Here is a 72089-nt window from a genome sequence, read left to right on the forward strand (position 1 = left end):
TGTTACGAGTTACTGCTCCTGGGCAAACGTAGGGCCTTTTATTATATATGGGGGTTTGGAGGCAATTTGCTCCAAGATATTATTGATAAGAATGCTGAAAGGGGCTGTGTCAACCATAACTGTTTTCTGTCTTAGGAGCAAGTCACTGACTTGAAGTCAGAAAGGGCCTGTAATAAAAGGCATCGCCCTTGTCTACTTAACGCATAGCAACTAATTAGATGTTTGTTGTTAAACAACTAACCAGTAAATGCAACCCTCTGATTGCTTAAATTACTGAAAACATTTCCAGGTAAATGTACCATAAGGGTGGAGGCACACAGGAAGATATGTTGCCTGCGATACTGCAGGCAACTAATCTCCCCAAAATGCCTTTCCGCTGGCAAGAATGTGAATCACCGGTGGGATGGCATTGCTTCGATTTCCCAGAGTTGCCCGAAGTTGCCTCACAAGGAAACTTTGGTTGACTTCACTTTTGGGGAGATTAGTTGCCCAGAGTGGCAAACTTGTTGCAAGCGACTAAATCTCTGCATGTGTCACAACCCTAATTCACTTTGTACTGTAACATAGATGTGGCACCCTGAAGCTTGCCATGCACTGGATGAGTAGTGTGGCACAGGTGCTGAAAAGGCTCTAAAGGGAAGGTGTATTCATTTTTATGTATTTACTATGTTGCATATATGTCACACTGACATATTTACATATTTACAGAGATTATTATTTCGTTCCCAGAATGCTCTATGAGACAAAACACACGTGGAGAATAAAATGGAGCTGTGTTCACTGAGGCTGGAAAAGCCAATACAGGTTTCAGGATTAATGGGTCCTCATCTGTGGGGAGGAGGAGGGCATGTGAGTGAGCTATCTGTCCAGAAGATATCCAATAATATGCTTGGGAAATGGAGATAAACACAGAAAAAATTAAGACTGTGAAAAAGTGAAACTTAAATATTTTATTTTTCTTTAATAATAGAGGTTGAAAGAGTAAGTTTTCTACATGTTAGATGTCTTTGTTTCAGACAATTTTTTTTGCTTAAGGATTGTATTGACTGTCCAGTTCTTTTCACAATGACCAATAAGTTAACAAAACAATTATAATGGTTAGAGTTTATCAACACATTGGTCCCATGTGGGCAGCTTTAATCTTTCTCAGCATCAATAGACATCTGAAAGCACCAGTCGCACAACAGTGTACTTTGTCATGGCAGTTGTCTAAGTAATCGTATGAACCAGTCTGTATCTGGGCAATACATAAAACGTAAAAAAGGAGTGCTTTTCTTCAACATAAGATGCATTTTAAGTCCACTAGATGTCACTACAATGTTAATGTATATAGATGAGTGTACTTTTAACAAAGCTCGATTGAATACAAGTTTTTAAAATGATGTGCTGCAATTAGTGTGGAACTGGCCTTCTTGGGGAGCCTGGAGCAGTACCTCTTAGGATGGGATTTTGGGACAATGCCTGTTTGTTTTCTAGACCAGTTATTCCCAACCAGTGGCTCACAAGCAACATAATGCTCATAACCCCTAGGATGTTGCTCCCAGTGGTCTCAAATCAAATGCTTAATTTTAATTACTGACTTGGAGAAAAGTCAGTCCTCTGTGCAACTGCGCATGTGCGAGATTGCTTTCGCGATCATCACCTCTGACGCGTTTCGCCAAGATAGGCTTCCTCATAGAGCGATGACGATCTATTTCCTCTATCCACTCTTAAATGTCCACATATTCAAAAAAGTCCAACTTTATCAAAAACATTGCACAAAATCCCAAAATGTTCCTTAGGATTATGACCTAGCAGTATGTCCACATATTCAAAGAAGTCCAACTTTATAAAAAACATTGATTAAAGTCCCAAAATATTTCTTAGGAAGAAATATAACCTAGCAGTATGATTAAGACATGTTAAATCGAAACATTTTTTGCTCACCTCTATTTTATTACAAATAAAAAGTATCCATTTTGAAAAACACAAATTATTTTTTATTGTTATTTTATATATTTAGGATCGCATAAATAAGTCCCAAATCAATTTATAGTTATAATAAAAAGGCTCGTAGATTAAAATCTACATTTAGGCCATTTGGCAATAGGGACTTTAATTTATGTATTCACCAATTCTCCCGTTGTAAGGTACTGATAGTTAGGTCCTCCCCTCTCCAGTGTGGCTTAACTTTTTCTATGCCAAATCAATTTAGTCCCGCTGTCAATTTATTGTGTTTTTCGGCTAAATGTTTAAATACCAAATGGTTGTTGAGGCCCTTTTTTATATTATTAATGTGTTGTTGTATCAACCACAGCACTTATTTCGATCAAGGAACATGTTTTATGCTTGTGTTGCTCCCCCAACTCTTTTTACAACTGAATATGGCTCATGGGTAAAAAAGTTTGGGAACCCCCATCCTAGACACTATTTAATCACTGTAGACACACAGAATATTTTTTACATTTAAATAAAATAAAATTTAGATACAATTAAAAAAAACACATTGGTGTTCAATGGAACTTACCTTATGCTCCTTTCATGGCTTCTGGTATTTTCCCAGCTTCAGGACTTCAACTTCTGGGCCCAAGAGGCAAACAGGAGGTTTTATTTATAGTTATAGTTTTGTCTGATATGAAATTTTATGACATTTTGTGTTTCATTTTAAATCAAACGAAAAGCATGTTAAGATTTTTTATTTTTAAAAAGATTTTCTTTTTGAGACCTTTCGCTATTTAACTGCAATGACAACCTGCCCTAAATATATGTCTATAATGTATATGTCTATATCGTTAATTTCAAAGTAAACTACCTCTTTGCATTATTTTTAAGAAAGTTGCAGATCAACTGAAAAATTGATTTTGCTTTTTATATCAGTGTATAGCTGGAGCACCCATTTCATAAAGAAGTGGAATCACTGAGACGCCACTGGTGGCAATGTGATGGTCCCTGTGGGCAGCTTAAAAAGAGAGCAACAAACAGGACCCCAGATACTAAGGTGCACAAGCGTAAATGTGGTGGAAATTTTGTGAAGATTGCAGAACCAGAGGAGCCACAAAAAAAAGTTTCCTTCAGCAGAGAAAACGTTGAGTCTGCCCTCTTGTGCCCTTTTTCTAATGGCAGTATGGCAATAATGCCTTCTGGTGCAGGGGGTAGCATTTAGGTTTTTTGTCCAGGAGTTGATGATTTGCACAAGATCAAACAGACATGTTGAGGTCATTTATCAAGTTTTGATTGGTTGCCATCGGAAACTGCCCAAGTTCAGATTTGCCCAATGTTAATAAATGTTGGTATGTTAGATGTCCAAGGAAGAGCAAGCAGTGCTTACTAACAGGGCTTTTCCACCACAGTGATCGGACCTCAACCACATTCATCATATTTGAGTACTTCTGAATAGAGATAAGTGAACCCCTTCTCTAGGGGCTACTTTTAAAGAATGTTTCAATAATATTGATTTTAGGACAAATTTGGTAGAATTGGTGCTACACATATCATAATAAGATAAGGTAAATGGTGGAGCTGATATTTACTGAGCCATTTAGACAGTGGCATAACTATAAAGGAAGCAAATGAAGTAATCTGGGCAGCTACGTGGCAAATGAGATTCAATGTTGATAAAAGTCATGCACCTGGGATGTAAAAATATCCAAGCCACTTATACCCTTAATGGGACTGCACTAGGCAAATCCATTATGGAAAAGGACCTTGGGGGGGGGGACTATGGAGGGTAGGGGTTTTCATTAGTTTGTCAAGTTTATCATTATACCCTGTAGTCTTAAGATTTAATTTTCTGGAATCTAGACCTAGCCCAAACCATGGAAATCAATGCCAGTTTATGTAATGTTCTTCACCAAACCTTCCACCTGGCAATAGATATTAAGACAGGCTCTATTCTCCTGTCATGCATCACCTGACTCACCAGTCAGACTGCAAGATAGAAAATGGGATTTATCTTTCCAGAGTACATGCTTCCCCAGCTGCAGAATCTACATTCACACCACTGTGGCTGACAACTGCCCATAGTTCTGTTTGTCATGTGTAAGTACATTCAAACTTTGTTGTAGCCATATTATGTGTTAATTTTTCATGTTGTTTTGATATAAATCTTAAGGACAATTTAAAAAAACAAAAAAACATTGTCTTATTCAGAAAACAAATCTAAAAATCAAAGGCAGATTTCAAATCCAAAAGACACATGTACTTATTATCAGAGCCGCGATCAGAAATCACAGGGCCCGTACAACAAGATTTTCTGGTGCAGTACAGCTGCCCCCCCCCCCTTTAGGCCCAAATGTACCCTCTGTGCCCCCCTGATGGCAGCCCTGGTTAAGAGTTTACTCAGACAGGTTCCCCTATATAGTTGGACACTAAAATGTTCATTTGATCTACCCAGGCAGTTATATCTCCCTTCCTGGGTCCACTACAATTTGATCTAGGTTCTTGTTGTCCAGTAGATGGGTATAGCCCCATGTGCTCCTGGGACCTCTCTGGGAGGTTGTTACAGGCCCAGGGCTACAGTTTGGTAAAAAGTTTAGATAGGGTTGGCTAGTGATAGTTTTGTTATAGTTGCTTTAGAAGCAAGAGGAAGGCTCAGGTAAGATAGTGAACAGCTTCTGCTCCAACTAGGAGGAATAGTGTGGTTAGGACCCTGTGGTATGGGAGCCACTAGTGCAGGGATTTTAATGGGCGAGCTGAGGACCAGGTAGGGTGCCAAGATACAAGACCCCAGGCTGAGGATTCCAAAGAACAGTGCTCTACTCTCAGGGAGGAGTTGCCTCGGGAGTGTGGTAACTTATATTTTGTCTACTTTACCTCTGGGACGGATGTGTCACTATTGCATTTGAATTTACCCCAAAGAAGTGACTACTAACTGCACTTATGTTGTTGTTCACTGTTAATAAACAAGTTATTGCTACAAAGAAATCCCAGAGGAGCAAACAAGGTACTGGGAGTTGCTCTGGTAGAAGTGGGTCTAAGACACACTAAAAGCAGCATAGCCTGTTTGCCCACTACAACTTCACACTGCTAAAACACACTCATGGGTGGGCAACATTAATATATTTATCAGCACTGTACAATAAATAGGGTTAGACATTATCTCCCATATGTAATAAAAGGCACTACGTTTGCCCGGGAGCAGTAATCCATTGCAACCAATAAGATGTTTGCTTTGAAACAGGTGGCCAGTAGATGCTACCTGGTGGCTATGGGTTACTGCTCCTGGGCAAACTTAGTGCCTTTTATTACATAACTCCCTAAGTGCACAAAATACATACAAAAAAAAACAACCAATAACTGATAAACAAAGCAAGGGTTCAGAATGAAGCCTAAGAACAAGATGTAAAGGGAAGTGAGGAGTAACTGCAGATCTTTGATTTCCACAACTGCTTATATCCCAAACCAATTGCTAAGAAAGGGCTTCATGAGATTAAATTTTGGGCAGACTGGGTGAATTTGTATCACAGGACAGCCTGTCAAAACTGTCCCCTTCAGTTGCCATTAAATTAGGCAGTCAGGAAGTATGGTTGCATATGAACAAACTGCCCCACCAAATCTAAATAAAAGTAAGGGATCTGTTATCCGGAAACCCGTTATGCAGGAAAACCATCTCCCATAGACTCAATTTTATCCAAATAATCCAAATTTTTAAAAAATTATTTCCTTTTTCTCTTTAAAAATAAAACTGTACCTTGTACTTGATCCCAACTAAGCTATAATTAATCCTTACTGGAAGTAACCCAGCCTATTGGGTTTATTTAATGTTTAACTGATATTCTTGTAGATTTAAGGTATAAAGATCCAAATTACAGAAAGATCTGTTATCTGAAAAAACCTAGGTCTCGAGCATTCTGGATTACAGGTCCCATACCTGTATATATGACCCACTTAAATAATGATATAACAGTTATACGTACTGTTATTTTACATAAAGGCTATGAACTTGGGTCAGTTAGAAGATGTGATTAGAAAGTTGAGTAATAAATGTTTGTTTTATCCTTTGATTCGTTTATTATTTAGTATATTATTTTGAGAGCTTTGTTGACTATAACAGAAAAATTAGAATAAAGGAGAGGTCTATTTTTTCATACTTTATTCAAATTTAATGCCAGGTTGTACAATAAAATGTGCTCTACAATTGCTATTTCAAATTGAGCTGGTGGCTATGCTTAAGAAAAACACAGACATATGTACACACGCTTACACACAAATCAGGTGGATAAAAACTTTATTCATACATTGTGCCAGTGCTTCAAGCAAATAACCTGTCCTCCATGCTTTCCGCTCCAAATAAGGCGGACATTTCTGGCCAAGGATGTTCCAATAATTTGAAGTTGGCAGAAGCCTGGAGAAAACATGCCAAACATCCTCTGCCTCTACTAGAAACAACAGCTTTTATTCTTTTCTGTAGGCTGTCTCAGTTTTACCACATTATTTTTCATGTCATCCTCATGCTTCTTTAAGGATCTGTTAAAAGTACACATATTAAATGTAAAATAAAACTACATGATCATCATGGGCACTATAATCAATAGAGAAAAGGGGAATTAGCTCAGGGTAGGAGGCACTTTTATCTGGAATAATATTTGAAGGAATCAGGTATTTTGCTGTACAACAGATCTACTAGAGTGAGCCTTGGTGAGAAAGCTCTATATCTAGTATTCCCTTGAACCACAGAGGATGATTTTGGGTAACAAGATAAAATCACCAGTGGGTATACATTCCAGCAAGTGTTTTCTTAAACTATTTTATAATATTATTTATTAATATAAGCTTTAAATTTAGCAACGAGTCTGTAGTGGGCATTACATTCTTCATTAAAGACACAGTTGTAAAAATTGTATAATTTCATTTTAAAAACAGAATGTTCTTGATGTCGGTAATCAAAATACACTATATGAATTCACAGCTTGAAAATGATAGTAAAGCTAAAATATTTTAGCTTTTTTATCGCTTTTACCTGGCCATATCAATCAGTGCTTCAGTAATGTAGATGCCCGATGCTGCACTGCACTCAGCAAACAATAATTTGTACTCCTAGAAAACAGAAAATGCTGGTGTGATATACATAATTAATGATTCGTTTGAAGGATACCTTTTCAAAGCAGCGCTGAAATCATGCAGGGTAAGAATCAGGCAGGAAGAAATCATATTTATTGTGAGAAACCCTTAGGCCTGTTCAAGACATAAATGGGTCATATATTAGGCATTAATTGCAGGGTTGACATTGTGCTTGCTTGCCTGTAAGTCAACCTGTAAGTCATCAATATTAGCTCCTCAACATCCATTCCATAACAACGGATCAGCACTTGATGTTGAACAGTCTGCTGCAAACAAATGTAAACAAAGGCTGCAATAGGCAACTGCACTGGAACAGTTTTAGCACATATGTTTGTAAATCAGCCCCTATGTGCATGGCCAACGTGCAGGTATGTCTAGCTGCCACACGTGATGATAGTTGAGATAGGCTTTAACCATTATTATGGGGATTTTATATAAATCCGTGTTTTATCATCATGTGTTATACAACTGTTACCTTTTTCAAAAATGCAAATTATGCTGTCTTCTTAAGGCTGGTGGGTAGAGAAGCACAGAACCCTGCTTGGTTCAGTCAAATCGCCAAATTCATTGGTTCAGATTTGGACAAAGTCCAAACTGAACCCAAACCCTTCTTCTGTGCCGGAAAAGCCAGCGCACAGACGGAAATACCAGATGAGTGTGTGTTGGGTTTTTTTTTCAATCATATAGGGTTCACATTTGGTTTGGCCAGGCTCTTGGATTTGACAGAATGGAAATCATGATAAAAAAAAGCTTGGATTCAGCTGAATCCCGAACCAAACATGGGATTCACTGCATCCCTACTAGTGGCACACAGGGCTAGCGTAGCGTGTTCTGAATGAAATCCACTCTGTCACAAATATTAGAGTGATGTGTACTATTACTCTAATATTGGTGACTCTTGTGTAATTATCAGTAAAAATTTGTACTAAATATGTTTTTAATAATTATTTTTTTGCACATTGTCAGCATCAAATTATATACCAATACTAACTGATACAGGAAGTAAAGGGGGGCCTGCTTGCTATAGCTTGCAGTTTTAAAAGGGAAAGGGGTCTGGAATACAAGGTGAGGGGATAATCTGTGCAGAGATACTTCTGTTCCTCCCAGACCACAAGGCAGCAGACTTGATGCGGCCCCTCATACCCCATGTGCTTACAGTCATATGAAAAAATGTCTGGGAACCCCCTCTCAGCCTGCATATTAATTTATTCCACTTTCAACAAAAACGGTAACAGTGGTATGTCTTCATTTCCCAGGAACATCTGAGTACTGGGTGTTTTTTGAACAAAGATTTTTAGTGAAGCAGTATGCTGTATGAAATTAAATCAAATGTGAAAAACTGGCTGTGCAAATATTTGGGTACCCTTTTAAAGGAAAACTATACCTCCAAAATGAATACATAAGCAACAGATAGTTTATATCAAATTGAATGACATATTAAAGAATCTTACCAAACTGGAATATATATTTACATAAATATTGCCCTTTTACACCTCTTGCCTTGAATCAACATCTGTGCTGCCTCAGAGATCACCTGACCAGAAATACTACAACAATAACTGTAGCAGGAAGAAGTGAGGAAGCAAAAGGCAGAACTCTGTCTGTTAATTGGCTCATGTGACCTTACATGTGGTTTGTATGTGTGCACAGTGAATCGTACGATCTCAGGGGGCGGCCCTTATTTTTTAAAATGGCAATTTTCTATTCATGATTACCCAATGGCACATACTACTAAAAAAGTATATTATTATGATAATGGTTCATTTACATGAAGCAGGGTTTTACATATGAGCTGTTTTACTCAGTATCTTTTAATAGAGACCTACATTGTTTGGGGGGTATAGTTTTCCTTTAAGTTTGCTAATTTGAATGCATGTAATTGCTCAATGCGGATTACTGGCAACACCAAATTGGTTGGATTAGCTTGTTAAGCCTTGAAATTCATAGGCAGGTGTGTCCAATCATGAGAAAAGGTATTTAAGGTGGCCGATTGCAAGTTGTGCTTCTGTTTGACTCTCCTCTGAAGAGTGACAGCATGGGATCCTCAAAGCAACTCTCAAAAGATCTGAAAACAAAGATTGTTCAGTATCATGGTTTGGAGGGAGGCTACAAAAAGCTATCTCAGAGGTTTAAACTGTCAGTTTCAATGTAATCAGGAAAGGGAAGGCCACAGTTGTAGTTGCTGTAAAACCCAGATCTGGCAGGCCAAGAAAAATACGGGAGCGGCATATCTGGAGGATTGTAAGAATGGTTACAGACAATCCAAAGATCACCTCTAAAGACCTGCAAGAACATCTTGCTGCAGATGGTGTATCTGTGCATCGTTCTACAATTCAGCGCAATTTGCACAAAGAACATCTATATGGCAGGGTGAGGAGAAAGAAGCCCTTTCTGCACACACGCCACAAACAGTCGCTTGTTGTATGCAAAAGCTCATTTAGACAAGCCACAGTCATTTTGGAACAAAGTGCTTTGACAACAATTTAATTATTTGGTCATAACAAAAAGCACTTTGCCTGGCAGAAGAAGAACATTGCATTCCAAGAAAAACACCTGTTCCTACTGTCTAATTTGGTGGAGGTTCCATCATGCTGTGGGGCTGTGTGGCTAGTTCAGGACTGGGGCCCTTGTTAAAGCCAATATTAACAAATTCTTCAGGATAATGTTCAAGCATCAGTCACAAAGTTGAAGTTACGCAGGGGTTGGATATTCAAACAAGACAATGACCCTAAACACACTTTGAAATCTACAAATGCATTTATGCAGAGGGAAAAGTACAATATTCTGGAATGGCCGTCACAGTCACCCGACTTGAATATCATCGAAAATCTATGGGATGATATGAAGAAGGCTGTCCATACTCAGCAGCCATCAAATTTAACTGAACTGGAAAGATTTTATGGATGAATGGTCAAAAATACCACCATCCAGAATCCAGACACTCATCAAATACTATAGGAGGCGTCTAGAGGCTGTTACATTTGCAAAAAGAGGCTCAACTAAGTATTGATGTAATATCTCTGTTGGGGTGCCCAAATTTATGTACCTGTCGAATTTTGTTATGATACATATTGCATATTTTCTGTTAATCCAATAAACTTTATGTCACTGCTGATATACTAATGTTTCCATAAGGCATGCTATATATTAAAAGGAAGTTGCTACTTTGAAAGCTCAGTCAATTATAAACAAAACTCCAGAATTAAGAAAAAGAACCCCACAATGATTTTATTTATTATGCCAGATTTATTTACCAGATTTTTACACAGTATAACATGAACTCATTTTAAAAAGAGAAGCAACTTTACCAGGGAGGCCAAAGCTGATGAATGAATGAGACACGTCATAAGCAGGTAATTTTGTATAAAACAGCAATCACACACTACGAACCTGGGCCAGCTCTTCTCCATCTGCTGTTGTCACCTCTCTTTCAACCTCGCAGTCTATTTTGTTTCCCATAAGGAGAATGACAATATCATCTTGTGTTTTATTCTGTTAGAGAAAAATTAAAGTGACCGATCTGAAAAATGTATATATAGTATATTATTATATATACTATAGTATATTATTGTATACTTGTTTTGGGCATGATAGATCCCCTTTATTTTTTCTAAGCTGGGCTTCAAAGAACAAAATTGCCAGATTGTAGCTAAACACTGTGCATCAAGGAAAAATCCATAAATATCACCCCGTATCGTATGTTTGCTGAGTATAACATTCATGATCCTTGGGGTAGGGGGGTGGTAGGGTTGAATGATGCATTTGTAATGAGTTAATGATATATATTAGTCATGAGATGTTGGTCTGTGACAGAGAATCCTCTTTAGAACATTCTGGAATTGGTTGTCCACCAGTGGAGGGGGACGTTTAGAAAAGGGAGAGAGTGGTATGAACCATCCACTTTAACTGATAAAGAAGCTATCTGTGAGTTTCTAAACAGGCCCGGATTTTTGACAAGGCCACAAAAACCCAAGCCTAGGCCGGCAAGACTGTAGGGGCGGCATGCCGCCCAGCCACATTCTAAGAAGCGCTACCAGTGCTCCTGTGCATGCGCACTGGGACCCTGCAATGTGAAGACTGCGGGCGATACGACAAGGCAGACATCCGGGCCTGTTTCTAAAGTGTACCATTGATCAGGCTTATATACTGTAGTTTGGTTATCTAGAGAGAGGTAGGTCAGATTTAATTTAAAAAACCTGTGCTTGTCCTATTTTCATCAGTTCATATTGTTCGGAGTTGTATTGAACATTGAGAGAACTGGAGGAATTAGACTGTGAAAAAAGTTATCTATTTCATCTGCAGTTCAGAGAGAAGATGGCTAAGGGGTTGGAGGAAATCTTAAACTAGGCATGGGGGGAGGAGGGTTCAGTAAAGGATTCATTGGAAGACAAGTTAGATGAGATAGTGGGCAAAGGAAGGGAAAATGGGAGGAGATTTGGTTGGGGGTACTGTTAAGGCTATACTTTGTAAACAGAGGCAATAGAAAAGGAAGAGGGGTATGTCTGTTTATTAGGCAGGATTTAAAAGCTTATATTACTACACGTTTGTGGGGACAGAAGCTGCATTTAATGAATATAAACACTATAATAAATGTTGTAAAACAACAGTCTGGAAGGCAAAGAAAGGAAATGAAGAGTGAATTGTGGCTGAGGCTAAGACTAACCCCAAAAAGTTTATTAATAGTGATGCTCCTTTAAATAATGGTTCCAATATGGTTGTAACAGATACAGAAAAGGCAAATGTGCTAAATCAGTTCTTTTATTCAGTGTATACAATAGAGGAGTCCGTTCCCAGGCTCACTTCATAGCTGCACTGATGGCTCAGCTCAATCTAGTCAGCGACTGACTCAGGATATGATTCATAAAGCTTTAATAAAAATTAATGTAAACAGGGCGCCAGGGTCAGATGGCATACACCCCCAGGTTCTAAGAGAGCGTAGTTCAGTTTTAGACCGGCTCCTATTTCTGATTTTCTCAGATTTGCTTTCATCTGGTATAGTACCTATGGATTATATTCCAATATATAAAAAGGGATTACGGTCTCAGCCTGTCAATTATAGGCCAGTAAATTTGACATCTTTGGTGGGCAAATTATTTGAAGGCTTGTTAAGGGATCACATTCAGTGAATGGCATTATGAGCAGGAATCAGCATGGCTTTATGAAGTATAGGTCATGTCAGACAAGTTTGATTACTTTTTATGATGAGGTAAGTAAAATCCTGGACAATGGAGTGGGGCAGAAGATGTGATCTTTTTGGATCATTTGATAATCGATAATGATCGTTTTAATACAAGCTGGGGTACACCATATTGCACACTAGCCCTAAAAAGAGCTCTGAGTTGCCTGTGGCCTTTTGCAAATATACCCTTTATTTTAACCAATCTACTTACCATGATACAGCTCAGCCAGTACTGTACGGCAGAAAACGTATCTTTAGAAGTAACATCATACATAATCACCAACCCGTCTGCTTTTCTAAAGAAATGCTCTGTGATACTGTGAAACCTGTGGATATTTAGCACAATTAGCACAATCAGTAAGAACCAAACCACTGCCAAAACGCACATCAAGTTTGTATATGGAAATGTTATGTTTTTAATGTTATAGGTTTCTATTGTTGCTTTTGTTTCTATGACTCCCTTCTCTTTTTTTGATTCTAGGGTCAGTTGCCATTACCCGCAATTCAAAAACTTCTCACTCTCAGTTTATTACTTCTCCATTGGCTTCTGTCAATGCATCCTTTCCCCAGTATACTGTAATGGGTACTGCTCTGCCCAAATATTAATCCATGCTCGAACATTTACTAGTTTTCCGACCATACTTTCCTCTCTTTCCTGAACATCTTCTCTATCACAATTTCTTCTGGCACAGACACCACTAGTAAAATACATTGAAACTAAAATACAAATATGCTGCCTTGACCCCTTGCTTTTTGCAAACCAACTTTCCAGTCCAAATACTGTAATTATTCATCAAAAGCACAAATTATGCCTATACATTTAAAAACAATACAATGCCATACACCCGCTTATTGCACAGTTGCTCTAGCTTGGTACATACTGTACTTTCTGGGCACAGAAGGGTATATTTATCAAAGAGTGAAGTTAATAGTGAAGTTCCACCACTAGAGTGAAATTCCGCCACTCTCCATTCATTTCTATGGGATTTTTATAGGCGTATTTATCAAAGGGTGAACTTTCACTTTCACCCATTGATAAATTCACCTTTCAAAATCCCATAGAAATGAATTGAGAGCTGCGGAATTTCACTATAGTGGCGGAACTTCACTCTTTGATAAATTTACCCCAGAATGTTAAGCCCCTCACCCCTCAGCTGCAACCCCAACTGTGGTCAAGTTACCAAATTCTGTGCTCAATGTTTTTATTACTTGCTGGACAAAACAAATAAGACATTCACCCAAAACATTCCTGTATGCTCACAGTGTCACCTAAGGTCTAATACTAAATTGAAACCAATGGGCATGCTGGGAAATATTCAGTAGCATTTAGAATAATGAATGGAGTTTATAAAATGTATACCAATGGTTCTCACAAGCTAATATAGCCTTTACTGCAAAGCTCTCCAGATTTAGGTTAAACTATAGGATTTTAACTCCATAATTTAAGGCAATGGTGCACTTTAAGAATCTATATGGGCATTATATTTGAGATGTAATAATTTGTGTATTGAATACAGATTACATGGTGCATAATATGTGCTTGTGTTAGGGTTTGAGACACTAAGGGGCAGATTTAAGAAGGGTCGAATATCGAGGGTTAATTAACCCTCGATATTCGACCAGGAACTAAAATCGTTCGACTTCGAATATCGAAGTCGAACGATTTAGTGCAAATCCTGCGATCGAACGATCGAAGGATTATTCGTTCGATCGAACGATTAAATCCTTCGAATCGAACGATTCGAAGGATTTTAATACAACGATCGAAGGAATATCCTTCGATCAAAAAATCACAGGCAAGCCTATGGGGACCTTCCCCATAGGCTAACATTGACTTCGGTAGCTTTTAGCTGCCGAAGTAGGGGGTCGAAGTTTTTCTTAAAGAGACAGTACTTCGACTATCGAATGGTCGAATAGTCGAACGATTTTTAGTTCGAATCGTTCGATTCGAAGTAGTAGTCAAAGGTCGAAGTAGCCCATTCGATGGTCGAAGTAGCCCAAAAAACACTTCGAAATTCGAAGTTTTTTTAATTCGAATCCTTCACTCGAGCTTTGTAAATCTGCCCCTAAGTGCTAGATCCAAATGGCTGAGCCTTTCATACCAGAACAGAATGGGGGGAGAAAGTCCCATATATTCCCATAACAGTACCAGGAATTATGTTAACCAGCCCCAACTCCTTGCTTGCGAGTATAGCTGTATGCAGAATTATAACTCATAACAGTGCCGAGATTTGTTAGTTAGCCCCAGCAACTTGCTTGTGAGTATAGCGGGATGTTGACCTATAACTCAAACAGTGCCAGACATGGAGTAACCAGCATCACCAAGAACACTGGGAGCAAAGGAATGGTCAGATAGGCTGGTTCATACACAAGGGAGAAGGCGCTGTGCTGAGGGGTGAGACAGGAGCATACTGTAGTTAGGATACTAGCTGGATCATACATAATGGGATAACCGATAGTGCAGTACCTGGGATTAAACAGAGGAAGAAAGTAGAACAGAGTCAGGTCATAACCAATAAACTAGAAAACTTTGTTACCAAGGATTCAGCACAAAATCAAAGTCAGACAGGCCAAGGTCAAATACTAACTGATAGCTGGAATTCACTGAATAACTGAACTAAGCTTTCCACACCACCCCACTTGTAAATACACAAAACATGTTTGCTCAGAGGCAAGGTCTCGAAAAAGCCTCCCCCAGCAGTTGATTGGTGGAAGGCGTCAAGTAGGTTTAACCCCTCTCGCGCCTGGCAGCATGTGGGATATCTATAACATTCATGTGCAACTAGGGTTGCCACCTAACCAGTATTTTACGGGCCTGACCGGTAAAAATTATGCTTTACCCCAATGTTATTAATAGGGAAAAAATCTACATATATAGGAAGGTCGGTATTTTTTTCCAAAAAAGGTGACAACCCTATGTGCAACTGTTATAAGTATAAATTGACCGTGGCTGCATACCAGCACTGTATTTGTGTGCCATTTGAGTTGTCACCATGCCCCAATGTATTATTTCAATTCCTGAATTCTGTTATTGGTCACAAATTAATCCCAAGTTTCCAAGTACAGGAATTCTAACCTCTGCAATAACATACGCTCTAAACTGAAAGTCATTACGGACAGGGCTTTGTACCTCTCATCTCATTATTTCTCTGAATGTCCGTTAGTGTAGCATGACGGCTCTTTATTTGTTAAATATATACATATTAAAATTATATGACATTCTTATAGTTTCTAGAACACATTCTGTCACATTCGTGGAAACATTCCACAATAACTCTTCTTATATACCATGTAATAAATAATCAATAAAATTTCTAAATCTCAGATATTTTTTGTATTTTTTATTTGAAACACAATCCTTATGCAAGGAATACCAGTTGTTGAGTAGTTTTAACTTGCATTGTTTATCTTTTTCAGCACATCATTTTCACTGTAGTAATTTATATCAGTATGTATTTTATTTTTCCTATTACTGTATTAGTTTAATGTGTCTTGCAGTGTATACTATTAGTGATACAAAAAAAGAATAAATGCACACTGCATATCAAAATTTACTTTCCTTTTCTGACACAGAAAACTTGCTAAAAAACCTCAAAGACATCATTCAGTGTCAGTAAATCCTAAAGTATTTGGAAAATCCTTGCTTGTTCTTACCTCTCTTGTCCAGCTGTGTCCCAGAGTTGTAGTGCAAAATGCTTATCATCTACATTTAAGATTTTTATACGGCAGTCTATCCCTTAAAATTGGAAAAAAAAAATCCAAATTATATTCTATTAAGAAAGCTGTTCTGCATACAAAGAATACCATTTGATGTGAATCAGAGGAAAGTACCCAGTATTAACAAACAGTAGTTGTTGCTTTCATATGCTTTTGATGAGAATAAAGGAGTTATTTATGACCGCTTGTTGCAGAATTGCCGCAGATCTCTGCGCTCACTTGTGGTTGTCCCAATGGCTCCATTGTATTCATGAGAGGTGGAAAGAGGCCCATAGATGTCCCCTCCACTCGTACCCTAACTTGCAGGATGCAACATGGCCCTGTCCTTACTATGACAGGTGTTTAGGCTGGTCTGTGCCTCCTGACACTGTAGTCTGCACCTCATGCTAGATGTTTATTATTCGGCATGAGTTGCAGATTTCAGCAAGACAGGGGAAGAAGTGCAGCCTTAAAGGGATACTGTCATGGGAAAAAACATTTTTTTTTTTCAAAATGAATCAGTTAATAGTGCTGCTACAGCAGAATTCTGCACTGAAATCCATTTCTCAAAAGAGCAAAAAGATTTTTTTATATTCAATTTTGAAATCTGACATGGGGCTAGACATATTGTCAATTTCCCAGCTGCCCCAATTCTGCACTGTTTTTCAGTGCAGAATTCTGCTGGAGTAGCACTATTAACTGATGCGTTTTGAAAAAAACATGTTTTCCGATGACAGGATCCCTTTAATGAGTACAAAGGAGTGCACTCTGGCTTTTTTTTCCCCATTGCTGTAGTAAATGACCATTTACAATTATTAAAGAATCATTGAGGTTATATAATAAATTACACTGAGTTTGCCCAGGTGCAGTACCATATAGCAGTCAATCAGCAGGTCACCTGTTTAAAGGTAGGTTGCTCATTCTGAAAAGGCAACAGCACCACTCAAGGGTACTCCCAGATAACTAAACTCCTTGCCATATAATGAAAATGAGTGAAAACCTGCAGAGAAACCACAATGAAGCAGACTGTATCTGTGGCCTTATATTGGTTCATTCCTATAGTTAACAACAACAGTGAGTATGGCTACATTGCTTGGTTGGTTAACTGTGAGCCTTGTCCAAAACTTCAGCTTGTACGTCCCTCATATGAATCAAAATGTCCACAAAACTGTGACTGCTGTCCCAACGTACTTATCCATCTTGCATTCCCTTTTATTGTTGCTAATAAATATGGTCCTAAGGTATCTAAACGCCTTCACTTATGGCAGACTGTTTCCACAAACCTGAAGAGAGTACAAACCACCATGGATTTAGATGAACCAAGTTTCATTCCTGGCATTACATACCGGGCAATATATCATTCCAGTGTGAGCTGGTGGTCACAGCTTAATGAAGCAAAAACGGAAACCTTTTTCTGCAATAAAATATTATTTCTCAGCTTTCTACACTTTAGGGATCATTTACGATTTGGACAAAGTGTAACATTTTTCTAAATGTTTCTATTGTGTTTACTATTATTAGTTTCAGCCACCAGGTGGCATTGTTGGGAAGAGGGAATGCCCTAGGAGAGGCTATATAAGATGTAGTATAATGAGCTGCCTCCTCTTTGGCCAGTGAGAAAATGACAACAGGGAGTTTGGCCACCCCAGACAGGTAACTGGTATGAATGAGTAGGTGAGATTGGTTAGATTTATTTGGAGTAGTAGGTAGTGGTAGAGTAGAGAGACAAGTTGAGGCTCGAGGAGGAAGTTAGAGACCAGTGTCTTTGTGCTACTCGTCCAGTTAGGGACCCAGAGATAAAGGGATAAAAGTATGTAGGGCCTAGTGTACCTGGAAAGTAAGACTAACATTTCTTCTGGAAGTCTGCAATAAGGAGTGGCATCCCCGACAGACAAGGAGAGCCTGGAAAGTAAGCAGGAAGTTGGGGACGAGTGTTCTGGCAAAACACTAACTGACAAGAGTGCATGGTGAGGAAAATATGTGTTAAATAATTGTGCTGAATCACTGGTGGCTGATACTACATTTGTTCTTGAGTCTATTGTAAGTGTGTCATGGACCTCCAGTTTATTCAGAGCAAATAACACTGGGATATGATGTCTTGAAGTTCTTACCCACTGTAGCTGAATAACCTTGGTGAAAAGCTCCATCGTGCACTCTGTGTAAAAATGACGTTTTCCCAACACTTGAATTGCCAACAAACAAAATCTTGTAAACATGGTCTGGCTGTCCTGTTGGGTGAGAAAGAGAACGTTTCTCCTCATTGTTCTGTATTGGCTTTTGGATGTCTTGTTTGTTTTCATCATTTATACATTTTGGAACATTTTCTTGGAAAGTCACTTTTTTATTCATCTGAACTTTCATCTCTTCTGTGAGGGTACCACTTTGCAGTTCCTTAATAATCTGGGAGATTTCTACTTGTAATGGCTTTTGGTTTGATTTATCACTGCCCCTCACTGAACCACTTTTCAAAGTCTGCTCTTGTTTTTGGAAATGATCTGGATTACTGACACTTGAGCGTGTAGTTTGGTCAAGAAAAATGTCTTTTTGGGGTTTTAATATTCTTAGTGATATTTCTGGCTGGTCTTTTAATACATCTGGAAAGTTTTTAGATATGCCAATGTTATTTTTTCCAAAGGAAACATATTTCTCCATTTCTGGAATAATCTGTTCATACATTAGTTTGTCAGAGTTTTTTTCTGTAGGTACATCATAATGAGAATGGCTTGATTTATCCTGTATTTCATAAATTTCTGCTTCAGGAACGTTATTGTCTTTAATAAACAACTCCGGTACCGGGTCTTCTTCTATGGAGATAACGCGTGTTACTGATACTGGCGTTTGGTCAAATAAAATGTCACCTTTGTGCTTGGTTGTAGTTGGTTGGTCACTGGATGTATTTGTTCTAATTCTCTCAACATTATTATGATCAAATATGACAGTGGAAAACCTTTTTTGGGAGGTGAAAAAATGACACAATTTTATTTAGTTTATAAGGCAATATTTGCTTCATTTTATAACGAAGATGATTATTTTTAAACGTATTATTTCAATTTGCTCAGTATCTATTTCATTTGTTAAATAACAGAAATAAAAATAAAAACTTATGCACACATATTAATGTGGGTAAAGTAAACTGAAAAATGACATTTAAAGCAATTTACAAATTGTGCCTTTCAGCCATTAGGTGGCACTGCAGGACTCTCCCTTCCTATAATTATGGCTAAACAATGACTATTTAAAGTACAGTACATATCTAGAAACCTCGGGACCAGGGATTTTCCAGATAAAGGGATGTTTCTCTAATTTGGATTACCATACTTTAATTCTACAACAATATCATTAAAACTATAATTAAACACAATAGGACTGTTGTGCCTCTAGTAAGCATTACTTATATCTTAGTTGGGTTCAAGTACAAGGGACTGCTTTATTATTACAGTGAAAATTTAAAAAAATAATTTTTCTGGACGACAAGCTTCTGGTTAACTGATCCTATACACATAGAATATTTATCACTTATTTTTTTAATTTGAAAAGCATTGGAGTCAATGGAAGGTAATATTACACTGCGGTTAAGGCATTTTTGTTGGGCAGGTCTGAATGGAGCACGGGCTTCCTGCTCCCTCCGATTGACATTTGCAAGACAGCAACTAAATTCTTGCTAGCCGGTATCAATATTGATGCAGGGAAATGTCAGCAGGAGCATTTTTTTCCAAGTGAAACAGTGAAATTCTAGTGTGGTTTCTTGAAAATTTGCTGCTGGTAAAGTTTTGCTTCAAATCTATACCAGGCAAAAAGTTTGCTCATATTTACTTGCAGAAGTGTAAATATTCTTTATTTGTCACAAAAAACAGAATAAAAAAAAAATGGTGCAATATATATATACGTATAGTTCTGTGCAAGTAAGCCAGGAGTTAATCACATGGCAATTTGATTTATGCTGGTAATGTAGTAGGATAAAAAAAAGACAAACATCCATCAAGTTTAAGCTTTATTTCCAAGTAAGACCTGCCTAAATACTAGCTGACTGTCCTGTTCTAAGCAACCTTTAATTTGCCCCAGATTTGGAAAAAAGTCATTCATAATGGGCAATTGGATCAATACCTGTACAGGTATAGGATCACTTATCCGTAAACCCGATATCCAGAAAGCTCTGAATTATGGAATGGCTGTCTCCCATAGACTCCATTTATCCAAATAATCCAAATTTTTAAGAATTATTTCCTTTTTCTCTGTAATAATAAAACAGTAACTTGTACTTGATCCCAACTAAGATATAATTAACTTATTGGAAGCAAAACCAGCCTATAGGGTTTATTTAATGTTTAAATTAATTTCTAGTAGACTTAAGGCATGAAGACACAAATTACGGAAAGATCCGTTATCCGGAAAACTCCAGGTCCCGAGCATTCTGGATAACAGGTCCCATACCTGTACCATGTTTGACATGATCTGTTTTTTATAAAGCCATGTTGATTACCATATATAGTGCATGCTTGAGAACATCAGTTTAAAGGTCTACTATAGATATAGCAAACCATATAGCAGAAGTCAGCCTCACATGACTTTTCATAGGTCTGTTCATTAGCTGGCTTTGGCTATTTTGCTTCAAATGTCACAAGCACCAAGGCAGAGAATAGAAAGAGAAAGCAAGTGTGTTTAATAGCTAGTAATGTATATCTTAGATTTGCATAGAAATATACGTTCATTCGTTGGGCAAAATGTTATTTTGGGGTTTTCATTACCTTAAAGACACACTCCAAACATTCAGCCTTTTCTACATTTACAAGAGGAGTTCTATAGAATACTATATACTATAAGTGAAAAATAAAAACATGCCTTCAAGTATTTCCAACTCCTTCCTTTAATGCTGAATTTTAAGTCTCACTTAGGGGGTTAATTATTAAAGTCCAAATGGCAAAAACTCAATCAAAGTTTTTATTGCTATAAAATCCTAAGGTTGTATATAAGTCAATGGGAGAAGTCCTGAAGATATCCTGATCTGCGCAGGGTTTTGTGCAATAATCTAAAGATTTTGTGGTTTTCGGGCAGAAAAAATTTGTACGATCAATTTCGGTATAATTTTCAAAAATTTTTCAAGTATTTTCCCGCACTGGAATTTCTCAGGACAATGTATTGATAAATAAGGGGAAATAACCCATGCGGATTTGGTTGGAGTATATTTCAGAAAATAATGAGATATTTTCTGATTCGGATTACTGCTGGGCAATACTATACACATATACACAGGGCCGCCATCAGGGGGGGGACAGGGGGTACTCCTGTAACGGGCCTGAAGGGGGGCCCAGCAGTGCTGCAGTTTTCGAAAAATTGCCGGGCCCCCCCTTGACAGCACCGAAGCCCTGCCGCCGTTCTGAATTCCCGAAAAGCTGAACAGCCAAAGTCCCGAAGCGACAAAAAGACCCGAAGCCACGAAAACAGCAGAAATTGAAGGTCCTGAGGCGGCAAAAAGACCCGAAGTCACAAAAGGAAGCGAAGTTGAAGTCCTGAAGCCACGAGTTCAATTCTACTGAAAAAAAAAACTTTTATGGGGGGGGCCTTGCACCAATGCAAGGTGCGAAAACACCCGAAGCCATGAAAATAACCGGTCCCGAAGCAACGAAAAGACCCAAAGTCACGAAAGGAGGCGAAGTTTCTAAAGCCACGAGTTCAATTCTACTGCACACCAATGTGTGTTTTTTTTCCAATCCCCTGGCCACCGATGCTATATTTTTATACTCTATAGGCCCCTGCCACTAATGTTTTTTTAAAAAATTATTCTCTGGGACCCCAATTTTTTTTTAACTTGTAAGGGGGGCCCTGGCACTAATATTTTTTTTAAAAAAAAAAACTTTTATGGAGGGCCTTCCGCCAATGTGTTCTTTTTTCAATTTATAGGGGGGCCATGGACACCAATTTTTTTTTAAAAAAAACTTTTATGGGGGGCCCTGACCATCAATAGCTTTTTATAACTTTGTGTGTGTGTCTGTGGTGTGGGCGGGATCTAGGGTGGGGCTTGGGGACAGGGTGGGCGGGGCCCCGGGGCCCCAAAAACTCCAGGGCAACTTCTACAACATCCCTGAATTACGGGGAGGTCATAGACCTCTATGTACTCCATTGTACTTGATCCAAACTAAGATATAATTAATCCTTATCGGAGGCAAAACAATTCTCTTGGGTTTAATTAATGTTCAAATGATTTTTCTGGTAGACTTAAGGTATGGAAATCCAGATTATGGAAAGACCCCTTATCCGGAACATGCCACATTCTGAGCATTCTGGATAATAGGTCCCATACCTGTACTGCAATATTCACCCCCCCATCATATTGCTAGGCTTGCTCCATGAACACACAATATGTCAGTAAATGTTTAAAGTGGATGTGAAGGACTTTATTTCCTTTTTAAATGTGACTTTATTGTTTATATTAAAGTACTAGTGCCTATAAAGCAGCTCCCTGCCACAGGAAACGCTGAACTGTTTCCCATTCAGACATGAAACACTTGTCAGACTAACTGCCAGCGCCTGAGATTTCTGAATGAGAGTCCAGTGACATCACATAGTAACAGTCCAATGTTCCAGCTTTTTCCATTTTATTTAGAAAAAAAAAAAACCTAAGTTAGTGACTTACATTTCTTCTGACTCCACAGTTGGTTCGGGCATCACTTCTCCCATTTCAATATTTTTATCCTTCTGGGATTCTTCCTGGAAAAAAATCTGATAAAACTATATTATGTTCGGACATTGCGAGTGCAATGGAAAAGACAAAGTGGAACAGCATGAGTAACGTTTTGAAGAGGCCGTAGCACATGAAATCACAAAAATGGTGCATCTTAATTTTATTTATTCCAAATGTTTTAATTTCACCCTCAAACTATTGTTGCCTACATTCTATATTTTACTCTTTAAGTCACAGAGGGCTAGGCAAGTTGTAACAATTGTCTCGCAAAAAAATGTATTTATCATCATTCTCTGCATCACAGACAAAATATTTTTTAACACAATCACTATTCACTTCCTTCATGGTGCAGTGGTTAAAGAGCAGGGATAGAAAAGACATAAACTTCCTGGCAGATTAAAGAGGCTAACATCAGGTTAAGGAAGCTGACATTACAATGACTTTATGACTGTCCCTAATATCATATTTCATGTCCTCAAGACAGTCAGTAGTGTAGCCATAGCAATGGTGGAGCTTTATTTATGGTATACATATACATATGATATACTATGGTCACATTGCAGTGCATTAAAAGGGCAGTACATACCCTTGTGCAACATGAGTTTATTGAATAGGACATGCTATGAATATACTTTTTTGCCTTTTGCTTAAATCACAAAAAATATGTTTTTTGTTATTTCTTGATCTGAACAGGAAGGTTGAATCTACCCCATATTTGTTTTTTTCCAAGGCAGCTAATACGCTTACCAGTGCACAGATAACCCCTTGCACAGTGGACTTCTGCATTGATCTGTACTGTAAATCCAAATTTCCACCTCACAATAACTAACCATGGGGTAGCTTCAGTTTCTCTTTTCCCTGTTTAACTCGAGAAATAACAAAAACCATAGGTTTTTATGTGATTAATACAGTAGGTAAAAAGTATGTTTGGCACAAGCCCTATTCACTGAAATCAAGTTGAACTGCCCCTTTAAAGGAGAAGGAAAGTCAGTATTTACTTGGGGGTGTCAAAAGTTAGGCACCCCCAAATGATTGTATATACTTACCTGACACCCCAGGTCAGGGCTCCTACGAGTCGGAAACTACAGTGGCCCGGTTTTCCAGCGAGCAGCACTAAGTGATCAGCTTCCTTCTTCTTCTGTCTTCGCGTGGGTGCGAATGCGCAGTAGTACGAAAAGCCGAACAAAGAAGCTGACTATTTAATTATACTACGCATGCAACTGCCCTGGGAAATGTGAAGAAAGAAGAAGAAGGAAGCCGATCTGCTCAATGGCAGAAACCCAGGCCGGTGCTGTTTTCTGCTGATAGGAGCACTGGCCCAGTGTGTCAGGTAAGTACTGTATATACATTTACTTGGGGTAAGTACTGTATATACATTTACTTGGGGTGCCTAACTTTTGGCACCCCCAGGTAAATATGCCTTTCATTCTCCTTTAACACATGTATGGTTGATTTACTAGTACTTTTGTAGACTGATCAAAACTGATTATTGCCTGTTCCTATCAGTAATTGCAGTGGTGTGTTGGTAAATTATTCCATTTGCGTTTTGTGCTCGACTGACTGGCCCACTGTTGCACAGTATGCCCACCTTTCTGCTGTTCTATTAAGTTGCTATTGATTCACTGAGTACCTGTCAATGTGGTGCATCAGCAGATTACATTTTCAAAACTGCCTAATCATAGATCCAACCAATATCCATCGTACGGTGGTAGAACGTCATACACATACCAATCGTATTTTAGAAACTTATAATATTATTGGTATGTATACGCCCAGCTTTACAGAAAAAATAAAATTGAAAAGGAGTTTGTTGGCCAAAATCAGGCAGTATACAGACAAATGAGTAGGTAAAAAGTGTTGTATTATCCAAGATGGCAATAGACATGTTAGGGTGGGAAGGTTAAACTTCATGTGTGCTTCAAGAGGCAGTACTTAGCATGGATGTGTAAGTGTCATACATTTAATACAATGGACAATAAATACAACAAAGGGAATGCCTTATTCATAATTCAAGTAGCAAAGGAAAACAAAAATGTATCATCCAACAACTTAACAACGATAAACAAAATCGAGATTTCTGTTAATAAAAAGGTTACCTGTGAACTTGAATGGGTAATTGGTTCATCTATGTTTAGTTGTTCCCTTAAGGCTTCCTGTGAGCTTGAAAGTGTAATGTCATCATTCGGGTCTGTTTGGTCCATTAAGGTATCCTTTGATCTTGGATGGGTCCTTTCTTCATTCTTCATTTTGTAGCTTGAAATGGTCAGTGGTACAGTAATATCTTTCCTCTCCCTTAAAATAACCAAATAATCATAAATCAAAATATGATATAGGGCACAGTAAGACACAGACTTTGCATATGACTTCTTTTTCTCAATGAAATCACGGAGCCACAAATACCAATCCAAAGGTGGGTATTCTGTGTTAAGCAGCGGTATGGCTGTGTGAAGGAGAAGTTTATATTGGCAACAGAATTTTAAAAACGACTTTCTCCTACAATTGCTCAGAATAGACATGTGTTAAATGAAAGCAAATGGTTTCCACCCTGTTTTCCACAATGTTACTTTAAGATGGTACAATACATAAACATCACAATATTTAATATATATTTTATTGATGATATTAGGCAGAGGCAGGGTATTAGTTACAGCCAGAGGTAGTACCATATCTCCCAATATTTTGGTGATAGAAAGAGGGACAAAAAGATTTGCAATGCGGAATTTATTTGACCATGCCCATTTTTGTGGCAACACCCCCAAATTACCATGTTCTTTTTACAAAATTTGTCAGGTTATAAAGGTTTAAACACATTTCAGTGGTTTTTACGTGTTCTTACAGTTTTGCTAATGAAGGTGAATTGCCATTTAAGCTGCTAGTCACAGTTTCCCCAAGAGACCTGCTTAACTTAAATTGTTACAATTGCTTCCTTGCTTATCTTAAATTGCTACAAAAGTATCCAAGTGCACCTGCCCCAAATTCTGGGCTCTCTGACAAAAGCCAATTAAGTTTAAGAAACGTTGTATGTTTTTCTGGCTATTCAGTTCAGGAGATCAAAGAGAAAGTCGGGACATTTCAGTAACAATCCGGGACTGCGGGTTGAGCTGTCAAAATCGTGACTGTCCCACAAAAAACGGGACAGTTGGGAGGTATGGGTGGTACTCACTAGAATGTGTCCAGTCCCCAGAGTAAAAGGCCTTGCTCTACTCAATGGGGCTTCTGGTTGTGCTACTAACTTCTCTCAGCCTGCCTCTTACTCCTAGAGTTAGCAATCACTGGAACCCAACACTATCGTTATAACTCTGCAAAAGAACAGGTCATAAAAGTGTCAGGAGATCCAGTAAAACACAGGCTGCCAGATACTGTAGATTTTCAAGAATATAACTGTTGGGCTTTTGTGTTATAGGTATTTACTATGTAGTAAAAGTAATGTCTAATGGGCAATCATGGAATTTGTTTAGTTTCAACATATAAATAAATGTTCCATACACATCTGGGGACTACCTATGGCCAGTTGTCCAGTAAATTATAAAAAAGCACAAAGTCTAACATTAGAATGACGTGGAAGAGTTGGCACATGCTGAGCAAAACAACTGAAGGATTTCTGCCTCACCCAGTTCCCTTACTGCAGTTTATTTCATAACTTCCTCATACCTTTCAGAATCACTGTGGGCCATTTTGTGCTTCATCTCACTCAAACAACCTTGAGCTTCAGACAGCTGGTCACGTATCTTTTCCAACTGGTGCTCTAGATCCTGATTTGTCCGTTTCAGTTTTTCATTCTCTGTCTTTGTGATTTGTTGAGTGCTTCTTAAGTTGTGAAGTTCTCTCTCCAGCTTTCCATAGACATACAAACAACCAGTTTGAAAGCAAAGCCTATTAATGCATTTTTGGTTTACATTTCATTTCAGATTTTTGCTAGCTTACTTTTACAAACATACTGTAGGAATATATCAATGAGCTAGGGAAAACTAAGTTAGAGAAGACATGCATTTTCAGTACATGATAAGAGATGTTTGCTTCCTAAATAATCATTCTGCTATTCCAAATCATTGCCTGATAAATAATGGACCCATTGAGATGAAACTTGTTTTTTTGCTTAAGCTAACCAATAAATGGAATAATATTACAACTAAGATTGATTTTTTTTATCTGTAATCATTAGTTTAAAGTGACTGAGGAAGGAGCCATCAGTCCCATTTATGGTGTTAATTTATGGATTGGGTGAATTCTTTTTTAATCTTGCTATGCTACTAGGATTAGGAAACTCACACATTCATTAAGCAGGAATTGAGAACAACAATTCACTATTTATTTTCTGTATACAACGTTAGCAGTTAGTGCATGCACAGGACCTATGGGGCTCATTTATAAACATGGTGCAATGTGCAAAATATCATCAGCATGCAGCATTTTCCCCCAGAATGCCAGCAGTGTTGAATGCACCTGCAAAGTAGTGACCACCATAAACTGCACACAGTGCACTGATGTGAATGTAATTTAGCATCCAATTTGTTAATTCACAAGCAATTTGCAGAACACATTTTTCATAGTGTGTATGGCATCAGTTCTGGAATGCCAAATAACTTGATATCAATAACAGCATTAGCATCTGATACACTTTTTGAAAGCTACTAAGGCATTGCTGGAATTATCCACAGATGAAGGCTGGATAGTCCAGTGTGCATTACATCCATTCACACATTATATCAAAATGCTAAGCAGCACATACGTTGCACATATGGACTCAGTTCCATCTTATTGGCCTCAGCTCAGATGTAAATGTAATGTAAATTCCTAATCATCTATGTACCTCATCTTGAACGGCAACCAACTGCTGGACGTCTTTATTTTTCACTTCAATCATTTTCTTTAATTCCATGCTGCGAATGTTGCTTCGGACATCACTCTGATTAAGAATCACGACAAATCATTTTAAAAAATGGTAAACATATTGTTTCCTCTCCAGTTGGTTTAAATTCCAAACAAATGTGTGTATGTGTATGGAAAATCTGTATATTGAAGGAATCACATGCAGATGTAGATTACCAATATTTCCAATATGTTTTGTCTTATTTTGAGACTTTGTTTCTCTGTTAACAATCTATTACATGGCAATATAACCTTTGTTCAAAGTGAGCCTGTTGGAAATGGATTTTGCCTGAATTATCCAATATTGTTGTGCCCTGAAATAAACAGTGCAGTGAAAATTGTGTGAGGAAAATAATTAAATGTATCAGGTTCTTCTTCTTCCCACTTACACGGCTGCTGTTATCTAAAGCAATACTATTGGAGGAGGCTCCAGGCACACTAGAAAATCCACAGGGCCACAAGTATAAATTAAAAGACTGTTATTTCAATTAAAAAAAAACTTTTACTTTTGCTTTACTCTTGATGACCTGTGGATTTCCTAGAATGCCCTACATTACTATTGCTGGGCCACTGTTTCAACTAGGTGAGTTAATCAACATTAGTTCTTTTTTATCAAAAATCTAGGCACAGGCAGCAATTAAGGGAAGAAAATGGCTTATTAAAATGAATATTTCATTAAGATAATGCTTTTGATTCCAAGAAGGAGGGAAACACAAAACAATTCTCCATTAGAAATCATTAGAAACCAGCACAAACCCAGCTTCTTAACAACTGCCCAGAGCACACTGAGCATGTGCATGTCACTGACACATATACCAAACACAAGATGGTGAGCTCCTTTAAACTTTGTAGGCCTGGATCATTACTGAACCTTTAGGCTGGTGCAGTAAGTGCAGCATATAAAATATGGCATTGCTAGTCATATTCATATTTAGAGTTGAATACTCTTTTAAAGGGAAACCCTGGTTGTCCATAGTGTTCCCTGGTTGGGATACTGTACAGCACCATTTACTCAGTGGAGTATCCTTTTCAGACCAGTTGTGGCCTTCCAAAAAAATTCTGTGGCACCCAATTTGCTTAAAGGAATTATTCAGAGTAAAAATAAAAACTGGGTAAATAGATTGTATGTGCAAAATTAAAAATGTTTCTAATATAGTTAGTTAGGCAAACATGTAATGTATAAAGGATGGAGTGACTGGATGTCTAACATAATAACCAGAGCACTACTTCCTGCTTTACAGCTCTCTTGGTTTCCACTGATTGGTTACCAGCCAGTAACCAATCAGTGACTTGAGGGGGGAACCACATGGGTCGTTACTGTTGCTTTTGAATCTGAGCTGCATGCTGAGGATCAATTGCAAACTCACTGAAAAGTTATGTCCCATGTTCCCCCTTCAAGTGGCTGACTAACTCAGAGTTAGAGAGCTGCAATGCAGAAAGTAGTGTTTTGGCTATTATGTCAGACATCCAGTTACTCCAGTCTTTATAGATTACATTTTTGGCTAACTAACTATATTGGAAACATTTTTTATTTTGTACAGCTTATCTATTTAACCAATTTTTATTTTTACACTGAACTGTTGCTTTAACAGATTCACTCCTTTTGTGACATCATCATTCCACTATTTTAAGTGGTAGGTCAAATAATCTGCCCAATATGTGGAAAAAGCTCTGCTCCACTTTGGAATCATTTTCAAAAAAGCCTGATTTATTTAACTTCCCTAATTAAATCTGATTCCTCTCTAATGTCGTACTTGGTTAGAATTTGGCCATGAGGATAATGTGCTGTATATCCATTGTGTATAGTGATTACTTCTACTATATGCCAGGAGCCCAGAGGGCTTGGGCAGGGTAATAATGGGGCAGCATATGAGATGAAGGTTTGCTGCTCCATTTAGATACAGTATATAATGGATTTACTCCCACTTTGACATTCCCATTTGATACCTCATTTATCAATCTTTCTCTTTCTGCATGGATTTGCTGTTCCATCTCTTCATACAGACACTGTACCTCTTCATTATGATCAGATATCCTCCTGTGGAGATGACACATATAAATTAGATGCTCTGAAACAAAGTGTGAGAAGGAAGACACACTCAAAGGTAAGCTTGCTACTTTTCATTATCTATAAGAAAAAAGTGGGAGCTCAGAACTTTATTTCTCTGTGTTCTTTTATGTAAGAGTGATTGGTCACATTGCAACCACCTTGTCTTAAAAGGGTTGTTCACCTTTGAGTTATCAAGGGTCGAAGTGAATTCGAGGGAATTTTCGACGTAAAAAGATTCGAAATTCGAAGTAATTTTTTGAATACTTCGACCATCGAATAGGATACGTGGGGGCACATCTATTTAGCTCGAGTGAAGGAATAGAATAAAAAAAACTTCGAATTTCGAATGATTTTTTTGGCTACTTCGACCATCGAATTGGCTACTTCGACCTTTGACTATGACTTCGAATCGAACGATTCGAACTAAAAATCGTTCGACTATTCGACCATTCGATAGTCGAAGTACTGTCTCTTTAAAAAAAACTTCGACCAAGTACTTCGTCTAAAACCTACCGAACATCAATGTTAGCCTATGGGGAAGGTCCCCATAGGCTTCCTAACAATTTTCTGATCGAAGGAAAATCGGTTGATCGATTTGAAGGATTTCATTGTTCGATTTTTCCATCGATCATTTGATCGTAGGAAATGTGGTAAATCCTTCGACTTCGGAGGAGGATTTTACTTTGAAGGTCGAATATCGAGGGTTAATTAACCCTCGATATCCAACCCTAAGTAAATCTGCCCATACGACTTCGAATTTACTTAGATTCGAAGTAAAAATCGTTTGACTACTCGATAATCTAAGTACTGTCTCTTTAAAAGAACTTTGACTTCAATACTTTGCCAAATTAAACCTGCCGAAGTGCTATGTTAGCCTATGGGGACCTTCTACAGCATTTTTCTAAGTTTTTGAAGTCGAAGTAAAAATCGTACAATAGAATCATTCGTTCGATTCAAAGGATGTAAACGCTAGATCGTTTGATTTTACTTCAACCGCAGAATAGCCAAATTAGATGAATTCGATATTCGAAGTATTTTAATTCGATGGTCGAATTTCGAAGTATTTTTAACTTCGAAATTCGTCCCTTGATAAATCTGCCCCTAAGTATGAGAGTGATACCCTGAGACAATTTGCAATTGGTTTTCAATTTTATTAGTAGTAATTTTGTAATGTACAATACAATGTAGCAATAAAAATAAATCTGTAGCCTTACAGAGCATTTGTTTTTAGATGGGGGCAGTGACTCCCATTTGAAAGCTGGAAAGAGTCAGAAGAAGAAGGTGAATAATTAAAAAAACTATATAAAAAAAAATAATGAAGACCAGTTGAAAAGTTTCTTAGAATTAGCCATTCTAGAAGTTAACCTAAAGGTGAACCAACCTTTTCAGTAAACAACAGTGCTGCTGAGGTCAAGCAGACAACAAGGTGGGCCCCAGCTATGCACTATGTTCAACTGCCACAATAAAGAAGGAATGAAAGGCCAGTGTACAACTGCCTGTGTGAAGGGGCCTATTTTACCATTAAGACTACTAAATATTAATAGCATTGAAAGTATGTTATGCATTTACTTTTCATTAAAAAACGATAGTGGGCCCCCTATGTTTACTGCAAGCAGAATATTCCCTGGCACCTTCAATGCAGTACTGGGTTGAGGGAAAAATGATCTCATTACTAGGTAATATAATTCTTTCTCTATAATGCATTCCGTACTTCACTTTTGAGCTGTTTTTCTCAGACAGATGCAACGGGGAAATGGGAAGAGGATTTAAATTAAATAACTGCAGCTTCAAATTATGGGGATTCAAATGCATAAATAAATGCAATCATCGTTTTTTTTAATTCTTGACTGATTCACTGCAATTCACATTTGATTTAGCCCTAATCAATTCTATTATGTCACAAGAATCATTCTGAACTGCCTGATAATTCCAACTCCATTTGTAGACTTGTAGTTAGATAATAGGTTACAAAAAAGTAATATGTGTGTATATATATATATATATATATATATATATATATATATATACCCACTGGTGTCTAATAAAAGGGCAGCCAAGTTTGGGAGTTTTACTTTGAAAGCAGCTAGTAAGTTGCAGGTAAAACTTAGTCCCTTTGTAAAATGTATAATTAAGCAATTGAATTCTTAATGAATCAGATGAAAATTAAGCGTAGGACTGGCCAGATATGGGATGACTTTGACGTAGTTGGCCAGCTTAAATATATTGCAATATATGGACAAACAATCCCTGTGTTGTTTAAAGGGTAAGGCATTTTTTAGTAGCAGTATGCACAAAATGTCTCTGTCTTAAATATATTGATAATGGGTTGAGTGCAGAGGACTTCTTGTAGTTGACTATATGTATTTTGTGGTCACACCCTCATTGCACCCCCGCCTAATGGTTTTAAAAAATAGTGGTGAGCACAACTTTCCCTTGTTTGTTATAGTTATACAGGAGCAGTGACCAGCTCCATGTTGTAGCTCCCACCCTCCCAGCTATAGTCAGGTGATCCCACTGGTGTCTAATAAAAGGGCAGCCAAGTTTGGGAGTTTTACTTTGAAAGCAGCTAGTAAGTTGCAGGTAAAACTTAGTCCCTTTGTAAAATGTATAATTAAGCAATTGAATTCTTAATGAATCAGATGAAAATTAAGCGTAGGACTGGCCAGATATGGGATGACTTTGACGTAGTTGGCCAGCTTAAATATATTGCAATATATGGACAAACAATCCCTGTGTTGTTTAAAGGGTAAGGCATTTTTTAGTAGCAGTATGCACAAAATGTCTCTGTCTTAAATATATTGATAATGGGTTGAGTGCAGAGGACTTCTTGTAGTTGACTATATGTATTTTGTGGTCACACCCTCATTGCACCCCCGCCTAATGGTTTTAAAAAATAGTGGTGAGCACAACTTTCCCTTGTTTGTTATAGTTATACAGGAGCAGTGACCAGCTCCATGTTGTAGCTCCCACCCCTCCCAGCTATAGTCAGGTGATCCCACTGGTGTCTAATAAAAGGGCAGCCAAGTTTGGGAGTTTTACTTTGAAAGCAGCAAGTTAAGTTGCAGGTAAAACTTAGTCCCTTTGTAAAATGTATAATTAAGCAATTGAATTCTTAATGAATCAGATGAAAATTAAGCGTAGGACTGGCCAGATATGGGATGACTTTGACGTAGTTGGCCAGCTTAAATATATTGCAATATATGGACAAACAATCCCTGTGTTGTTTAAAGGGTAAGGCATTTTTTAGTAGCAGTATGCACAAAATGTCTCTGTCTTAAATATATTGATAATGGGTTGAGTGCAGAGGAATCTTGTATTTGTCTATATGTATTTTGTGGTCACACCCTCATTGCACCCCCGCCTAATGGTCTTAAAAAAATAGTGGTGAGCACAACTTTCCCTTGTTTGTTATATATATATATATATATATATATATATATATATATATATATATATATATATATGTGTGTGTGTGTATAAATCCCTTTCATTAGACTGACATTATTCTATGTAATACTGTTATCTTTGTGAAAAACATAAAACATTTAAGGCTGTGTTTTAGTTTAACTTTAGGTTTTAGATGGTCATGGCTTAAATATTAGACAGTTTTACTTCATTCTGAGTTGCGTACTTTGCAAAGGAGGAGTCTCCTTCAAGATAAAAAATATGCACATCTGCATGCCCATTCCAATATGGGATCTGCTATGCGGAAACCCGTTATCCAGAGAGCTTCGAATTACGTCCATCTCCAATGGACTACATTTTTTTATTAATGATTTCCTTTTTCTCTATGATGATAAAACGGTTCCTTGTATTTGATCATACTAAAATATAACTCATTTTATTTGGATGCAAAACCAGCCTATTGGGTTTATTTAATGTTTTCATGATTTTCTAGCAGAATTAAGATATGAAAATCCAAATCATGAAAAGATCTGTTATCCAGAAAATCCCAGCTCCCGAGCATTCTGGACTACAGGTCCCATACCTGAAATTATATTTTATGAAGTTATATTTTGAGAGAAGTTAATTGTCTGGTCCAGCCTCATTCGGTGTTTATTCCACTGACTTTGACCTTGGCTTTATGGAAAACTGAACAATTGTAGAAGTTCTGTATCTGCATTGTCCAATTCCCTTCAGAACTCTGCTTCTTCCTCTTAATTCTTTGCTTTCACTAGTGATGGGCGAATTTATTCGCCAGTCACGTATTCCCGTTTTTCGATGCCATCGAATAAATTCACGAAACTGCCGCAAAAAATCGCCAGCGAAAATTTGCGCCGTCCAAAAAAATGGATGCCGGCGTCCGTTTTTTTTTGGAAGCTGGTGCATTTTTGCCAGCAAATGTGCAAACGAAACGATGGCAACGTTTCGAAAATTTCGCAGATTTCACGGGAAATTCGCACATTTTTTGGCGAAGCGGGACAAAGTCGCCCATCACTGGCTTTCACCCCTTTTTACAACTTCTGCAGCAATGTGTAGCTAATTTTTGGGCAGTTTAATTGAATCTCATTGTAAGACAGATCCCTTTATTGTTGTAAAATGCTAAAAATTATATTATTACATTTTTTAGCAGGCTCTTAACACTGTCATTGATAAACTGTGTAATACTGTAGGACAAGAACAGTCAATGCTCATTATATTCAGAGCTGTTTTTCCTCCTGGGCATAGCCGTAAGGACAGACTGTTTAATTAAATCACTGTTATAGTCATCTGACTTTTCCAACTGACTTTTTTAAAGCCATCTCTAAAGTTTCTTTCTCTTTTCTGGCTTCCTTTATTTGACCCGTGACTTTAGCCAAGAGTTCTTCCAGGTTCCCAAGCAAATGCGGCTCATCGCGGCCAAGTTTAGTCCACAGTTTCCAAATTTCAGTTTCACTGGAAAGAGAAATACAAAAGGCCATTTCTTCATTTAATGAATTTAAAGGTTAAAAAGTCAGTAATGTTTAACAACAGCAGTGACATATGTATTACATTTTTCAGCGTCAGTTTTTAATTGCATTATAAATCACCCAGTGTTAAATAGCCATATTTGAGAATCAGAGATATTTTTGGACATACAAGTGTTATTAGTGAAAGGGGAAATATTGCCTCCTATGAAAATTTCGAAAACATATATGTCGTAGCGGGTCCCCAGCTGACGAAAACTAGAGATTAGCAAAGAGTTTTGCCAAGATTAAAAATGCTGTGAATTGTCTAGGTTGGCCATTGGCATTCTAGGTCTGCTGTTGGCTGAACAATTTTTGAAGGTGTAGCTGAAGACGTTTTTCCACAATTCTGTTAAACATTCTGAATAATGTTTCAAACAATGCCAATTAAAAATGTGCACATTGAACACACAAGGGCTCATTTACGTCTTTACTAAGGTACTTTCAACATTGAACACTTCTGATGCATGGGGCTATACAAACCCTTCCATTCTGATTTGAACACTGCTGCTCCTTTTGACACATGACGTGGTATGAACCCCTGAGCTACTGTCACCTTCTCACCAGGCGGTGAGACTCTTCCCACTGAAGAATTAGGAACAGACATCATTCACACACGGAGCACCGGAATTGACTTCAGGCAAACTTTTTGGAGCAACCCCATCTGATTTACAGAGAAATGCACTTCTATTTTGATAAATTGGACACAGTTGTGATGGACATAGCATGTAAGGGTCAGACGCAATGTAATTGTGCCTGATACAGTGCCCACACTCAGCAGGCAGTGACACATGAATATATAATTCTCAGTTTATACAAAATGCAAAAAATAAAACCAACTGGACTGGAACTGGAAAAAGTGGCCGTGCTTAATGGTGGTCTGGCTGGAGCAGTTTGATGCTTCTGCTGTTTTGGATAATTCTCAATGTAGCCTAAACCTCTAATTCGCAGTCTATAAATATAAATCTCTCAGAAACTGCTAAAAATATAAAGTAAAAGTAAATTGTAAAAGTGTTCCCTTTAATGCTTACCAACAAGAATCTGATAACGATATGATTTTTAATGTTGAATGAATGTTCCAAAATGATCAGATTTAAAAACTGATTTATACACATATTCTCCAAAGGAGGTGATTCTTTTGAAAACCTGGTAGAAAATGACAGTCTTGTATTGTAAATGACTAGCTTACACCTCAAGGACATAAAGCAAACTGATGAAGCATGGAGCAGCTAACCAGAAATTAACCAGATTAACAGTTCAGTCCTTCTCGTCTCTTTTCTACAACTGTTACATATGCAAATAATGTAAATAAAGATATGTGAAATAATCCTTACTCTTCAAAAATGTTTTGGGCTCCAAGATGTTCCATGAGTGACATGAACTGCTTCTTCTCTTCTGCATCTGCTTCTTCAATGGAGGATAGATTTGTGAATTCTGCATGAAGTCTTTGCGTAGATTTTCTTTTTCTTTTTTGATTCCAGGGATTTTTATCAGAACTCATATGGTTTTCTAAAAACACCAATAGTATTTTGTATTACAACCAGATCTTCTGTTTGTTCACTTTTTTTTTTGTATGAACTGCCAGAATTGCACACGAGAACAGGACATCAATATGTCTAAATTAGTGACGTGCAGATCAAGAAAAGCTCCACCTGCACCCAAACCCGCCGACCAGCACCCACTTGCACCAGGCTTACCTCCTCCTTTTATAGACCCATGCTGACTTGCCCCGCTGGTGACATCACAAAAGGAGTGGGGCAGGCAAGCGTGCGCCTATAAAACGGAAGCTAGAAGTTGGAAGCTGCCAGTCCTAGGTCACGTGCAGGGAGAGCAAGCAGAAGAGCTCAACCCGAACCTGGCCACAACCCACCAATGGCACAGCGAGGTGGGGCGGAACCTGCCCGACCCCCGGCCCTGCCCTCACATCAGTAGTCTAAACAGCAAAATGGAATATATATATATATACCTGCAAGAGTGCACACACTGGGTAAAAACTATATAGGGTGTACAGTCATGCAAGTACTGTACCTGGGTGTTGCTCCTGAGATATTATCTATATAAGAATAGATGTGGCAGGGCACTCCTGGGATTTCTTTAAAAAATAAATATTATATGAAATACATTCAGTACATTCAGTGTATTTAAATGTCCTTTAAATAGGTATTGCTCATAGACCAGAACCTAAGAGAAAACCATTTTAGGGTCTCCCTAAATTTTGGGTATTCTTTTTATTAATGTTTATTGAAGCTGTTTATCATTGAGTGTCCTTCTATAGTCACAATACCTCCTCAGTCCCCTCTATATTTAGACCCAGGCAGGTAAAAATGCAGGTTGCAGGTGCAAGTTGTGGGCCAGATGAGGCTTCACACAATTAGAGCAATGCAGTTTTAAGTAAACTGCAGTCTGGTTACAATGACAAGAAAAATGCCAAATAACTACTGGACTACATTATTATGGAACATTATTACTCGGTTTCCAATGCACATAAAGTGCAAGCTAAATATTCAGGCTAAATACACAGGTTTCTGCCTTAATACCAGCCAGGAGTGTTCTAAATACATTTATATTTAATCTAGCTTATTGCACATACCTTTAGAATAGAGGAAATGATCTAATTGAATACAAAAGGTATAGACATTAGAGCATAGATGTAAGTGATCGATGAAAGTAACATGCTGGAAAGACATTTGCATGCAGCCTTCGGGCAAAGAGATCATATTATTTTGCTTTCAATGAGGAAGTACCAAAAAGCGGAAAATAGCTATTTATATAATGTTTGTGTTTGGGGCACCATTAAACATGGTTTTCATCTTCTTATGGAATATATAAATTCATGTGTGTGTCTAGGCACATTTCTAATGGTATTACGTATTCAGGTTGGAAAATGGACGAATATGTGTAGACGTATGGATGAAAGCTCTCTTTGTATGTTCTCACATAAAACGGGTGACATCCAAAAATAAACATTTTGAAGTGCTAGTGGTTACAGTCGACCCTAAAATAGCTAAGGAAAGTCTTCAAAGGCAACCTGCACATTTTGCAGGAAAAGCTTTCATATACTTTTACATCTGAATTTTACCTAAACCTCTTTGGTTTGGGCAGCGGATTAATGGAAATGTGTAAATACGGTTGGGATTTGATGTTTTGGATTTTTTTTTTCTAAGATTGGATAACACCTTATTTCGCATAACTCTGTAGGCTGTAACATTGTATGGAATATGCTATTCATATAATATCCCGAGTGTTTTTTTGTTTCTTGTATTTAAACTCACGTGATCTTTCACTGTTGAAAAATAGAAGCTATTAATAAGGCAAACATTATTATTTACCGTATATACTCGAGTATAAGCCGAGTTTTTCAGCCCCCAAAATATGCTGAAAAACGCTTCCTCGGCTTATACTCGGGTCAAGCGCAAAAACGGTCGCCGGCGTCTAAGAATAGTCGCCGGCGCCTAAGAATAGTCGCCGGCGTCAAAGAATAGTCGCCGGCGTCCAAGAATAGTCTCCAAGAATATTCGCCGGCGTCCAAGAATGGTCGCCGGCATCCAAAAACAAGACGCCGGCACCTCCAATGGGAGCAGAAACCCTCAATTTTTTGATTGAAACTTACCAGAAGCTGCTGCATTTCTCACCCCCGGCTTATACTCGAGTCAATAAGCTTTCCCAGTTTTTGGAGGTAAAATTAGGTACCTCGGCTTATACTCGGGACGGCTTATACTCGAGTATATACGGTATGTAAAAAACCACAACACTCCCCTAAAAAATACTTCAAAAAGCTATACATTTGTTTTAGGCTGTTGTAAAATTTAGTTAAAAGCGGCAGAGGGGAGAGCGACAGAGGGGAGGGAAAGGAGAGGGACAGAGGCGAGATTGTCAGAGGGGAGGTGTGAGGAGAGCCATAGAGGAGAGGGACAGTAGAGTGACAGAGGGGAGGGATGGGAGAGCGACAGAGAGGAGGGGAGAGCAACAGTGGGGAGGGGAGGGAGAGTGGCAGAGGGGAGCGAATACAACTAGGGGTAGGCAGAAGATACTTTAACAGGTGCTTGCCCAAAAGGATACTGTTGTGGGAAAACATGTTTTTTTCAAAATGAACCAGTAAATAAATAAATAAATCCAGTAGAATTCGCATTTTTTATATTTAATTTTGCAAACTGACATGAGGCTTGACATGTTGTCCATTTCCCAGGTGCCCCTAACCATGTGACCATGCGCTCTGATAAACTTCAGTCACTCCTTACTGCTACACTGCAAGTTGGAGTGATATCTCAATCCCCCTCCCTGCCCCCCCCAGTAGCACATCAACAGACTATTAACATAACAATGGGCAGCTAACCAGAAAGCAGCTACCTAAAGGTCCCCATAGATGCAAAGATTTCTCTTGCCGAACGATCGTCCAGTCCGTCCAAACCTTTGAAATTATCGTGCAGTTAGTAGGCTTCGAATGATCGTACATCTTACGATTTTTCAGCCGACATCTGTCAGAAAATTGATCAGCCTGGTTAAAAAATCTTTATCGGTCCCAGTGCAATCTATCTATGTCTGCAGGGCCAAGCAGGCAGCTACCCTTCAGTTTTGCTGGCAATATAGCTTGAAATGGTCTTTTTAGTTGATGGACACATCATACATTTAAACGATCATTTCGAAATATTCGTGGTCTCACTATAATGATTGGATCTTTTAAAAATCTTTACATCTATGGCCAGCTTTACACCTCTGTTGAAGGATTTGTTTGCTAAAAGTGAGAACAGAAAAAACCCTGATTTTTTTTTTGCTTAAGGGCTATTCTCATGTCTACCAGGGAGCTCAACTTGGGTCATGGTAAAATACAACGAGAAAAGAAGAAACAATAGCAGTCTTAAAGCAGTTCCATCCTGAAGTGCTGGGTCCTTCTCAAAACTCAGGATCAGGCACAAAGCACTGAGATGGCTGCCTCCACACCAATATAACAGCAAAAAAAATACATTTGTTGGTTCAAAAATAAACAGTATAATTTAAAAAGTAAACCATAAAAATTACGACAGAATCCCTTTAAGTTTGAGTTCTCCCTTAAAGTAAATTTTGATCAAATCAAATATTACAGAAAGGCCATCTCCCATAGATTCCATTTCAATCAAATAATTAAATCTTTTTTAAATGATTTCCTTTTTCTCTTGAATAATAAATTGTACTTGATCCAAACTAAGATGAGTCCTTATTGAGGACAAAACAATCCTATTGGGTTTAATTAATGTTTAAAGGTATGAGGACCCAAATTACAGAAGGACCCATTATCCAGAATACACTAGGTCCCATGCATTCTGGATAACAGATTCCATACCTGTATACTATATATAAAAAGAGTTATATAGGACTAGTAAGTTGTTTTAGCTGCTCTAGGAGCAAGAGGAAGGTTCAGGGAAGATAGTGAGCAGCTTCCGCTCCAAAGAGGAAAAATAGTGGGGTTAGGACCCTGTGGTGAGTCCACCACTAGTGCATGGATTTCAGTGGGTGAGGACCAGTCAGGGTGCCAAAATACAAGACCCAAAGCTGAGTATCCCTGCACAGAAAGCTCTACTTTTATAGGATGATTTGCCCCAGGAGCATGGTAACCTTATCTTGCCTAGTTCACTTCTGAAAGGGGATTCTGCTATCTGCCTGTAAATTCCTACATTTCAACCGTTCACTGTTAATAAACCAGTTAATGTTAATAAAAACATATATGTGACTGGATCCTTTGCTGCACAGAACTACACAAGGTGCAGGGAGTTGCAGGGACTTGCACAGGTACATGTGGGTCATTGGCACAGTAAAGGCAGCAGTAGTCCTGTTCACACACTACAATAATACACAGTGAAAGTGCACTCACAGGTGTTATATATATATATATATATATATATATATATATATATATATATATATATATATATATATATATATATATATATGTATATATATATATATATATGTATATATATATATAAATATAATATAATAATTTAATATAAAAAGGTCTTTAATGGAATGGTGCAACTTGGTCAGAAAGTACTCATGCAACAGTTGTAGGATAGGAAGGAGCATAACAATCCGCAGACTTGGCTGCAAAATTCCTTTATTATCACAACATGTTTCGGATCATCATGGATCCTTTTTCAAGACTTGACTTGACTTGACTTGAAAAAGGATCCATGATGATCCGAAACATGTTGTGATAATAAAGGAATTTTGCAGCCAAGTCTGCGGATTGTTATGCTCCTTCCTATCCTACAACTGTTGCATGAGTACAAATTGGCCTGGCTGGTGTGGCCTGAGTAGGAAAGTGAGCTACACAGGTGGAGATCGTTTGGATAAAACTACATTTTTGGTCAGAAAGTATTAATTAGGTACCCCTGACAGGCTATCTGGCCTTCAGGCTGAGTCCCCCCTGCCACTGTTCCAAGCCCCTCAGTGGTTTAAAAACACTGGCCCCAAAGCAAATTATTTTTCTGGGGATTCGAAATCACAGGTCACCCACGATGCAAGAAATAAACAGGGTTAACTGTAATTCCACGTGTATCATGGGTAATGCATAAAATCGTGGGTTACCCTTGATTCCCCCCTCCCCGACAGGCCCTCAGGCGGAGTCCCCTTGCCACTGTTCCAAGCTCCTTGGAGGTTTAAAAACCACTGAACTCGACAGATGAACAAGAAATACACCCTATATTTTATTTTTCTAAATATAATCTTTAAAACATGGGTCATATTGTAAAATAATACTTATTTAAGTGGAAGTCATCGATCTATTATACTGGGGGTTTTTTTCCACAAAACCTCATCTTTAGACTGAAATGAAGATGAGCTTTTCTGAAGTCAAATTAACATATCGTAAAATTATTCACATTTTTAAGTAATACCATATTTATCAATAATGTAGAAAATCCCTTAAAAGAATTAGAAGATATTTAAGTGAACAAAACCTTTATTATCATAATTTATTTATATAAAGCTCCATGGGTTTTTCTGCATTTTGCATTTAAAATACCATGGGGGCAAATTCACTAACCGGCAAAAATTCGGCAGCGCTGGCTTCACGCACATCGCAACACTTCGTCAGGCATAAATTCGCCTGGACAACGCTAATTCACGAAGATCCGTAGTTGCGCACAGGGTAACGAACGCTGGCGAAATTATGCCAGCAAAATTACGCTCAGCAGTTCGAAGTTATGCTAGCGTTGGCTAATTAACATACGGCTTGCAGTTAAAGTACAATGGCTGTATATGTAGCAGCAAATACATTACACTACACAAGGCCAGGGAACCTTAATAAAATTATATAAAGTTGTTATAATGCCCTACACATGTGCCCACAGTATAGTTTAGGTGCCATATGTTAGCAAATGTAGGAGGGAAGGCAGTGGCGGAACTACCGGGGGAGCAGGGGGAGCAAGCGGGCCAGGGCCCGCACCCCCTCAGGGCCCCCCGGCAGTCTGTGGGCCACTAACAAATGCGGCCAAATGCGGCCGTACGGAGGGGCAGGGCCCAGCTGCGCGTCACGCACCAGGGCCTGGCTCCCTCTAGGATCGCTTCTAAGGGAAGGAGGGTACCCCAAAAAAAAATCACCCCTCAAATATGAAAAACGCCAAATATGAAAATGTTCAACTTTTTTTTTGAGGAAGTCCTATCTACTCTATTGCACTTTGCCTGGTCTGAGGTGGCGAAGGCAAGTCTGGCGATAGAGGTAATGGTCAGTAAAATAAAAAACTTAGTGAATTTGCGTAATAACGCTCTTTCACCAGACCGAAAATTAGCCTGGTGTTAGAGTGCGAAGTTACGCCAGAGTCTATCTTCTTTGTAGAAATTACGCCAGCTGCTGTTAGTAAATTTCCAAAATGACGTCACGCTGGCAAATTTTCCCCATCGTTAGCCACTTCGCCCTTTAGTAAATTTCCCCCCATATGAGAGAATGTTTACCAATTGCTTAGCATTTACCTTTAAAAGGAAAATATGGAGAAAGAATGTTTGGTACCCAATTAAGTTATACCTTCTATATTTCATTCTCTGTTAAAAGTCAGAACTTGCTTAAACAGCTTGTATATGAGGCCATTGATATTGGTATATTATACACCAGCAGCACTCCGATCAGTGATTCAAACTTTTATTCCTGCCACTATCAAGGCAACGTTTCAGGCTATACCAGCCCTTTATCAAGGCTTGATAAAGGGCTGGTATAGCCTGAAACTTTGCCTTGCTCGTGGCAGGAATAAAAGTTTAAATCACCGATTGGAGTGCTGCTGGAGTCGTTATTTTCATGTGAAATTAACCTTTGCAATTAATTTCTATTGCATTTTAAGGCATATTTATCAAAGGGTGAACTTTCACCCATTGATAATTACTCTTTTAAAAATCCCATATAAATAAATGGAGAGTGGAGGAATTTCAAACTAGTGGACTGTGGTGATCTCTAACTTCACTCTTAAGCGTCATTCACCCTTAAATTAGCTTTTAGCATGTTATTGATTCGCTAATTGTAAGGAACGCTTGGAGAACTACTGAATAAAAAGCTAAATAACTTCAAAATCACAAATAATAAAGAAATGAAAACCAATTGCACATTGTCTCAGAATATCACTCTCTACATCATACTAAAAGTTAATCAAAGGTGAAAACCCCTTTTAAACAAAAAGTGAAAGTGGGGAATGGCATCAAAGAAAGAGTCGGTTGAATGAGCCTGGTATAGGGGACCCTACAGAAAAGAAGTAAAAACCTTCATATAGAAAAAAAAGTGGAAAAATATATTGGCACAAAACTTAAAATGGGGAAAACTCTCTATGAATATTATTTTACCACTGATTTGAACATGGTATTTTACAGAAAATATTGACAGATAAAATAATCAATTGTAGGTGGCGTTTGGGTAATTAAATGGCATTAAGTCAATTTTACTTACTCAGTCCTAAAGTGAATTCTTCAAAAGTCAAGTATCCTTTCCCTTCATTGTTAAGCTCATCAAAGATCAGTTCTAACTCTTCCATGCTCCAGAAAATGCTATTGCTTACTTTCTGAAATAGAAGAAAAATATATATAAATATCATACTGCCTGATAACGTGTATATTTGCACTTTGCTGTAACCTCTAAGTTTCTGTCAGCCTTGAGTGCTGCTCTTACATATTAAAAGGACATATTTATTATGCTGTGTAAAACGTAATTCACCGGAAAACTGGTGTAAAAAGCTGTCTAAAAAGCTGTGTAAAAGAAATGGCGAATGAATCAGGGTGTGTGTGTAGTTTTACGCCAGATTTGCCCCAGTTATTTTCCATTGCTTCTGGCAGAAGTAAAAAAAAAAAACGCATAATAATTTGACACCGTTTTTTACATGATAAAGCTTGACTATGTGTGGTGTATTATCCCACCTTTTTTGATATTATAATATAGTTTTTTATATGCTCCAAAGTGTAGCTTGTCACAAGTCTGAATTGACACAGTTATTTCATGTCTATCATCATCATTTTATAAACCAAGGTACTTATTGTCTCAGGATCTATGAAGAATTCATCCACTGGGTGGAGGGATGGTGTTAATTTCTTGTTATGTGTTTTATTCTATTAATCTTTCAAGTGATATAATTCAGTGAGAGTGAATCCTTGTTGTCTAATATTTCTGTTCAATACCATATAAAATGTCAATAATCAAGAATAAGATAAATATTTTAGTATCCCCCTTCCCCCACAAGAGCCATTGATAAAAAGCTTGCTCCTTAGAATATATATTCTGCTCCCAGGGGTATGTTTTTAAGCAGTGTAATAATAATATAAATATCCAGATGATAGATCATTTGCTTTTGTTTATTTTTTTAATTCTCTGCATAAATTGAATGACAATTAATCAGTTCTACTCTAACTATTTTTAAAGATCAAACCATAGCAGAGGTGCATAGAGAGAAAGAAAGTCAGCTGACACTAAGGGGGTTATTTACTAAACTCCGAATACAAAAATCACAAAAAAATCTTGATTTTTTTTTTTTTTATAAAATCTGACTTTTAAAAAAATCACGAATTTTTCAAAATTTACTAAACCCAGAGGATGGAAAAGTCTAAATCTGAAAATCTGGCATCTCAGACCTGTCGAGGTTGCATATAAGTCAATTGATTTTTTTGATGTGTGCTGGGTTTTAGGCAATAACCCAAAGTTTTCAGGTGAAAATTACGAAAAAATCGTGAAAATCAGATGATATGTCCGAAAAATTTGCGAAAAATCAGATTTTTTTCCCGCAACGCAAATTTTGGGAAAAAATTTATAATAAATAAGCACATAAATAAGCACAAAAAGAGATAAACTCGGATTTTGATAAATAACCCCCTAAGTTATTGAGAAGGTAAGGATTTTGAAGGACAACAAGCTTCTATAGGCAGGCAGGATCTTCAAATAGAGCTTTAAATACTTCCACAGACTTTGGGAATATGGTTATTTAAAAATATATTTTAAAAAGTGAAATGATTTAAAAATGATGGGATTGTTTGCCTTTAAATCAACTACATCCATACTTACTTGTGAAATAACCAACAATTAACCTCACTTGAGTGGCCACACCTTCCCTTGAAGGAATAAAAACCTCACAATAAAACATGGGGGGATGATGAGAAAACAACCACAGACTTCACAATAGAAATAAAGCACTGCACTCCCATAGTCATCTTTGAAAGGCCTAAATTGGTCTACATATACAAGCCGTGTATGTACAGTGCATATTTGCAATATTACCTCCATGTCATCGCGAGTGATGAAAACACTGCTGCCACTGTCATCTTCAAAGAGTGCGTTCTTAACTTTTTCCATTATATCGGCAAAGAAGGCGTCTTCCTCCTCTGCATTTGCAGAATCAGGCCTTATTTCCGCATTGACATGTTTTTGTGGTTTACTCCTTCTTGTTGAGCCGAGCTTCCTCCCTTTCTGTTTTTTTGGTTCTTCCATAGTCTTCCAGTAAGTACCTGTTAGCTGGAGAAATGATGCAAGAGTCTTTACTCAGAAATAATAGTTATGAGCCCCTCACAGCCCAATCCACTGTGCAATGTCCACATACAATAGAGAAGAAGCAAGCAAGACATGCACTCTGCAATTTGCAATAAAAAAGTTCATGAATGGGGTATACTTCCCTATTGAAAAAGATTGGCGTGTTTGCCTCTACCCTACCCCCCAAAATACCAGTAACAAAGGTACTTGCACCCTTTAGCTTGCACATTGGGCCAATGACTGTATCAGCCTGCTATAATGAATTGTGTGAAAATACACCATGCACAGAGCCAGAAGCCCCTGGAATTCACAACTGCATTGAGAGGGAACTTCCCCAATTGTGTTGCACCTACACATGCAGCATAGTGAAATGCACACTAAAATAGCCACAACTGAATCTGAGCAGACATTATATAGCTGCTCTTTTATGTGGAGTTACTATCCCTACATTTTTGTCATTTGCCAGATAACATGTGCTCACTACAAGGTGGAGAGGAAAGTGACACAGTTTGCCTATGGCTCCACACAAGGGAATACAACAGTGAGCTATGAGCAGAGCAAAAAGCAGACAGATAGGATTGAAATTGGTTGTATGCATGCTTAATACAGAATAGGCAGTGACTAGCGTTAGAAGGCAGAGGTATAAGGAACTATTTTTTAATATCATAGTTTAATATCATGTTCCCCATCAGCTAAGAAAGGAACTAACCCCAGGCTGCTAAAATACAGCTAATCAGAACCATTTTTCTCACTGTTTTGGTATTCACTTATAACATAATTATTTAAATTCTAAAAATAAAAGATTCACTTGTCTGAATTATTGTATAACTCCTTACACGATCTGTCACACCTATGTCATTTATATTAATAAATGAGGAAATTGCACAATACAAGCTGTTGAAAGCGCCAGCTGTGTTTATGTTAATACTGCAAATATTTTCACTACCACCGGGTATCTCCCTTATTTATCATAATATGCTATTGCTGTTCAATCGAGTCCGCTTTGTAGAAGTGAATTGCAAAAAACATCTGAAATTAACAGGAACCAAGTATCTTTTGCTGTAAGGCATATTTAAAAGCTGTTCTGTAAAACATGGAATTAATCCAGAATATAATCTTAGACAAGTATAGGGAAATTCGCCCTAGGCAGCAATTTTCTTTCTGCTGGAATAGATTGCCAATGGTACAATGGTGTCATTTACCAGCCTACTGGCTTAAAGCCCATGTTGAAGGAAAAGTTAAATTGTATTAGAGAATTCTTTATCCTTTCAAGAACATTGTGTGCAAAGTGACACACACGATGCAGACCAGAAACTATGGGATTTGCATTAACCATTTAAGCGTCTTAGATTGTAAAATCTATGGCACTTCCATGCTTGTTCTTGCATGTCTGGGCAGTAGATTCTATGTTGTGTTACTATGTCACAGCTGTCATGTGTTTATGATGCAGCTAGCAGTCCATTTTCAAATTTGAATATAGAACCTCTGTTTGCCACTTGTATTCCTCAGTTAGGGTTGCACAGCCCAGTAAACATGGTTGCAGAATACTTCTCTGCATCTGACTTAAACGGCACCTATTGGGCGAAATATAGATAATAGAGCCCGCACTCCAGCTGGGGGTAACAGTAGTTTTTTTTTTTTAAATTGCCCCCCGTCAGCGCTAGGAGGGAGCTCCCGGTTTGATCGTCCATGTTGGGGCACACACATAATGAGCGGATGCAGCAACTTGATCATCATGAGTAGTGATGGGTCAATAAATTTGGCAGGCATGAAATCGCAGCGAATTTCCCAAAACTGCAGCAAAAATTAACATACATCAAAAAAAATTGTACGTGCGTCGGAATAGTCCCTCGTGTAGAAACTGTAGTGAGTCTACATTATTCGGATGGATTATTTACTTGGTCGTCAAAATTGATGCAGACTCATGTTTCGCAAATTTCACGGGAAATTCACAAATTTTACGGTGAAATGGGACAAATTCGCCCATCACTAATTATGAGCATGTGCGTGACGTCAGAAACTACTGTTACCCCCAACTTCAGTGTGGACTCTATTAGCCCACTCCTTTGGTTGGGAAAAATATTTTGGCCCAACAGGTGCCCTTTTAGAAAACAGGATAATACATCAGGCAATACACTATGTGCAGATAGTTCTTTAATTGTCATCATAGCATGTAAAAACAATGGAATAACTACCACACTGCAGACCCTGGACCATGGCGTTTGCTGCATGGTAGTCATTTTTCCTAGTCACTTCATGTTTAATTTTCACACGTCAGCTTGCACCTGTTTTTTTAACTTTGCACTTGCTCTATACTCAGTTATTCATCCCTTTTATGATAAATAAACTGAGGGTGCACTTGTTTCTTGCACATTAATATAAGAACACTTTTATTCACAGCTAATCTCTCAAAACTTGACTTCTTAATTAGCCTCAGTTACTAAGGTTTCATATTACCTAATGCTTTTCTCAAGCTCGCCCTCCTTCCTTAAGTGTCATGGGTCCTCTCAGCCTCACTGGGGTCCAGCGCAAGATAGGGCACAAACAATGAGGTCCCAACAGTTTACAGTGTTACTTTGGGCCTATACTGGCAAAGTGCCACTATGGTCCTGACCCCTCTTGACTTCTGGGTGGAGCCCAAACTGCTCAACTAGCTGTCCTACTCCTAACTGTTACTAATTAAAGTGTTCTCCACAGAACCTACAATAATACTATCTTACCTAATTATACGAAGGTGAAATTGGCTTTCATCTTGGCTATTCCCCTGAGGCTGGTAACCTCAAGCCCTTGACTTCATGAACATTATTCATACATTAGTCATTAGTCGACCTGAGCCAACACTCCACTCCCTTATATAATCTGCCCAACCAATCCCAACCCCTGTCGAAATGAAGGGATTACCTGTCTCAAATAGCCAGTTAGTGACCAATATAAATAATAAAATAAATGTTAAAATGTTTATTAATTACTGTAACAAATATTCTGATAACCTCTCTCACATGCAAGCAAAAAAGATCTTTTAAAGTTATAAAATACTGTATTGGTAAGTTTTTAGGCAATTATAACCTGGCAGGCACTTGAATAAAGGTGTTTCACTTAGGAGTCAATGGAGGGGGCTAATTCAGATAGTTTACCCTGCCTCTTGGACTATTTTTTGGAAGAGAAAAACATATTTATAAGATTGTGTACAGGTAGTGATTGAGGTGTATTCTCTGTAACTATGCAAATGTGTCATAACTAAACACCAGGAAATAAATAAATGGATTGATCAGCAGTTTCATGAAAAATCAAATATTTCCAAAGTTTAGGAGGGTCGTAAAATGACTTTGCCCAGTAACATCTAGTTACGCCACTGCAACTTAGCTTAGTAAAAGAGACATTGATAAACTACACTGCACTCCAAGTAACAGTGAACCCAGTCTGAAAAATAGTTTAACAAGAACCTCCCAAAGGCAACTGCTATTGCTAAACATCTACCAACATATGATAATACCACAAGAACCTCATAGCTGATTGGTAATATGTCCTTTGTGAGTCATCATTTAGAATTTTCTCAACAATGGGTAAGTGTTATGTTTGAGTAAAGCACTAAAGTGCTGTAGAGTGCTATATGCCTAATGCTACCAGTAAAACAGAAAGGAAAATCTGGGCAGGAATATCCTATTTGTTTGCAGGATTCTGTGGTGGGAAAATATGTTTACCATCACTTTGTAAGGGGGTGAACCGTGATGCATGCAAAAATGATTGAAAATGTTGATAATTTGTTGTGTGTATGGAAATTGTGAGTGAATTAATGTATTACAGGTAATTTGGTGAAACCACCACTGGATAGCAGCAAAGGAAAATATTTTAGGTGTAATCTGCCCTTCGCCACTAGAGGGAAATAGTGAGACAGATGGTGGAAGGTATAAAAGGAAGGATTCTGCCCAGGGTTTGGTCGTCGGTTCCAGCAGGTGTAGACAGCTAGGTTTCCTAAGTACAGGCACTAGGTGCCTTAGTCCGAAAAAGGGCTAGATAGAATGTGAAGCTGGTACCCCAGCAAGGTGATAGTGGCTTAAAAGCCGTGGTTCTACCACATACAGGGTGAAGTGTGAGTAAGGGACAGTGTGGACAACCCAGGACAAGGTGAAGAAATTCCTACCCTGAAAGGTCAGAGGGGGCGCTGGTGAGGTGTCAAGCTGGCTGAAAGAGGTGGCACAAAAGGAAAATTCCTAGCTGGGGCGAAGTGGAGGGTCGTAGGTCGCATGATAGACTACTTGACCAGCAGGTGCTGCAAGAAAATCCTTGGCTGGGTTTGCAAGTCTGTGGACTGTTGGGATGGTACTTGGATGGAAGATTTAAATTATGAGGGGAGACTGTCAAGGTTGGGGTTGTTTTCTCACAGTACATTAGAGGAGACTATAGATAAATAGCAGGGGACATTTTTACCCATAAATTGGATCACCGTACCAGAGGCCACCCCTTCAGACTAGAAGAAAAGAGCTTTCATTTGAAGCAACGTAGGGGGTTCTTCACAGTCAGGACAGTGAGGTTGTGGAATGCACTGCCAGGTGATGTTGTGATGGCCGATTCAGTTAATGCCTTTAAGAATGGCTTGGATGATTTCTTGGACAAACATAATATCAAAGGCTATTGTGATACTAAACTCTATAGTTAGTATAGGTATGGGTATATATAATTTATGTGAAAGTAGGGAGGGGTGTGTATGGATGTTGGGTTTTCATTTGGAGGGGTTGGACTTGAGGGACTTTGTCTTTTTTCAACCAATAGTCTTTTTTCAACCCAATTTAACTATGAAACGAACTATGTAACATTGAGTAGGAGAAACAATACAAAAAAGGGGGGTTGTGGTGCACTCCTAAGGCTAAGTTAAAATGTTAAAATGGTGTTGGTTTGGGCAGTCTCTCTCTTAAAAGTCGCAAGCTAGTGTCGGGGGAGGATCTAGCCCTCAGACTGAAACCAAGGTTCAGGAGACATTTACTCCAAGTAATGCTACTATACAGAGAGGTACAAGACCTTTTATACTATGACCAGAGGTAAACAAGTTATGGACCACCGTGTGAGGTTTACTTTGACGTGGTATGGTGGCTTATCAACTTTATGATCATAACTTTGTAACTAAAAAACCCGGTTATTGTAAACACATGCACTTGCATATATACTGAATTACTTAGACAGTGGACCAAGGAATGTGCATTGATTAATTGGCCAAACCAGTAGCACTTCCATTGTACTGTTTTAACTTGCCTTGGAGTGCACCCACAACCCCCCCTGTTTTGTATAGGAGAAACAATAGCCTGGTTGAAAGCAGTTCCATAGTGCAGCACTGGCTCTTTATGAAAGCACATGCCCAGGCAAAATGACGTGAGATGGCTGCCTACACACCAATATTACATCTAAATATATATACTTATTGGTTCAAGAATAACATTTTATATGGTAGAGTGAATTATTTGCAATGTACACAATGTCATTTAGAAATAAAAACTACACAATAAAAATAATGACAGAATCCCTTTAAAAACTGGTAGCACTTATCATACACTTATATCATGCAAGGTACTGTGGAATTAAAAAAAAAAAAAAAAAGACCTAATATGGCCTGTGTGCCTAACAATACAACATGGACTTCTTTATTCATTTGTTCCTGTTTTATACTTAAAGCTGTATCCCATTTTTAGTAGACTGTTTGGGAAATACATATCTGAATACAGTAACAGGCACACAAAGACAAGAAGCGAGGTACATTCCCTCTTTGGAAACTGGAAGGTTGGAAGCACAGGGTAATATTAGGAAGTTCTACTTTACTGAATGGTTAATGGATGCCATGCTACTTACTTCCACTAGTAACAGATAAACCAAAAATATCTATATACACTGGTGTAACTTGGAGATCCAGCTGACCGAGAGCATCCTCTCATGCTAATGCATTCCTATGTGAGTGCAAGTATTAGAAATGCTCTTTGGACACATGGGGGGGTTATTTATCAAAATCCGAAATATCTCATTATATTCAGAAATATACTTTGACCAAATCCACACTGGTTGTTTTTCCCTATTTAGCAATACATTTTCCTGAAAATTTCCTGTGCAGGAAAAAATTAGAATCTTGTAAATTTTTCGGAATTTCCACCCAAAACTTTTTTCCGATTTTTGCTGAAAATCACAAAATCTTCAGATTATTGCATGAAACCCAGCACAGATCAGTATATCTTCGGGACTTCTCCCATCGACGTATATACAACCTCAGCAGGTCTGAGATGCCGGTATTTCAGATTCAGACTTTTTCTATTCTCAGGGTATAATAAATCTAAAAATTTGGATTTTAACCTAATAACCTACAAGATGTAAAAAAAAAAGTATCTTCATTTACTCAACGTAGTTGCATGAAAACAAAATGCACAGCAATTTTCATGTGTACATTCCAGTCTTATTCTATATGATGAGACAAATGCAATAGTGGTTCTAATTCCAAAATGCATAAGGCTAATGGACCAGCTCGTAGATTCGGAAATGATAGGCCCACTAGAGCATTTCTGACAAATAAAGTTTTCCCTCTGAGCACAGTGACACCTAAACACCCTGTTTGCCGTAGACCTAAGGACTTTTGGAATTATATAATACTTTGGATAGGCTTGAGATTATTCTGTAAATGATTTAGACCAGAGCAAGCAGTAAGTATGTTCACACCAGCTGGACGAAATATAGTTTTTATGTGTATCGATTTCTAGAAATGTTGGTTATGTCAAAATTAATCTTATTCAGGAACCTGCAGTGGAAATCTTGGCTTGTTGGTGAGCATGACCTACAATGAAGAGCATTTACTGACTGTACATGACTAATGATTTGGCACATGGCCACTTTTACATATAGTGATGAGCAAAACTGCCACATTTAGTTTTGCTGAAAAAAAATCGCAACTGCGGAAAAATTTGCTGAACGCCAAGATTTCACTAAAATGCACTTGAGTCCATAGAAAGGTGTGTTGTATTGTGATTAAGACATTTTTGCTAGGTAATAGCATATATGCTGTTCTATATTGTTAGAGAAGCTTCTTTCCACTATACACAGAGGCACTTCTAAAGCAGTTATTAAGGTTATTGCTGTTTTTGATAAACAATTGTGATAAAAATCAAGTCCTAGTATTAAAAGATGGAAATAATAATCAGATCGAGCATTGAATAATGGTGTAAAAAACACCTTGTGATTGCTATAACATCTGTTCATAACTGAAAATACAGTGACCAAGTATGTATTCATTTTCTATTTGCTTTATATCTCCAAAGATTCTGTAGACATATTACTGGCACTGTCTTGAGTTTTAGCTTTGTCTAAGAAGTCATTGTCTCGCTGCAAGCTCGCCACAAGATCCCTTTTGCCTCCCACAAGGGCCCTATTGTGTTTAATAGCATAATAAGAAGCTAGGATGTGGCATGGCATCATCTCAACAAGGGGCCCGTGACCAGCCAATATATATTTGGTTATAAATTGCATATCAGCAATAATTCCTTAGGTTTTCATATATTGCAGCATTATACCATAAACAGATCCCCAGCATAGCTTTTCAACTTTATTAAGTACATTAGAGAGTATAGTCAGGGTGATTCTGTTCCCCAGGTTGTCCTGAGTTTCCCGAAGATGTAGTAGATATGGTATGTGTGTGCGTTAGGGCTCCCAACTTTTCTGGAAGAAAATACAGGCCTTCCTATATATTTAAAAAATACCATATAATTTAGGGGTGTATGCTATCTTTCAGTGAGAACTGTGCACAGGTCCAATACCTCATGTAACTTATAAAATACAAGCATGGACAGTGTCTCACTTAAAACATTTATTGGTGCAATTTAACCATTATACAAATCACATTAGTGGAGCCTTACAAGGCATTTTTACACAACACACCACAATGCAGTGTCTCCCCCCAGTCTGCCTACCCTATGTTACAGCCACTCCCTCCTGACGCGTTTCGAGCTAATGGGTGATTCATCAGAGGAGGTTTAGCGCCCATTAGCATGAAATGCATCAGGAGGGAGTGGCTTTAACATAAGGTAGGTAGACTGGGGGGAGACTGCATTGTGGTGTGTTGTGTTAAAATGCCTTGTAAGGCTCCACTAATGTGATTTGTATAATGGTTACATTGCACCAATAAATGTTTTAAGTGAGACACTGTCCATGCTTCCTATATATTTATCTTTTTTCCTATTAATTATATTGGGATCAAGCTAAATGTTTTTCTAGTCAGGTGGTAACCCACGTGAATATGCTATACCCTGGCATCTAGATAATGAATAACTATATTTGTACAACAAACTTATATGGCGTAAACAACAATCACATTCAACCATATGCCCAGTGGCCTTGCAGTTTTGCCTCCTACTATTATTATTATTGTGTCAGAGAATTCTGCATATAGACTTTGGAGAATCAAACATGCTAAAGGAACACATCCATGATTTAGAGTTTTCTCAGCTCTATTAAGAGCTTCAAGCTATAAAAGTCTTCCTAATTATAATCAGAGGACATGGCCACAATCACAGTGGGTGACAAGGACATTTTGCTTCAACACTTTTCTGCTCCACATTCATTAAAATGCCTTAGAATTGAGGTGTAATTTAGAATATAATTGAATTCCTTATTGTTTTTTGCCACAAGATGCATGGATTTTAGAACCTGTGTTTAAACAAACTACCAATAAAGTACCTGGCAGACGGAAAGGGGTCTCATTGGCTGTGCCACAATTTCGGCCCATATTTGACATCATGTTTTGTTGCTGTTGATGGAGAAACAGAGTAGACCAATTCCAGTAGGTCTATTGCAACTTACAGCATCCCCTCTGGCATTTACCAGAATTCACATTTCTGAGCCCAAAAAGTATGTATGTAATATATAATTATTCAGGCATATTTTATATTCATATGTACTTACAAAAGTAAAAGTTATTTATTCATACTTGTACCTTGTAGCATGTTAAAAAAAACAACAAATAATCAAGACTGGAAATCTGGAAAAAAATCACCATTTAACTCTAACAGCCAAAATACAGCATATTGTTTCCTCTAGCAAATGCCCTTGTCCAGCTTACCTTTGCAGGAAGACTTTACTGGGATATCAGATGGGGCCCACCGCTGTAAAACAGACTGCTTTTAGCTTGCTCTTTGCATAACACATTGCATTGTCGTTTTCTTGCTCAACTAAGTTTTTCCGCTTTGGGCTTGGGACAGACCCATGTGTTGGTTTCCTTTGTAAGAGGAAGTCAGACTTGACTGATAAACTGTTTTCTTTTCCGGTGGTGTGTAAACTTGACATGTGAAGTCATGACTTGTCACTGTATAATTAAACAAAGAAAGCTGACATTTTGGGTGATATGTAAAAATGGATTAATAATATCTGGAGACTTTTTGCAAGGCTTTCCTTATATTACAAATAAGCGCCTAGTGCAGGCAGGAAAGAAAGTGCTGGAAGGCCATGTATGGCATCTGCACAAGTCTTATACTAATATAGTACAATTGCTGACATTATAATTCCACAGAAAATAAACACTTCATTGCATTGAACATAAAAACTTGCTCAACCATAATTTAGTATTATATTATTATTATTATACATTTAAAGGACAAGGAAAATTAAAGGAACAGTTCGGTGTAAAAATGAAACTGGGTTAAAAAATAGGCTGTGCACAAAAAAAATGTTTCCAATATAGTCAGTTAGCCAAAACTGTAATCACTGTAGTGAACGGATGTCTAACGTAACAACCAGAACCCAAGTTCCTCCTTCGCAGCTCTTTAACTGACTTCATTTGAAGAGTTCACCACATGGGACATAAATGTTCAGTTAGTTTTCTTTTGATTCTTAGCATGTCCCTTGAAGTCTCTGACAGGTTAGAGAAATGGAAAACAGGAAGTAGTGTTCTGGCTAATACATTAGACATCCAGTCACTCCAGTCTTTAGGATAAGGGCACACCTGGAGATTCGGGGGGATTTAATCACCTCTTCTTTGGGGCGACTTATCTCCCTGAACTGCTTCCCCGTGTCTTCCGCCAGTTTTAATGAAAAACCGCCTGTGCCAATGCACTTGCGGCACTTCGATATCCGAGGTATCTTCAGGCGACTTCGGGAATCGAAGCGCCGCAAATACATTGGCAAATAAATGTCCCGAATCTACAGGTGTGCCCCTAGCCTTATAGATTACATTTTTGTCTAATCAACTATATTGAAAATATTTTTTGTTCCACGACTTCAACTATCTTACTAGTTTAAAAGACCAGTAACATCAAAAAAATGTTGTTACACCAAGACAAATTGAACTTTAAAATCGCAAAGCCTTTATTAAGAAATAGCTTGCACTCCTCTTCAGAAAAGGCGATTATGATCCATCATGCAACGCTCAATTTCTCCTCCCTGCCTTCCTTAAAGTTTCATTTCTCTTGGTGTTTTCTTTTCAATGTATACTAATGAATTTTTTTTAAAAAAACATTTTGATGTTACTGGTCCTTTAATTCTTAAACTGGACAGTGGTTCAGTACAGTACTGACCAGTACTGACCAGTACTGTGGTTGCCAATTTGGAAAAAGCCCACTAATAAGTATAGTATAATATATTATAATAATACAGAATACTTTGCTTTGTCCCAGAGTTCTTTGTGGGGGATAGTGACAACACCTTATTTGTCCTGTTCCTAAGGTTGCCACCTTTTCAAAAAAATTTACCAGCCAGTGGTGGGGGGGGGCGAACTAAAGGGGCGGACCATGATGCAAAAAGGGGCGGACTGTTTATGCAAAAAATGGGTTGAGCCGCAGAGGTTGTGACGCAAAAGGGACGGGCCATGCCGTGCAATGCCAAGAAGACGAAGAAAAGGTAAGTTCCACCAGAGGGCTAAGGGCTTTTGTTAAGGGTATTACAAATTACCGGCAACTACATTGCCTTGGCAGGTGTTTTACCAGTGAACTACCTGTTCCCAGGTGTTCCTAAAACAGACCTGGACTGAGACTATGTATAATAGGAATTCTTGAAAGCTGAAGAATACTGTGCATGTTCCCAGCCCAAGCCCATGCAAGAATTACACATAGAAGGTCCTCACTCCGCAGCAGAGTTCACTGGCCATTTAATTATTTATAGAAAAGGAGTACCTGCCCAGGGCAATTTGCTCACTAAGAGGTGCCTCTCTTATTGAAAATACCCCCTTGTAATTCTAACTTTCCATGTCCTCAAAGGGGTTATTCACCTTCAAATGAACTTTTAGTAGGACCTAGAGAATTATATACTGAGACAATAAACACAATAAAATAGTGTTTTTTGAGTTATTTAGTTTTGTATTCAACTGCTCTCCAGATTGCTGAAATAGCAATCTGGTTGCTAGAGTCCGAATTACCCTAGAAACCATGAACTAATTTGAATAAGAGATTGGAATATGAATAGGATAGGTCCTAAACAGAAAGATAAGTTAAGACCCCCCCCATATGAAAGATGGAAAGAGTTAAAAGAAACAGGCAAATAATTAAGAAACTCTAACTTCCTGCTTTTCAGCTCTATAACTCTGAGTTAGTCAGCGACTTGAAGGGAGGCCACATGGTACATTTCTGTTCCGTGAGTTTGTAATTGATCCTCAGCATTCAGCTCAGATTCAAAAGCAACAGATATGACCCATGTGGCCCCCCCTCAAGTCACTGATTGGTTACTGCCTGGTAGCCAGGGTAACCAGTCAGTGTAAACCAAGAGAGCTGAAAAGCAGGAAGTAGTGATCTGACTGACATGTTATACATGAAATCACTCCAGCCTTTATAGATTACATTTTTGGCTAACTAACTATATTAGAAACATTTTTTATTTTGCACAGCCTATGTATTTACCCAGTTTTTATTTTTACAGTGAACAATTCCTTTAAACGTGAAGCCCCTTTAAGACTAATGTCACACTCGATAGTAATATGAAGGCTGGTCCTAAATCTATGGGTTTACCATGAACCTGGAAAAAAATCTTTAGCAAGTTGCAGATGGACCAATTTATGCTTGCGATGTTAGCATGCCCCGAATTCCTCCTCCGGCTGCTGGCTTATTTATATACTCACACCTGCCTGCCTCGTCCCCTCTGGTGATGTCAGAGAAGGAAAGGTTCTGGCGCAGGTTTATAAAAAATGGCGGCTTGCTGATTGTTGATTTGTTGTCCTGCACATTGCTAAGACACAGCATTTTCTTATGAGGCAGAAAACCTCCTTGTGCCCCATGCTAAGCATACCTGTAATGATGTCTTGAAAGCTGTAAAGAGTTTTGGAAGGAAGCATTGCCTAGTGCCTGTTGAGCACCAAGAGAATTACTACTTGGGTTTTTTACAGTGAGAGCTGTGAAGATGAGGAATTCTCTCCCTGAATCAGTGGTACAGGCTGATACATTAGATTAGCTTTAAGAAGGGGTTGGATTGCTTTGTAGCAAGTGAGGGAATAAAGGGTTACGGAAGATAGCTCATAGTACAAGTTGATCCAGGGACTAGTCCGATTGACATTTTGGAGTCAGGAAGGAATTTTTTCCCCCTCTGAGGCAAATTGGAGAGGCTTCAGATGGGGTTTTTTTAACCTTCCTCTGGATCAACTGGCAGTTAGGCAGATTAAAAAAAAAATAAACACTTGGATAGAAACAATAATCCACAATAACTCCACACTAGAAGTATCTCCAAACACACTTTGGGAAACCCTCAAATGCGTTCTTCGTGGTAATTTAATGGCATTAGGTAGTAACCTAAAGAAGGAGAAAGAAAAGGAAGTTGAGGCACTGTTTAAAGAAATTGCACAATTAGAACAATCTCATAAGGAAAATATTGCACAAAAAACATTGATCGAGTTAGAATGTAAGAGGATTCAATTGAATGTGTTATTAAATCAAAAGACTCAGAAAAACTATATGAGGGCCAAGCAAAAATATTATGAGCTAGGTGATAAATGCAATAAATATTTTGCTAAAACAATCAAAAAACTACAACCACAAACACACATAATGTCCATAAAAGACAGGGAAAATAAAGTCCATCATGATACTAAGGGTATAGCGGACACTTTTTGTGACTACTATCAAACATTATATTGACTAAAAGATCAACCACCGAATAAAGAAATCCCTCATACACTAAGGGCCTTTATTGAAAACTCAGGAATACACAAAGTATCTGAAGAAATAGGTTGTGAGCTGGATTCCCCATTCACACAGAGCGAAATTGAAAAGTGTATAGATTCTCTACCACCAGGGAAAAGCCCAGGACCTGATGGTTATATTGCTCTATTTTATAAAACTTTTAAAATAGATCTAGTTCCACAATTACTTAACTACTTTAACAATATTAACAAGAACAATAAATTTCACCCGCAAGCTCAAGAAGCATACATCACCATAATACCTAAACCGGAAAAGGACCCACAACTCTGTGCAAGTTATAGACCTATTTCCTTAATCAACGTAGATCTAAAAATATACGCCAAAATAATCAGCAACAGACTAACGAGATACTTACCAGAACTGATTCATAAAGATCAGGCGGGTTTCATACCTAAGCGTGAAGGAAAAGACAACTTATTTAAAATTATATCACTGATTGAACACGCACAAAGGAAAGGGGTACCTTCGCTTATCTTAAGCACAGACGCCGAAAAGGCATTTGATAGAGTTTCCTGGTCTTTTTTAAAACAAACTCTGCATAGTTTTGGTTTTGGTCCTATAATGATACAAAGAATTATGGCTTTATATGACAGGCCCACTGCAAGAATAAGAACTAATGGGATACTGTCCCCTACAGTACATATTAGCAATGGGACCAGGCAAGGGTGTCCGTTGTCGCCCATACTATTTATTATGGTTATGGAAGTCCTCCTCTCTTATATCAGGAAAGATTCTGATATATCTGGGATTACGATAGGGGGTCAGGAGTACAAATGCATAGTGTTTGCAGATGATCTACTATTATATCTTACAAAACCAATAATATCTTTGCCTAAAGTTGTGAGGTTAATGGAAAATTTTGGGAAACTTTCAAATTTCAAAGTAAACTATAAAAATCGGAAGTCTTGAACATAAATATTCCAGAGGCAAAAATACAACACCTGAAATTGAGTTTCCCCTTTAAATGGACCGGGTCAGGTATTAAATACTTGGGCATTAGAATAAGGGCAGACCTAAACAAATTATATCAGGACAATTACCCTCCACTATTGACATCTCTACAGAAATTAATAGACACGTGGGACAAGCTAAAGATGTCATGGTTCGGTAGAATTCAGGCCATAAAGATGATGCTTATGCCAAAACTTTTATATTATATTCAAGCACTTCCAATAGTGATTCCCAGTTCTTTCTTTAAAATTATTAAATCTAGGATCTCCAGATTCATCTGGGACAATAAGAAACCACGTATAAAACACACCATTTTAATAGCCCCAACGGATAAAGGGGGTCTGGGACTTCCAGATTCTCATCTTTATTACATTGCCACACATCTTATTAGAATCCTAGGGTGGTCAGACACTACTACACAAAAGGAATGGAGTAAACTGGAACACTTATATGCGGCATATCCTCTAACCAACAATTTGTGGATAGATAAGGAAAACATCCCAAAGTAGTATGGCAACACCCTCTAGTGGGAGCCACTCTTAAAGTTTGGCATAAAAATAAAACCAGATTAAGATTAACACATAACCCCCATATTCTACAACCATTATTGTTCAACCCCGAGTTCCCCCCGAGTATGGAAAGTGGTTCACTCACTAGATGGGGAAAATTGGGCGTTAGAGATACTACTCTAAAAGATTTCATGAAAACAGGAAAGATGATCCCACTCTCAGAGATACAAAAACAATGGGGCCACCATCCTAGAGACATATGGGGATACACACAACTACACGCATATTTACAGACGAAAAAATTTTTGGACTGGGAGAGAATGGAAACAAGCTGGGAAACTATATTGTCTGCTCAAAAGATACCTAAAAAACCTCTTTCCTATTTATACAAACTTTTAATTGATAACGTGGCCTCAGGCCCTGACTCCCAGCGCCAGGAATGGGCAGAAGAACTTAATATAGAAATAACAGACTGCATGTGGAGTGATATTCTTAAATCCACTTTTCAATCTTCCAAAGCCTCCAAAACTAGGGAAGCAATGTATAAGATGGTTACCAGATGGCACTATACTCCTACAAAGCTGAAAAAATATTACTCTAATACTAATGGAATATGTTGGAGATGCAACATTCTTGAGGGTAATCATACTCATGTGTGGATAACTTGCTCTGTTATTCAGTTTTTCTGGAAGGAGGTCTTAAGCATAATAAATAAACTGACAAAACAGGAACTTGTGATAGACAAGCCCCAGACAATCTTATTCAACATAAAACAAGACTTAAAGACAACAATAAGCGACCCACTCACTCTATATTTATTACAAGCAGCCAAATCCTTAATACCTGTGAGATGGAAGTCGATAGAGTCTCCGATGATTAAAGACTGGTTAATAAGGGTAGAGGAAGTTAGACAGATGGAAGAAATGACGGCAATTTCACATAATCAAAGTAATAAATATTGGGCAATATGGCATCCATGGGTAGATTATACTAAAGCTAAATACTAATATACATAATATCTGTTTCTTCTCAAACTTGTCTTGTATAAGAGGTAAACATTGTATTGAATGTGGATAATGGATCATCCCACCCACCCCTCTCCCTTCCCCCCCTCCTTTTTTCTTTTTTCTGTATCCCTTTCCCTAATCTTATATACTGAAAAATATTAAATAAAGAATTGATAAAAAAAATAAAAAAAATAAAAGGTTGAACTTGATGGACGTGTGTCTTTTTTCATCCTAACTTACTATGTTACTTCCGTAGAGCAAGGTTGTCTGTGGAGAAATAATGCACAGCCTTGGGCAATACATTCCTATTCTATTTGTTTTAATCCAAAGCATTACAGGTACATTTAAACATTAAAATCATATTCAGAACAAGAATAAAACCTACATAAAATTAATATTTGAACTCCAGTTTTAAAGTTCAATTTATACTTTTGCTGGAAATTTACACTGTATTTCAAAAAAAGCACTTCATCTGAATCCTTCTGTTGTGTAAAGTATGAATGGCCCCCCCCAAAAAAAACAATCGGCATATCTCTGCATGGCATCTCCTTCAAGTAACTTAAACCATTATATTTTAGGGATTTTGTTTTCTATCATACAGACTAAAGGTGCTGTGTCACTACAGAACTGTATCTTGGCCTGTGCAATCATCATTTCTTTTCATAATTTCTGGCTCTTCTTCAGGTTATTCTCTGTCTTACAATAATGTCTCTGTTCCTCTTATGGTCTATTGCTTTGGGTAATATGGCTGTGTGCAGGTAAAGCCAAGCATAGAAATAACTTGCTATTAGTCTGAGGAACTGTTTTTTTATTCTCTGGTTTCTATTCTCTATTCATATTCTCTTTATTTCATATAAATGTTACATTTCTTAATAAAGGTATGGGATCCATTATCCGGAAACCCATTATACAGAAAGCTCCGAATTACGGAAAATCTGTCTCCCATAGACTCCATCTTAACCCAACAATCCAAATTTTAAAAAATGATTTCCTTTTTTCTCTGTACTTGATCCCAACTAAGATATAATGAATCCTAATTGGAAGCAAAACCAGCCTATAGGGTATTTTTAAACATAAAATAAATCCTATAGGATTGTTTTCCTAACAATAACGATTAATTATATGTTAGTTGAGATCAGCTACAAGGTGCTGTTTTATTATAACTAAGGAAAAGGAAATATGTTTTAAAATTTTGAATTATGTGATTAAAATGGAGTCTATTGTAGACGGCCTTCCTGTAATTCAGAGCTTTCTGAATCATGAGTTTCCAAATAATGGATCCCATACCTGTATACAGAAATCTGAAATATGCCAATGCAATTTCCCACAGTGTCTAAATAAACAATTCTTCATTTCTGTCTTTGATAATAACACAGAACCATGGACTTTATGTTAACTATGCTAGTATCAGCCCAGGTTGGTGGCAAAACAAGCCTGTTTGGAAAGTGGCAGGTCTCAAGCGTGGGGCAGGAAATTATAGAATGAGAGATGGTTCATTTTATTTACACTAAACTACACACGTTCCTGTTTTCTGCAAAATTCTTGGTGTCGTGTAAAAAGCTTTTCAAAAAACCTTTTATGCCCATGGGTCAATCGTAGCTGCACTCTGCACTTCACCTTGTAGGCACAAAGCAGCCCCGTCCTTGCTGCCTGAATGACGTGCAAGTTAGAGGGCAGAGGGGATGGGAGAGGAGGCTTTTATATACCCCCTACCTTTGCTTCTCATAAAGTTACATTTTAAAGTTGTGCAGTTGTTTCCCTATTGTTGTTGCTGTATAAATGCGTCTACCACTGATAATTTGTGTCCCGAGATGAAGCCCAGATTTGCAGAGATATACAACAGAGCTGCCCAACTCTTTACACACTGTGGGACAAAATACAATATAGACATTTTTCATATATTAAATATATGGTTAACTGGGACCTGCTAGATTATTGCTAATTTATACAGATTCAGCCCTTGCAAACATATGGGGCATGGCAGCCTTGTATTGAGAACCCTTCATAAAAATTTAACCTTGTTTTTACATATATATCATTTTCATATTCAACTCTATGACTTTAAAGACCTAATAAGTACTCCCTAGATTAAGTATTTGTTTCTGTAAACTGGATCATCCAAGCCACAATCCCTTACATTATTTGAAGAAAGTAAATTAAGGGCTTTAATAAGATTTTGGCAAAGAGATCTCATTACTGGCGTGAGGCCATTATATTTTGTTTGCACATGTTTAATTTGAACCCACCCATTACATAAGCAGAATCTAAGAACTGAGTTAGAGTTGTGTAATGCATAATGTGAAGTATTCTGAAGCCGCCCATCCAGAAATATGGAGGAAGACTGCAGCCTGTGAGATTAACCTGCACACCCCAGGTTGTAGAATAGTGTCCTCTTTGATGGGATGTAGCTAGTGCTGCTCCCCTGTAGTCATGTCTGGAACATAGCTGTGGTTGCCACAGTGTTGTACGGCACACAGGGAGCATAGGGCCAGCAGAATATGGCACACTCAAGGAGCATAGGGAAGGCTGAATACAACAGGAGACAGGGAAACCTACTACTTGACTACTCCAAGATTAACAGTTCATACTGTGCTACATACAGTGACACAATGCTGGTGTCCCTTCTGCAGTTTGCTGAGGTGTGGGCACTTTTAGTCCATTTTGAGGTGTGAACATTACAGGGGTTTAGGGGTGTGAACAATAGAGGTGTTACAAGTGTGAACAATGCAGAGGTGTCCCAGGTGTGAACCTACTGTCTTAATTTGAGGTGTAAACAATTTAGGGGCCAGTAAATCTCAGTACTGATACCTTTTAAAATTTACACAAAGTTAAGCAGTCACAACAGGCAGACTTTCATGTAGGGGGGGCACACAAGTGGGGTCGTGGGCCAGATGCAGCCCACGGGCCGCAAGTTGGACAGCACTGTACTAGAACGGATCGTTAAAAAAAGTAAATAAAGTTTGGTATTTTTTAGTCCAAGATCATAAAAAAATTAAATCTTCCCACCTGCACAAACAAGAGCAAGGGGGGCAAAAAGTACCAATGTATATACCTTTGAGCTGTAGAACTAGGGACCTTGTGCTCCTCCTACCTAAGCCACAGGAGGTATTTGTGGACAGTTCCTTGTAATATACCTCTATATTTCTATGTTGTTAGTACTCACTGGACAGCGAAGAACTGCCAAGCAAAGGTGAGACACTATGGGGCCGATTCACAAAGGGTCGAATATCGAGGGTTAATTAACCCTCGATATTCGACTGGTAATTGAAATCCTTCGACTTCGAATATCGAAGTCGAAGGATTTTAGCGCAAAAACTGCGATCGAACAATCGAAGGAATAATCGTTCGATCGAACGATTAAATCCTTCGGATCGAACGATTCGAAGGATTTAAATCCAACGATCAAAGGAATATCCTTCGATCAAAAAAACGTAGGAAAGCCTATGGGGACCTTCCCCATAGGCTAACATTGAGTTCGGTAGCTTTTAGATGGCGAACTAGGAGGTCGAAGTTTTTTCTTAAAGAGACAGTACTTCGACTATCGAATGGTCGAATAGTCGAACGATTTTAGTACGAATCCTTCGATTCGAAGTCGTAGTCGTAGTCGAAGGTCATAGTAGCCCATTTGATGGTCGAAGTAGCCCAAAAAACACTTCGAAATTCGAAGTTTTTTTACTTCGAATCCTTCACTCGAAGTTAGTGAATCAGCCCCTATATGAAGGATAGTGTAAAAGCAATACAGAAAAGAATGTCCCAGTTCCTGCGTCTGCTGATCTCCTGGTTGTGACCCTTGGCCTTGTATATGTATTTGATATTTTTTGCCATCTGTCCTCAACTCTCAGCACCAACATTTAATTCATTATGTGATCTATAACCTTTATTATTTATTTTCAGCAAACACCCAACATGTTTACAACAGGTAACATAGCACGGGCTCCAACCTGCCAGTCCTACACCTGTGGTATATCCTGGCATTATCCAAGACACATCCGAGATATAGTAGTGTATATGAGAAGCCAAAGAAAAAAATAATAGCTCTGAGCCAGAGACGGATTATATAACAATATCCCAATATGGCCCAGGTAGACAATGTCCTAGTTGTTCTATTGCCCTTACTCTGTACTCCTACCACAGAGAATAAAACCCCATTCTTCTGCCTACAGCTGATTGTTGTTAATAGTGATGACTGAAATTTGTCACCAAGCATGGAAAAATGTGAATTGACTTGAATGTATTTTTCCCAGGAAGTCACAGTGAAAAAGGCCTATTGATTGTAATGTATTTTGCACAGAAAAAAGTCACAGCAAAAAAATGGCAAATGGCTCCAATGTATTTAGCATGACAAAACATTGCAGTGATAAAACAACTTCAATGCATGCAATGCATGAATTTTCACCATTTTTTAAATTTTCATGCAGTTTTGCAAATTTTTTGGCAAGCTGAAACTGATTCGTTTTTCACTAGTTGTTAATTTTTCAATGTAAGAAATGTTCAGAGTTAATTGACATTGCATATCATTGTGCATATAATGGAGATCTTGTTGACATTTATTTTCTTTTGCCAAGTTGCTGTGAAGATCTCTCTGAGAAGATGTTTGTGCAGAGGACAACAGTTCTCTGAGAAGATCCCTTTCTGGAGATTTTTGTGCAGAGGACAACACCTCTCCAAGAATATCCCATTGAGGAGATGTTTCTACAGAGGGCACCTCTATGGGAAGATCCTGCTGAAGATATGGTTGTGTAAAGGAAATTACCTCTCTGAGACAATCACATTGAGGAGATGTGTGTACAAAGGACAATACCTATCTGAGAAGATTGCACATGTTTTGCAGAGGAATACACCTCTCTGAGAAGATCTTGCTGAGTAGATGGTTGTGTAGAGGAGAACAACTCTCTGAGAAGATCCGACAGAGTAGATGGTTGTGCAGAGAAGAACATCTTTCTGGGAAGATCCTGCTGAGAACTTAGTTGTACAGAGGCAAACACCTCACAATATCGCAGAGAAGATCCCACAGAGGAGAAGTTTGTGCTGAGGACAACACATCTCTGAGAAGATTGCACTGATGAGATGTTTGTGCAGAGGAGAACACCTCACTAAGAAGATCCCACCGAGGAGATGTTTGTGCAGAGGACAAGGCCTCTATGAGAAGATTGCATGTAAACAACGTTTATGCAAAGGAGAACACCTCTCTGGTAAGATCTTGTCAAGGAAGTAGTTGTGCAATGGACAACATCTCTCTAAAGCTCCCCATAGACGCGACGATTCTTCTTGCTGAACGACTGATTTTAGGGAAGTCCGACCAATCCTTCGAAATTATTGTGCGGTTAGTGGGATTCGAACGATCGTACACCTTGCGATTTTTCGGCTGACATCTGTCAGGAAATTGATCAGCCAGGTCAAAAAATCTTTGTCGGTCCCAGTGCAATCTATCTATGTTTGCAGGGCCAAGCAGGCAGCTACCCTCTGTTTTCGTGGCAAATTGGTCTTTTTAATTGATGGTCAATTCGTACGATAGTACGATCGTTCCGAGAAAATCGTGGTCTCAGGATGAGGATCAGATCTTTTTAAAATCTCAACATCTATGGCCAGCTTAAAAGATCCTGCTCAGGAGAACAACTCTCTGAGAATATTGTGCTGAAGATTGCACTGAGGAGAACTGCTCTCTGAGCAGAAGACCAAGTTGAGGCAGGAGTTTGAAGTTATAACAACTCAGAAAAGCTGTTTTAAAAATTGCTACTATGTGTGCAGTAGTATTTTATTATGTATTTGCTATAGTTATCTAATTTGGTAAAATGATATGCTGGTGCAATATCTGTGATGATTTATTCACTAGTGGGGCATATACTTATTGTATACTGGATTTGAAAATATGGGAACATTTTTTTGTTGAAATACTAATTCTTTTATAGTAAAATCAGTTCTAAGTGAGCACTGTGGTTACAGTAACCTGTTATACATGGCCCACTTGCAGCTTGCAATGTATGCATGCTGAACTGAGACTTTCTGGGAGTTCCTGTCCTGTAGTTCATGGCTTCCGTGGCCCCTTTTCCAATTTTTACAATTTTTTTTTACATTTTTTCAGCTCAAATTCAATATGAAATTATTCAACATATTTTAAATATGAATCATTTGGATTTCTATATACTGTAGTGGTAAACATTGCAATGTTTCATATAATATTTTCATACTTTATTTCTGAGTGTTCCATTTGCTTGCCACATACGGTATGTATTGATAACATTTTACAGTAATTCCTATAAACATCCTGCCTTAAAAGGTGCATAAAAGCGTTACTGTATAAAGTTGTCCTGCTTATTTATTCTAACCCAGATTGAATGCATCCACCAGAAATTGTTCCCGGAACTAAAAGAGTTAATTGAAAGCAACAATCTGCATGACCAAAACTCTCACAAAACTCTCAGTGCAAACATACCAAATAAAACTGAGACAGGAACTAGGACATGGAGGCTGTAGGATCTTACAGTGTTCTGAAGGATTAGGATCTGTAATCTTGTCCTCTTTTAACCTGGTCCTCAGTTCCGGCTGAGGTAGTAACATAGCAACATAACATAAAAACACATTTTAATCAATGTAAAATGAGAAACTGATTTGGTGGAATTTTTGAAGGGGAAACAAAATGATGTTGGGTGGAAAATATCATGAATGTTCCTTAGTTTGAAAAAAAGTCTTAAAGGTCAGAAGGAAAATGTATTCTCAAAGGAAAACTAAAGCTACATGTCAGAGTTGTTCCTAAGTCAAAGAGTATTTCATGACTTTTTGAAAATGTTTGTCTGCAATCTACCAATATGTGATGATGTTAGTTTTTTAATGATAGCAGAATGGTCAGATATCCATAGTGTGTGGTGCTGAACAGCTGAGAACAAGAAGGCTGTAGCTGAAACGTTTAGAAATCATAGACACAACAAGCAAGCCTGGACAGTTGTGCTGGGGTATGCCAAGCAGGACTGGAGCAGGAATGGCTAGTGTGCAGGGGCAGAACCAGGCAAGTCTGAGCAGGACAAGATCATTCAGGATTATGCATGCAGAGACAAAATTGAGCAAGTCTGCACAGGACTATGCCAAATAAAACTAGAGCAGGAATCCTTACTAAGCATAGATAGATTCGGGCAAGCCTGGGTAGGACTGTGCCAAACAGGATTAGAACACAGCCTAACGGGCAGGACAGGACAGGAAAAGTCTGGGCAGCACTATGCCAGAAACGATTTGTACATTAATGGCAGAGACAGCACTGAGATAAAATGCCTAGGAAGCAGAGACAGCACAAGACAAGTCTGGTCAGGACGATTGAAGTATGATTGAGATAGAATACCTAGAAAGCAGAGACAGAACTAGGAAAGTCTGGACAAGAATACCCAAGTATGACTGGGGCTAGACTGGATAGCAAGCAGAGCCAAAACCAGAAAAGTCTGGAGAAGATGACTCAAGTATGACTGGAGCTAAATACCTAGCTAGCAGAGACAGAACCATGAAAGTCCAGACAAGACTACTCTAGTATAACTGGAGCTAAAATACCCAGAAAGCAGAGACAGAACCAGGAAAGTCCAGACAGGACTACCCAAGTATGACTGGAGCTACAATGGCTAACAAGCAGAGGCAAAACCAAGCAAGTCTGGACAAAATGACCCAAGTATGACTTGAGCTAGTGTGGCTAGCAAACAGAGACAGAACCAGTAAAGTCTGGACAAGACGACCCATGTATGACTGAATCTAGAATGGATAGCAATCAGAGACAAAACCAAGCAGGTATGGACATGACTACCCTAGTATGACTGTAGCTAGAATTCCTAGCAAGCACAGAAAGAACCAGGAAAGTCTGGACAAGACTACCAGTGGTGTAACTAGATATCACAGGACCCCACAGTAGATTATTTTTCAGGCCCAAAAAATGTTAGAGGTTGACCTGTTTTACCAGTATTTATTGAAATTGTACATGAATTAGGGTCTAGGGGGGCCCTATACCTCCTGGGTCCCTCTGCAGTCGCAGGATCTTCTTCCTCTTTAGTTTTGCCCCTGAAGACTACATAAGTATAACTAGATCTGGAATGGCAAGCAGAACAAGCAGAAGCAAAACCAGGGAAGTCTGGACAAGATGACCCAAATATGACTGGAGCAAGAATGGCTAGAAAACAGAGACATAACCAGGCAGGAATGGACAGGACTACCCAAGTATGAATAGCGCTATAATGGCTGGCAAGCAAAGAAAGAACCAGGCAAGTATGGACAGGACTACCCAAGTATGACTGGAGCTAGATTGGCTAGCAAGCACAGCCAGAACCAGGAACATATTGACAAGACTGCCCAAGTATGACTGGAGCTTGTATGGTTAGCAAGCAGAGGCAGAACCAGGCAAGTCTAGACAAGACTACCCAAGTATGATTGGAGCTGGAATGGCTAGCAAATAGCAAGCAGAGACAAAACCAGGCAAGTATGGACAAGACAATCCAAGTCTGACTGAAGCTTAAACGGCTAGCAAGCATAGACAGAATCAGACAATTCTGGACAAAACTTTCCAAATGTAACTAATGTAGAATGGCTAGCAAGTCGAGACAAAACCAGGCAAGTCTGAGCAGTATTACACAAATCACAAATCGGGGCAGGGATGCCTAGTAAACAGAGACTACAAACAGTGGCAACCATCGAGATTGCCATAGACTACAATAAATGACTGTCTAATCATATTACTGTTGCAGCAATTTTAATAGATGCTATAAAAGCCTTTATAAAACCCGTCTTTGCAAAAACTGCCCATTTTGGGAGTGACCAAGATAGATAGTACTTAAAAGGATGGAGAGGATGAATACATAATTAATTGTCATATGATAGAGCTGGGGTATTTTTTAGAGTCTACTTTTCATGATACCATGTGTTCTGATTGTATATATATATATATATATATATATACACACACATATATATATATATATACACATATATATATATATATATATATATATATATATATATATATATATTGGATCAAAAAATACTCCCCCCTTTCCCTCAACTCCAGTAAGTATGCAGCTGGAAGCTGAGAGTCCAAATAAAGAGTGGGAGTATTTTTATAAAAATATGATGCCAATACAGGGAATATGGTTTAGGGTTCATAGATCAATAAAGTGATAGTAATGATACAGTTGCCCTTAAAGGGGAAGTAAAGTCTAAAATAGAATAAGGCTAGAAATGCTGTAATTTGTATAGTAAACATAAACATGAACTTAATGCACCACAAGCCTAATTAAATGCTTTCAAAGTTGGCCACAGGGGGTCACCATCTTGTAACTTTGTTAAACATCTTTGCAAGACCACAACTGTGCACATGCTCAGTGTGGTCTGGGCTGCTTAGGGATCGTCATAAATTATCAAAACACGGAAACAAACAAAGCTGCTTGAGTTCTGCATGGCTGGGAAGTAAGGTGGGGGCTCCCCCTGCTGTTCATTAGTATGATTGTTTCCCTGCAGAGCAGTTAGGAACCGTCTGACAATTCCTATCCACAGCAGTAAATGAAGGAAGAATCTCACTGCATACAGTCAGGTTTCTCATATAAACGGTACACATTTTTTAATTAAAGTATATTGGAGATGGGTTTCTTTTTCATTAAAGAAAGTAAAAATGGAATTTTATTTTTTTGCCTTTACATGCCCTTTAAAGGATATGTAAACCCTGAAAACTGAATGTAAACTTGCTCAGGGCTTTTGCAATTGACATTTTTTGTTTTTGAAAGATATTACGCTGACAAACTGCTAACATAAGGAATTTAGTACAAACAGCTCCACTTGCTGGTTAGTTCTTCTGACTGTGTAGTCACGGAGAATTCGTTCAGAAGAAAAGCAGAGAACTCCTCTGATGGTGGCACTGAGAACAAAGTATAGGGGGGAAATGAGTGATTCGCTGCTAATGTTCTAATGATTCTCGTTCAAGAACTAGTAAAATGATATGTATGGCTTATATCTGTTAAAGTGACATATAGCATCTTCTCCTGTTCCTCTGAAGTGCACAATTTTCAGCAGGGAATGATTAACTCTTTCTTCTTATATTGGGGGCAAACAACGCCCAGAAACTAAATCAGGAAATCATGTCATAATAAACAACTCCCAAGAATGCTAAAAGACTTGTTCTTATTGGAAATAATTTAGGTAAAAGATTTGTGGATAAACTTGGGCTAGGTATTGATTTCATATAGAGAAATGAAAGGATTAGCTTTTAGCAATTGAAAAAAAAACCTGTAGCATATACAATGGATTATTTTTTCTTGAAAAGACATTTCAAGAGATGGGGTGGATTTACATTGAGGTTGATTAGGTGGAGTGTGAGCAATTCAGAGTGCAGAGTAAGGAGAATATAATAACCAACAAATAAGATGGAATATGATAAACATAGGTGATTCTTCTGTCGATTAACGGGGTAGTTCACATTTAAATTAACTTTTAGTACAGATATGTGACCTGTTATCCAGAATGTTTGGGGGTTTCGGATAAGTGGTCAAATAAAATTCGAAACTAAGATTTAAGAGGAAACGCCATAAAAAAATAACACGCTTTTTAAAAAGTAAACATAATTTCAAGCAACTTTGCAATATACATCAATTACAAAATATGCAGACTTTTCATGATTTTGAATGGTTTCTGACAGTTCCCCAAACCTAGCTTCCTGCTTGCCTGCTGATCTCTCTGACTACTTTGCTGAGTTGGGTGACTACTGTTACTTTGTATCAATAGCCATCTGTCCTCAGCCTGCCTCATCCAAACCCCACAATTATTATGGGTTATGTAGTTCCTGCATGCTGTCTGTAAGCTGTGGAGAAGTTGTTATAATTTGTAACATCAGTGTTTAGTCCCTCCTTCCCTGCCAGAATTTCAAATGATGCAGAAAGAGAAGAAGTTAACCAGCTGGATTTCAGCATAGAAAATGGCAGTTATTTATACTTTTTGAAGAAACAGGTAACTGTGGCGGGTATATTAGGGGTTTCTGTGCTATGTGGGCCTCTTTATCACATTTTGGTTTGGAACCCGTAGTTCCTCTTTAAGCATAAATTAAACACAATTAAGCTGTTTTGCCTACAAAA

At 38.2% G+C, this 72089-nt stretch overlaps 1 protein-coding gene across 3 annotated transcripts; it reads right to left on the minus strand.

Annotated features, from left to right (window-relative positions):
• Positions 1 to 6053: 6053 nt before the first annotated feature.
• Positions 6054 to 54705, minus strand: rab44.L (RAB44, member RAS oncogene family L homeolog). 3 transcript variants are annotated; one of them, XM_041581896.1, is made up of 16 exons: positions 54482 to 54705; positions 45151 to 45384; positions 43339 to 43450; positions 35771 to 35945; positions 34240 to 34386; positions 29409 to 29499; positions 27403 to 27498; positions 26244 to 26425; positions 24689 to 24884; positions 22545 to 22618; positions 18025 to 18860; positions 15872 to 15953; positions 12429 to 12543; positions 10429 to 10530; positions 6938 to 7014; positions 6054 to 6444 (listed from the first exon to the last, which is right to left on the minus strand). In XM_041581896.1, exons 2-16 carry the CDS (start codon positions 45358 to 45360, stop codon positions 6357 to 6359), a joined length of 2583 nt encoding a protein of 860 aa, XP_041437830.1. In that variant the 5' UTR covers positions 45361 to 45384; positions 54482 to 54705; the 3' UTR covers positions 6054 to 6356. The 3 variants fall into 3 exon arrangements, with proteins under 3 accessions (XP_041437830.1, XP_018101845.1, XP_041437829.1); XM_018246356.2 differs by having other exon boundaries at positions 22545 to 22630; XM_041581895.1 differs by having other exon boundaries at positions 22545 to 22639.
• Positions 54706 to 72089: the final 17384 nt, after the last annotated feature.

The sequence above is a fragment of the Xenopus laevis genome, chromosome 2L, assembly GCF_017654675.1.
Source record: "Xenopus laevis strain J_2021 chromosome 2L, Xenopus_laevis_v10.1, whole genome shotgun sequence".
Classification (NCBI taxonomy): Eukaryota; Metazoa; Chordata; class Amphibia; order Anura; family Pipidae; genus Xenopus; species Xenopus laevis.

Coding starts and splice junctions, on each gene's coding strand:
- rab44.L (XM_041581895.1), bottom strand. CDS start 45,360: ATGGAAGAACCAAAAAAACAGAAAGGGAGGAAGCTCGGCTCAACAAGA. Junction 26,426..27,402: donor TGGTTGCCGTTCAAGATGAG/GTACATAGATGA, acceptor GTCTATGGAAAG/CTGGAGAGAGAACTTCACAA. Junction 6,445..6,937: donor GCACTGATTGATATGGCCAG/GTAAAAGCGATA, acceptor TACTTTTAACAG/ATCCTTAAAGAAGCATGAGG.